Here is a 72,089-nt window from a genome sequence, read left to right as displayed (position 1 = left end):
CTATAACAAATATTTTAGATCACTAGTTATAAAGTCTATGCTTATTTCACCCTAAATATTTAAAATATTTGGCAAACACTTTAAAATGCTTTGGAATGATTCCCTTAAATTGTGTATAATGACATGTAAGATATTTCAGAAAAATGAGCTCTATTGGTAAAACATTACTTTGGAATTCTCAACTAGAAATTGCTAATTAAGATTGGATTGTATGTTTCCTGGCTAAGCTTATCCTTCCTAGGATTAAAGTGAGATTTAGGGCTAAGCAATTGATTGCTTCAAGTGATTTATTAATTTTGGTGAAGCAATTAGCTTGTTGATTGTTTTCACTAAATCAATTAAATGTTGGAAAAATTAACCAAATTCATTGTTTGCTGACATTGCCTTACTCATTTCCACTTTCTTCCTTATTTTTTTCCAGGTGGAAATTGGATCTTAAACACAGAAATCATGTGAGGATATGTAAAGTGGGAAAGAAAAGGCTCTTTTAGTTCAGGTGCTATTTTTTGTTACATACATTCAGACCATGAGATGTAATGGATTGATGATGAGTAATAATAATAATAATAATAATAATAATAATAATAATAAATTACAAATACTTAAAAATCTTCATCATAGTTTTTCTATGACAAAAATTTGGTACTTTATACTTAGCTGAAAAAGCAGCATGACTTCAGGGAAAAGAATAACCAATTCTTAGGAGATATTGTAACTGTGACATGACACACCAGAGTCTCTAATTATTCCGTTCACAATATGAAATGCAGTTTTATTCATGATAGCAAATAACAATTTAGCAAAGAATGATCCAATTAGGCAGCCTGGGTGGCTCAGCGGTTTAGCGCCGCCTTCAGCCCAGGGTGTGATCCTGGAGACCTGGGATCGAGTCCCACGTGGGGCTCCCAGCATGGAGCCTGCTTCTCCCTCTGCCTGTGTCTCTGCCTCTTCCTCTCTATATGTCTCTCATGAATAAATAAATAAAATATTCTAGAATGATCCAATTATTGATATCTGAGCATTAGAAATCATCCTATTTTGATGCCATACATTTTATCTAAAAAAAAAAAAAATCCATGTTGAAGTAGAAAATATGTCTAGAACAAAATCTTCTACAAAACTATCCGTGTACTAAACTCTCCTACTATAGTTGTAACATCCTTTTTTGTTCTCAATATTAAAATATATAGGAGAATAGGAATTACCAAAGCAAAGAAAATATCTAACTCCATGTATCTCTGTAAAAATTTTCCCTTTTGAGAGTAGTTAGACTTTTCAAATGGCATTGGTTCTATTAACATTGGATGGATGTTGGTGTAAAAACCCAGGGGCCAGAGCTATAGTGACAAATTTCCTAAGGCTATTTATGATATGATTCCCATCATGTGTCCCCCCAAATTATCAATGATATCTAATAAATTCAAGAATTCCACTGATGACAGGATGCCTTGGTGGCTCAGCGGTTGAGAGTCTGCCTTTGGCTCAGGGTGTGATCCCAGAGGGATCGAGTCCCACATAAGGTTCCCTGCATGGAGCCTGCTTCTCCCTCTGCCTGTGTCTCTGCCTCTCTCTCTCTCTCTTTTTCTCTATGTTTCTCATGAATAAATAAAATCTTAAAGAAAAAAAGAATCCCACCGATTTCAAGGTATGAATTGCGCATTTTCCCCTCTTCAGTTCTTTTTTCAAAATTTATTTATTTGAGAGAGACAGTGAGAGAGCACCAACATGGGGGAGAGGCAGAGGAAGAAGTAGACCTCCGTTGCATGGGGAGCCCCACATTGGCTGGATCCCAGGGCCCTGGGATCATGACCTGAGTTGAAGGCAGATGCTCAACCACTGAGCCACCCAGGTACTCCTGGTAGGGGAAATTTTCAGCAGCTTTTGCACAAACCACTAAACCCTTTCACTTCAGTTGAGAACAATTTTGACAACCCTGATGCTTAAGAGCCTAAACAAAAATAATTCCTACCACATTACCCCAATAATAACTGATATCTTTTGATAGGACAGATTCTCTGTAATTCTCAAGAATTTTATGATTTTTGAGTCAAAATAGGAATCAATAAAGAAGACCTGTGCTATATTGTAACTAGAAGAGAGAATATGAAAATATTCAGTCTTGATCTGTTTGATCAGATCTGTAAGGGAAAAATATAGTGGGGAAAATCACTATGCCCTTTCATATTATTATTGATCTCTGATGTGTTTTGAAAAACAGACTTAGTACCGGTTTCAAAGAATCAACTACTTAGAGCTGGGAGTGGGGAGGGAGGCAGTGGTGATAAAGGAGAATAACACTACATTAGTTCCATTTGAGAATGAAGTAACTGGAATTTCAGGTGTGTCCTCTTTTGTGAGAAGTAGCTTCCAAAAACCTTTAGGTAAAAATTTTGTAGATACCTCTCATGTGATATTTGTATTTTATTGGCTTAAATAGATACATCCCTAATAGCTGCTGATATACTTTTTGATGACATGCATTTCATTAGCACACATTTGCAAAATCATTCCACATGAATGTCATAAATATTTTGTATGCATAGGGAATTCAGAGCACTCTGTAGTGACCCTGGTGTTCACCGATTGGAATTCATTACTCCAGATCTTCAGCAAGGAAAGATTTTGCTAAATAAAACTAATTTGAAGTGCCATTCAAAACAAGTTGAGGAGGCATTAAAAAAAAAAAAATGTTTGGTCAGCCCCGGTGGCACAACGGTTTGGAGCCGCCTGCAGCCTGGGGTGTGATCCTGGTGACCCGGGATCGAGTCCTACATTGGGCTCCCTGCGTGGAGCCTGTTTTGTCTGTGTCTCTGACTCTCTCTCTCTGTTTCTATGAATAAATAAATAAAATCTTTAAAAAAAATGTTTGCTTAGCACAAATGAAATAAACTAGAAGACCTTATTAAACAATGAATAGGGGGTGTTAGGAAAGGGGGAAATAGGGGATGTAAGGAATTAGAAGTCTAGAGAGAGGTGCAGTGCTCTATATCTTGAATGGATGGAAGAGTGAGAGTCTGGGGGATAATTGAGAAGTGGATGCACAAATATAGGAAGGTTAAATACTGTAACACGGGTGCATTCCTTACAAAATCCTTACAAAATTGTAAGGAATGGCTAAGTTAAGATTTTGAACTGAAATAATATAGATAATTTTATAAATTCTCTACTTACATCCTTCTAAAATCTTCATTGTATTGATTATAGATTCTTTGCACAAAGACGATTTTCTAATATAAACATCTTGATTTGGCGAGAGCAAAAATAAGCTTTCTCTGGGCACAGTCTAAAAATGATCTCAGACATGACTGAATAGAGGCATTTCCATATTCTTCCACTCAGTTCTGAGAGTGGAGACAGGCGTTGATATTCATAAATAGCACTGTAACCTGTCACTGATAATTCTCATGGATCTTTTTGCTCTTTTATCAATGGGATGAGTCAAGTGAGAGCAAACATTTCAAAGCCTTAGAAAGTCCAAATGAAAGTAAAGGGCTTCATCTCTTTAAGACCATTGTATGAAAATTCAACACTTTTATGCCAATAAAGGTAAATAAAATAGAATGTAACATAGTCAAATTTATGAGTTTTAATTTAAGGTTAAGCCTCTGTTGCAATATATAATAATGTGTGAATTATATCCGATACAAATAAAAAATACATCTATGTATATGTACATAAATATCTATTATTACCTAAATAAAAGTACATTATTTCACACACACTGCCCTTACTATGGGTAGACATGCATCTTTTTTATTGTAATCTCAAGTTTTTAAGAGAAAAAAAATGCTACTTAAAATGGAGAAAGAGCAATTTTTTTAATACATGAAGTACTGCATTAGACTGTAAGTTATGACATTCATTCAAAGAAACTTTAGTGTGTTTCAAGTGAAGTTAATTAAAAGGATAAACAGAAAGGCTTATATTTACCAGGATGATTTTACCTCACTAGAAATGTGGATAGATTCTAAAGGTAAATAAAAAGAGGATTTTAGACTGAGAACCATTTACAAGTATAGTCTGGAGAATATTAGAAGAATCCTTAAAGTCTTATTTTAATAGTCCTAATGGAAATCATTTGCAAAAGAACAAAATAACTTGCTCTTTTCATGGTGTACTATTGTCACTTGGTCAATGGTTCTCCAGGGAATGTACATGGGAAGAGGACAGCTTTCAACCATAGTTGCTCAACTCACACCTTAGAAACACTGATTCAAAGGGCTTGGAATAAGAAAGGAAGTGACTGGGAGATGCATAAGGAAACACTAGTTTAGGCTTGTAAGGTGTTTTCAAATGTTACTTCTCCTCCAAATTGAGGGTCTTTGATTTGACAAGGTCTCAAGCAATAGTCCTCAAGAGAATGAGCTAAATCTTTAATCAGAATTAAAAGTCAGTGACCGTTAAAAAATAAATGTTAAAGTTTTGTTCTGTTTTGGTTCTAAAACACCTAACAACATAGAATGCTGAACTTAAAAGAGAAAGACCTTTTTTTTTCTCCAAATTATTAATTAGTATAACATAATATGATAGAGTATTGTGTCAGTAAATAAGATTTACACAGTGATTTTCAGTTGTCAAAACAAAAGCTTTTACATGCTTATTAGTTTGTAGTCACCATCATACAAAGTGTGTTCAAACTGTAAGACCAAATCATTTAGAGAGACTCTCATATACTCTAAATTTATAAGTATTATATACAAAGATTTGTCTTTTGAAATATCAGATTTTCACTTAAAAACTTCAGTACTTCTAGAAAATATCAATAGCCTTTTAAACTTATCATTAAAAAAAATTTCCTTATAATAAAGCTAATTTGGCCCAACAAAGAGTGCCCAACTGCCATGAGAAGTTTGGTATCACTCTATTGATCACTCACACATTTATATATAATTTTTCAAGTACCTGTTATGAGCCTATTTAGCCTACAAGGCTAAATATCTAAGATAAAATAATTACAAAGGCACAGTTTATACTCCAAAGAACTCACATAATAGAAGAAAATATAGAGAAGCAAATAGATAACCTTATATACGGCAAATGAATAAGTGCTGTCACATAGATAAGTAAAGGGTACTTATGGGGGAACACAGAAAAAGCACTGTGAAGACAAGCTTACATGGGGACGGAAGTCTTCTCCAAAGGAAAATACATTTGAACTGAGATCTGAAGAATGAATAGGATAAAGCAGAAGAGAGAAAAACAGGAGGAGTAAAAATATGAGGAAAGAAGGAAAATATAAATTGTTTTTGAAAGAATTCAAGTTGTTTATGAGACCAGAAGACTAATAAGTTAAGAATGCTAGAAAGTCAACTGCAGAGGTGGGATGAGGCCCTGCTGTAAGATTACTGGTAGGCAAAATGAAGAGTTTGCACTTAACTAAAAAAAAAAAAAAAAAAAAGTATCACTGAAGGTTGCTGTGATAGACTGGATTCCCAGTATGATTGATAATATTTCAATCTACAAATCTGGGGTGAGGGGCACAATCAACCCACAATAGACGAACATGTTAATATTTCAATCTATAAATCTGGGGTGAGGGGCACAATCAACCCACAATAGAGGAACATGATCATCCACAATCTTCTTTACTCAAGTGTTCTTTTCACTGAGTGTCCTAGGTTGACAACTTGAAAGCCTCTTGTGTACCTTTGTGATCTGCAAAATTCATAGTACCACATTATAAACTTCTCTTTTACTAGAGGTTATGTGCTTTTACTCTATACTAAAATAGTCTATATCGCTTTCCGTGCTTATTCTTTCTGCAAAACTCTGTAGCATTATGTAACTTACTAAATATATTATGCACTTTCATTAAAGAACTTGAATACACGTAGTGGTAAATGTGTGATACAGGCAAAAATTTCCCTGAATGCTCACTCAGTGTTTATAATGACCCTTTATTCATCATATGAACAGTCCTTTTTATAATCAGTGAAGAATATGTATATATTTCATCAGCAGCAGGGTTTGACAAAGAACCAAGAAATCAGGGTGAGAGTCTTTCAGTATGAGCTCTATTTCCTCATTTTTCCTGTGCATAATCAATTTTTAAAACTTTTAGTAACTGTACTTTTCTAACTATAAATTTATTAATACTGATTGTATTTCATAGGAAAATGTAAAATATACAAAGAAAACAATCCAGTGCCTCTAGTCAAGAAAACACTAAAGAAGAACACATTTGTTTATTTCCAGTCTTCTAGTCTTCCTGCTTCTCTTTCTCCTCACCCTCTTTCTTATTACCACACCCTTCCCACACAATTGCATATTATTTATATCCATTGTTTCCTCCATATACTATTCATCACGAGCATTTCCTAGATGGAAAGTGAATTATTGGAATTAGGGTTTGGCTGAGAGTAACAACAGCAACAGCAACAAAAAAGTCTATCCCATTAAATTCAAAATGTTTTCCTAAGTGGAAGAAGTTAGTTTACAAGCTGTATATGATTTTTCCTAGTGTCAGAGACTAGGATCCTTCTACTTGTTCTCCATAGAAAGCTTCCATTGCCAAGGTTATCACATAGTCCTAGATGGCTCTATATCTCTAACTAGTAATGTTTGTTAATATGAGAGTTGTTGGGGCAGCCTAGATGGCTCAGCGGTTTAGCGCCCCCTTCAGCCCAGGGCGTGATCCTGGAAACATGGGATCGAATCCCACGTCCGGCTCCCTGCATGGAGCCTGCTTCTCCCTCTGCTTGTGTCTCTGCCTCTCTCTCTCTCTCTTTGTGTTTCTCATGAACAAATAAAATGTTAAAAAAAAAAAAATATGAGAGTTGTCTTCCTTAACAACGTATAAAATTTCACTCACTCTTTTCCATCTAAAAGTCAACACTCGTGGTCACTTAAAAATCTTGCCTACAGGGACGCCTGAGTGGCTCAGCGGTTGAGCTCCTGCCTTCGGCCCAGGGGGTGATCCTGGCGTCCTGGAATCGAGTCCCGCATCAGGCTCCCTGCATGGAGCCTGCTTTTCTCTCTCTGCCTATGTCTCTCTCTCTCTCTCTCTCTCTCTGTCTCTCATGAATAAATAAATAAAATCTTAAAAAAAAAAAAAATTTGCCTAGATGCTAGCACTTTGTGACTTACTTTATAAACAACCATTTATACACAGCACGATACCATCCTATATTGGGTATCAATAACTTCAACTGTAGGAATATTCTTCCATTAGTAAATTTATGCTAATTACTGTGAAAGAAATATTCAAAAATTTTCCATATTTAGAACATATACTCTTTAATTAGAGTTTAGACACCAGAACCTGTATCCATCTAAAATGTATTTTCACTGAAATACAATAAACAACTTTACAAGGCACAATATTTGAAGGACAATGGCAAAATAGAGAACTTTATTAAGGCAATGGGCCTTTTAGTTAGTCTGATACAAACGCTGTCAAACTTTCACTTTCTCAGTGTTGAAGAACATGATATTACAAACACTGATTTTGGAAATGGCTAAAATCTTTAGTTGTATTATTTCTCAGGGGAAAACAGTAGCTCAAACTAACCATATCATTTGCTATAAACAATGTCTATATCCATGGCTAGTCACATAACTAGTGTCCATAGAGCAATATGGGGATAAGAATGATGAATTGGCGTTCAACAAAATTGCTTTAAAAGTGGATACTACACATTCAAATATTTTTCTTTCAAGTTTCTTCATAGCACTAATTTATGTGCTAAAAAATAAAACACTGTAATAGCATATCACTACTATTTTCTGCCTTATTAGACAAGATGAATTGTGTAATCTTCTTTCATAGCACACAGTGAGGTAGAGCGTCATTTAATTACCTGTGAATCAAAGCAATTTAGGTAACTCTTTCTGATCATTATTACAAAGACTCAAGGAACCAAAATGCTCAATAATCAATAACAACATCAACCTCAAAACAAATTTAAGCCCTTGCAATTTTCCTAGAATTGGAAGGTTCACTGTTAGACCAAGTAGGATTCCACTGACTCCAGAATTCCTCAATGTCCTCTCCTCTGACATGGTTCATCACTGCTTTAGGTGGTGCTTTGTGCCTGTTTCTATTCTTAACACTTATCACACTTACTATTTCTTTTTTTCCTTATGTAGTATATTCTAGTAAGCAACCTTTAAAGGCACCAGAGTGTATGTGTATACTCAATACCTAGAACTATATCTGCTAATTTGGGGCACCAAATATATAATTTATTGAAAAAAAAGTTAAAAAATATTTACAACACTTTTTACAGACCTCCCTTTAGAGCATACTTAAGCTACAGGTGTTTCTTAATGACACAGTGACAAAGGATAACTCTATTTCTTTAGATAGTGTGCAAATTTCATTCCATGGGTTCTAGCTGTGAGAAATAATAATAGGTTCTTCCTCCAAACAGGAAACACAAAACCCACTATGTTAACAATAAAAAGTCCTATAAAAAATAAAAACATTGAGTAAAGGCTATTCTGTTGATAGTCACATAACTAACATACTGAAGTGTTCAGTGGTGCTACACTTAAGACATAGTTTTATCTTATTTAACTAATTTTCTTGTTTATTCGTTTATTTAAATAAAAATTCTTGGGCACCTGGGTGGCTCAGTGGTTGAGCATGTCCCATTAGCTCAGGTCAAGATCTAGGGGTACTGGGATTGAGTCCACATCAGGTTCCCCACAGGGAGCCTGTTTCTCTCTCTGCCTATGTCTCTGCCTCTCTGTGTCTCTCATGAATAAATAAAATAATAAATAAATAAAATCGTAAATCAATCAATCAAACTGCTTTCACACAGAGTCACCTTTTTGTTTTGGAAGACATCATTTTGGGAAATTATAAGTAACAAGTATTACTAGGGAGCCTTGTGCTTTTTACTAGCTGTGCCATTGTGTTTGTGAGGCATTTGCAAAGTGCATGACAGTGATGCTGAGTTTTTATAATTTTAAATTTCATTTTCAGCAAGTTTTTTGTACATTTCTTTTCAATAACTGCCAAATTTGTCAGCATTGCATGTAAGTAATTGTGTTAATTATTTAATACTTGTGTTAATTATACATCATAATGTGTGTAACAATTTGCTTTTTTTTTTTTAAAGATTTTATTTATTCATGAGTCACAGAGAGAGAGGCAGAGACATAGGCAGAGGGAGAAGCAGGGTGCCCATGGGGAACTTGATGTGGGACTCAATCCCAGGACCCCAGGATCATAACCTGAGCCAAAGGCAGACACTCAACCATTGAGCCACCCAGATGCCCTTTCCTGTTTATTCTGATAAGCATTTATCAACAACTACTCTATGCCAGGCTATACAGATAAATCACCTTACCCTCAGTAACACAATACAAAAGTTACACAAACAGAAACAAACTGAGGTAGAGAAATGCATGGCTTCAGCACGACTAATTATTTGAACATGCACAATATTTGAAAGGCAAAGCTTATTTTTTTTTTTTTGGCAATAGCTTATTCTTATGCCCTGAGTTCAAATTCACATTTAAGAATCAATTGTTCACTGAACTATAGTCTAGTCCTTTAGAATCAATTTCTTGTAGTTATCTTGAAACAGTCTAATTTGATAAATTTTAAGCTACTGGGAGGTGTCCTGATAACTTTAAGTTAAGTCAGTTGTGTAAAATTTTAAGAAATACACAATCTCTAAAAATATACCCATATGTACAAATCCTATTGGGTTGCAAACCTCAAAAAGCTTTACTTAAGGGATGTTTTATCATTTTTATTTTCAGAGGGAAATAAAGTTCTAAAAGGCCAAATAATTTATCTGTGAATATCAGCTGATAAATGAAGAAGTGAGAATTGAAACTCAAGACCTTGAAGCCTTTGTCTAATTATTCTTTTCCCCAGACCACAGCTGCCTTTTCCCTTGCATGCCTGACATTAAACTTTTATGGGTTTTTTTTGTTAGAAGAATTTTTTTTTTGCAGTGCTTTCTCAAGTTAATTAAATAAACAACAATTTAGATTAACTTTATTATTAAAACTAGATATATCAAGTGCCCCCCTCAGTGCCCGTCACCAAAAAAAAAAAAAAAAAAAAAAAAAAAACTAGATATAAAAATTATTTGGTAGAGAAAATGCTTAAGGAATTAAATGCCTTTAGAATTCATTAATTTCAACTATACAGTTCCCACAGCATTTTATTTGTGAGGGCATCATTTTGTTTGTTATTTCTGGAGTATTTATAGAATAATACTTCAGCCAACACTTGCTCCTAGGATGCTTAGGTAATGGTTCTAGATGAATAGACGGCACAGATTATTATCAATCTGTTAGCATTGGCTAGTAAGGTTTAGCACTTTTGCCACTGAATCAGGCAATATCTGAAGACTTTCTTGGATTTTCTCCAAGTACCCTTAACTAAGACCTCCAAAGACAAAGATGACCATATCAATTTTAGATCATCTATTGGCCTTATATGACTTTTCACCTTTCACTATCTTTCTGATATGATAGAACTAAAATAAGGTTGACTTTTGTTATGAGATCTATGTTATACAGAGTCTTCAAGAAAGTTTATAGATTAATGTTCTTTTCATATTGCTATATGTTAAAGGCCATAAGATACAGAGTGAAATCATGGTTCTACCACCATAAGATACATGAAGTTGTGAATATTCTTTAGCTTCAATTAATTTTTTTTAAAAATCTGTATAAAGATAAAATCTTTCTAATCTGTATAATAAAGATTCAATGCTTATTTAAATGGGTTGCAGTGAGGAAAGAAACAAGTGCAATCGTAGTTTTAGTCTTTATATGCAGGTATTGTCGTGGCTGGCATTTAATAAATAATAAATAAAATTCAGTTTCCATGAGTATTTTTAAAGCAATCCTCTCTCCAAGTTCTTTGATTATAGGCTATTATAGCAGAAAGTCTTCACCACAATTTTCTGTATAGATTTATTGGCTAAATCTAGAACACACAGTACCATGAAAGTGAGCATATGTCCACTGCATCTGCTAAAAGGAAGTCAGTTACAGAACAGGTTCAAAAAGGGTAGTACCTATTTTGGATTAAAATATACACACAAACTTCACAAGGAGGGTAGAATCTATTTTATGTTGGATTACACTGGGTACACTGGGTTTTTATTTGTTCATAGTACCTCCCAATTTGTGTCTGTTTTAAGATTAGAGTTAGTCCACATTGCTGATGATATAGTAATTTGATTTTTAAAAATTGAGAAATATACTTAAATATGTCTCTGGTTTTTTAATTAACTTTCAAAATATTTAGACTTTTTTTTTTAAAGAAAAGTTTTAGGTTCACAGCAAAAGTGAGAGGAAGGTACAGAGATTACTCATATGTCCCCTGCCCCAAAACATGTATAGTCTTCCCAATTATCTACATTCTCCACCAGAGTGGTACATTTGTTAGAACTGATGAACTACATGGACACATAGTAATTATATTACCATTCACTCTTGGCATTGTAGATTTTATGAGTTTGGGCAAATGCATAATGACATATCATTATGGCATCATAGAGAGTATATTCATTGCCCTAAAAGTACTCTGTGTTCTACCTATTTATCTCTCTCCCCCAGGCCCTAGAAACTGCTGCTTTTTTTTCCTGTCTCCTAATTCCGTCTTTTTCAACATGTCATAAAGTTTGAACCTTACAGTATGCAGCCTTCTCAAATTGGCTTTTTTCACTAAGTAATATGCATTTAAGGTTCTTTCATGACATCCATTTGCTATGAAATGAGATTAAAAAATATTTTATTTATTTATTCATGAGAGACAGACACAGGCGGGGGGTGGGGGAAGAGAAAGACAGACAGAGACATAGGTAGAGGGAGAAGCTGGCTCCCTACAGGGAGCCCAATATGGGACTCAATCCTGGGATTCCAGGATCACGCCCTGGGCTGAAGGCAGGCGCTAAACCACTGAGCCGCCCAGGCATCCCATGAGATGTGTTTTTATATTTATGGTGGGTTTCTTACAGATAACATGTAATTCTCTTAGCTTTTCAGTTTTTTTGAGGTTTCTATTTATATAACCACTAGCTCAGAGGTTCTTTCCTCAGCCATGCAGTCTTCTAATAAACCCATCAAAAATATTTTTCTCTTCTGTTAGTGTTTTTGATCGCTAGAATCTTTTCCTTTTATTCTTTCTTAGGATTTCCACCACTCTGTTTCCTTGACTATCTGTTCTTCTATGCTGTCTACTATATCTATTGGATCCATTAAAATATTATTCATGGTTGTTTTCAATTCCTGGTCTGAGAACTCTAACATCCCTGTCATATCTGATCCTGATGCTTGCTCTCTTCAGATTGTGATATTTTGACTTTTGATATGCCTTGTAATTTATTCTTGATAGCTAGACATTATGTAAATGCTGTAAAGAAATGTTATAACTAGACCTTTAGTTGGATGGTAAGGTGTGGGGTGAGGGAGAGTTTTCTACAGTACTATGATTAGATCACCAGTATTTTAGTGAGCCTGTGGCTGTGGACTGTGAGCTCGTGTCTTTCTTTACCTTAGTGTTTTGTTTTGGTTTTCCTCCCCTTCGTTTGGATAGGGTGGCTAGAATGGGATGACGTTGGTATTTTCCTTCATCTCATAATTCCCCAGCAAATTAGGTTCCGATTTAACTAGTTTCCCTTGAGGGCAGGGCTTGTTAAGAAAAACAAAGCATTATTGGATATATCAAAATAGTTCTTTTACCCATTCCCCTGCGAAGCCAGAGAGAATTTTTCCCAATTTATAATGTGGGAAACCAGTAGAGATTCTGGAGGTAAATCTCACAAAATTGTGAGTATATGTGGGGGAGGGGTTGACTGGATGCCCCCAAAGTTCTTAACTCTCAGAATTATCCACACCAAGCCTCCTGTTATTCATCAGTCACAGCTCACATATTCCTACCACAGTACTTATTGGCTATTTCTGCTCAAGAGTTTTTGCTTTGGTAAGTTGTGACTCCTTGTATTCACTTGTCTGACTCCCCAGTATTGGGGACATTGGTTTTCCCTGTCTCCTCTCTTCTCATGTGAATCTCAGATTTGTTGATTTATGTGTCCAGCTTCTTACTGTTGGGTTTGGGGGCTGACTTCCAAGGGTAGAATCAGAAACCAAAAGCAAGTCTTTTAATAAACTTTTTATTCTAAAATAGTTACTGATCATGTCCAGATTTATAAATTGTTTATAAATTTTCATTTTAAGGAATCTATCCTAGAGGCTTGATATAAAATAAAATAAAAAAACATAAAAGAGCTACTCATTTACTATTTGATCCTTTTATCTAGGTTTTAAGTGCCAGCTACAACCCAGACACAGGTCTAAGTTCTCAGATACAAAGATAATTGAAGTGAAACCTCTATAACCTCTATTCATCATGAACTCATCAAGTCAGGAACATGGCATGTGTTCTACTCCATGTTACTTTAAGGAAAACAGCCTTTCACAAAAATCTGCCTACAGTGGCTCACTTCAGTCATTAGGAACCCTCCCTCACATTTTCTAGACTCATCACTCTGGCTCCTCCAAAAAGCAATTGGTGGGATGGCTGGGTGGCTCAGGGGTTGGGCATCTGCCTTCAGCTCAGGGCGTGATCCTGGTCCAGGGATCCAGTCTCACATCGGGTTCCTAATGCAGGGAACCCTGCTTCTCCCTCTATCTCTCTGCCCCTCTCTCTGTATCTCTCATGAATAAATAACTGAATAAAAACTTAAAAAAAAAAAGCCATTGGTATGGGTGTATGGTCGCAGGTGCACACGTGCTGGCAATGGGAAAATGACTGCCTAACATCTATTTTCTTCTCATTTGGCAATAAAGGCCAGTTTCCTCTTGGGGAATTACCACATATTCATAGCCCACAATCAGACTAAGGGTTGAAATATTAACCTAGGTGCTATGCTTGATCATGATGTTGAAAATGACCCAGTCTGCATAGATAAATTGTTTTTTACCCTGGAATCCGTTCTTGAACAGAGAAAGCTAAACCAGCATTTGTGCTGGGATTAAACTGGAAATTAGTTGTTGCTGTGTTTTTAAATCTAGATCTTGGTGGCCATGACTACTGATCTTTACTCAGCTGGGTTTTCAAGACTTTGTGTTATTTCTGTGAGTCTTGCTAAATGCTTACCATTGATTCCCTTCTGGTTTGAATTGGAGTGGATTTCTATTACTTATAAAGAACTTTAATCAATATGTCCAAATTTACTATTTCCTGTGCCTTTTTGTTCATTCTTGAGAGTTCTATTTTTTATTTATTTTCTTGATGTATTCCAAGATGTATTCCGTCACTGCTACCCCAAAGAGATTTAACTTGTTTTTCTCTGATTCTTTAGCCCAGAGCTCCTCATTGGTCAGTTCCACAGCTCTTGGTATAAAATACCTAGGCTGTGCTCTGGTCACGGCAATCAGTGCCTTGTTGGAGATTGGTATTAAATCTATACTAAAACTTAATAAAAATAATAATATAATAAAGCTATTCATGAAAGAAAGACATGCATCCTCTATAAAAGCTTAAATGAATTTGAGTATCCTCTCCAACCTCTTCCCATGACCTTCCCATAACCTTCCCATAACCTCACACTTAGCATTCTGGCCATACCAACCATTATCCCCAAGCAAATTGCTTTATTCAGGACTCCATGCATTAGCAACACTATTCCCTCACCCAGAATATCTTTTTCATCTCTTCTCCCAATCTCTGCTTATGAACTCCATACCATATGCCTATCACAAGTGATCAGTTTGTAAGTATTTATGGGATTCTTTAGTTAATTTCAAGGCACTGTGCTAGCTTTACATGGATTATCACATTAAAGCCTCTTAAAAACATAAAGTAGGTACTATATAGCCTACTTTATAGATTGAGGAAACTGGCTTTGTAATATCATGCAGTAGGAAAGTAGCAAAAGTTGGATTTTGAGTCAAAGCAGATGTAGCCTGTGATTGAGCTCCTAATGACTATAGTAAACAGACTTTCTATGGAGTCTGTGGTTATTTATGTGTCTACACTTAAAACATAACTGTGTGTATACTATATTTAATTGCATGTCTCCTGGTTTTTGTTAAAGAACTTTGATTAAACAAGAACCTTTTCCTTTAGCAAACCTTATCTGACTTCATTAATATTTTTATTTTCTCACCAGTATAGCAAGAGACTCACATCTGTTTTAGTTCTTGTTTCATCCTAACTTTATTATACTTACCTCATTATATCTCTGCCTTTTATTTATCTTTAAGCTTCTTAAAAGTAAGAAACAGTTACAGCAGGGAAAGTGTGGGATATATAGTAAAGGGCATGAGCCCCGAAGAGAAGTATGTCTGGACAAAAATCCCAGATTTTGACATACTAGGCTTTAAAACAAAGGCTCCTAAGACTCAGTTTTCTTATATGTAAAGTGAAAATTACAATACCTCTATTGCAGGGTGTTAAGGAGTGTCTTATTCATAGTAGGTATGGAGTAATTATTGAATCAATGTTATTTAAGGATTCAATATAAGCTATCATTTAACTTCCACTTATCTCTTTAAGATCTCGGAGAATGTTTCCCCTTATCTCTTTAAGATCTTTCATAATATAACATGTATTTTTTTCATTGTTCAAAGTTATAATAATGTAAAAAAAATAAACTTTTAGTACATCTCATTACATGATTACAACAAAATATATAAGATATTTTAATGACTACATGTGAATGAATAAAAATGAATGAATTTAACCTTCAGTGTAAATGTAAATATATACAGGATTCCAAAAATCAGTCTCATTATCTTTCAAAATATTTTGGCCTGTGGACCACAGCTTTATATTTTTTTTCTGGATAGTTGTAAATAAAATTTTAATTATTTTGAACTACATCTCTGCACCTTTCCACCTACCTGCCCTTCTTCCACATATAACACTGCTGCATCATCCTGTGTGGTTAAAGTGTGACCAAATGTAATTTAGTAAGGAGAGAGGTGAAGTGACACGAAGCATGAAATTTAAAAATGAATGTCACACTGCTTTTCATATTGAATACTTAGCATTAATTCACACTGCAAGCAACTCAATGCAAATATTTTGTTGCAAAATAGAGAAAAGTAAAGGACTTCCTTATATTCACTGTAGTTGTGGAGAAGTTTGAAGAATTTCTATTCAAAGTATCAGACACAGGCACTTAACTATGTACTGAGATTCAACTTCTGGCAATTTGAATATATATCCCTCACCCAATTATACTCACACTATTAACTTAGGGCACTGACATATCTGGTACCACATGGATGCACCTATGTGATTCAGGCTGATTTCTGATGGCATCTTATAAAGCTACAGTATGGCTCCTTAGTTCTGACTCTATCTTGTATACTTCTTCCCCCAGGACAATATCTTTGCTTTTTGCCAGCTCTATTCCTACTATTTTTTTTTTTTTAACTTTGGAGAGAAGAAATCAATTTAAACTGACTAAAGACAGAAAAAAAAAAGGATAAAAAATAGAAAAGAAGTGTCAATGGATATTAGAGAATGTTTCTAATACCTTGGTCAGACTGACAAGGCATTACTAAGAGATCCTTCCAAGAGATATTTCCAAAACCATTTTCAACAATTAACATATGTTGCCAGGTGAGTTTAATAAGTCAAAATATAGGCTCACTGTCCCAGGCTCAACTGTGAAATTATTTCTGAGCTGCCTGGATTATACAATGAATCCTGTCTTCCATCTCACATTTTTAAAATAATTTGGCCTATTTTTAAAAATATTTTATTTATTTATTTGAGAGAAAGAGAGAGAGCACAAGCAGGGGGAGGGGTAGAGATAGAGGGAGAAGCAGGACTGGGGCTGGATCCCAGGACCCCAGGGATTTCAACCTGAGCCAAGGCAGACTCTTAACTGACTGAGCCACTCAGGCACCCTAATTTGGCCTCTTATAAGATAGACTTGGTACATCTATTTATCCATTATCTTGATCTCAAGTATGGGCATTTTAAATGTTTTATTGCAATTTTGGTGTTATATGAATTATAACTTCAATTCCCACTTTAGATAATAAAAAAGTTTGTGGGATACATGAATGATAATTGTAAAGAAATTTTGCTAAATCCACATCAATGAAAAACAGACTGGAAGAAATCTCTCCTTTGGCCATATAATCTAGACATACCAATGAAAGTACATGAGGTACCAATGGTATGCCTTTGAAGGAATATATGCAATTGGATGTTTAAATTCTTTGCTTGTTAACCCCCAGACTCACTTCCTCAAAGCCATAAATCAAGTTCTCAAATGTCCTTCAGAATGCTGGATGAAAGGAATAAAAGCAATACTTTAATTCCCATTGCAATCTACAGACAGTAAAATGTTGGATTTTTGGCTAGGCAATCTTTTGATTTTGTGGGTTTCAGATCAAACTTAGTGCTTTCTACTTTATGTTTGGCACCATTCAAACCAAAGCTTTGAGGCTTTTAGACCCTGTAAAACGCCAGGTAAAGTATCAAACGATAAAAAAATTCAGTGCAAATCACTTTGGTATATTCATTTTAAAGGCATATACACCTATGTCAGAGGGTAATGTGAAGCTGATTTTTCCTGACTACCCATAAAAACAGAATTTTTTCTTTCAAAAATATCATTTATTATTTGTTTGCTACAACCTGTGCTTGCTATAAAGGAATTTACAATTAGTAATTGAAGTTGACAAGATCCTATAAAAAGCAAAGTAACTGTAATTGACTAAAAACAATTTCTCTTCCAAATTCTATGTATCTGGTGATTTTTTTCCCTTAGAGTTAAATTAATTATACAATTGATATTAAAATTATGTTTTAAAATTGTAAAAAAAAAAAAAAAACTACAACTAGGGCTTTCTTTAGTTTTTTTTTTTTTTTTCATTTAACCCAATTTACTCATTATCAGAGCCCATACATTATAGAAATCTAACTTTTTAATAAATTGTATTAAAATACTCTTCATTGGCTTATTTAAGATGTCTTTATCTTATTGTGTTCCAATAGGTAATCAGATTCAACTTATTTTACTTCCAAATAAACTACCTTCTCTAGAAAGTGTGCACATAGAAATATAGCTTTCATTTACTTATCTCTGCTATGACACAGCAAAATATTTTAATCTAACCTGTCTACTTAGAGTATTCATAATCATTTCAATGTAGTTTACTCTATCTTACACTATCTTTAAGACAAACTAAATTTTCAGACAGAAGTAGAAGAAAATATTAACTGTGAAAGATTTGCACCTTACAAAGCAATTCTATAGTTTTGGAAAGATAATTGATAATAAATGGAGACAGAATGATTTTGAATAAAATAATTAAATTATATTTAATTACATAACCTTGTTATTTACTTGCCTCAAGGCAATATTTATTTCAAACACTTTTGTTTAAGGGGAACATAAAATACATATTTAACATGCACTTTTTTCAAGATTAGTCAAATGTGTATTCCATTTGTTTCAGTGGGTATTGGACATACAAGACAATATAAACAGCTAGCCTATTACCATATTGTAGATATCAGAAGAAGACACTAGATTACTGGGTCAGAGTAAAATGTATTTTTAGGGCAAAGCAGTGACTAGAACATAGGCAGCATGTTGTTCACACTGCTTCTCCATGTCCTTTAAGTTCCAGGATGGTGGCTCAGTGCCTATGGTGGATGCCTGTATACATAGTGGGTTGTGTTAATGGGGAGATTACTATATTCACCACTTTCATAGTATCTAAAAGGATGTCTGATTTTTGTCCAGAGAGAGATATTCCTTCATCCCTCATGGTTATTCACTGTTAATACAAAAAAATGATTCAAGCCCAAGAAATGGCTCAAATAAAGAGCACTGAGAGACCTCATTTTCTGGAATGCTTAGCAAGAATTTTAAGAACCTGTGATAGATCACCTTTCCAACAGACTATTTAAGAAAGGTTACACATGTTATAGATCTTCAAACAAACAACAAAAAACTATAAAAAAATTATATAGAAGATTTTCAAAACAATGAGATACAATTCATAGAAATGAACAATACTATAAAGATGAATTCAATGAATAGATTAAACAGAATAGCTACATAAAGAAGTAGTAAACTGGAAGATCAAAAGAATCCTTTAGAATAAAACACAGAGATACAATTTTGGAAAAGAAGGTAGGATAAAATAATACAACAGGAAGATTAAACATCTAATAAAGTCCTACAATTAGAAAATTTAGGTAGAGAAAGTATTTAATACATAATGGCTGAAGATTTTCAAAAAATGAACAAAAGACATCATACCCATATTGAAAAAATCCAAAAGAATCCTTAGGTTAAATTAACTGCAGTCTATACCTAGGTTCAACATATTACAATTATTGAAAGACATAGCTAAAGTGAAAAAATTAAAATAAACCAAAAAGATGGCAAAGAGAAAGAACTCTCACAAAGAACCTATAGGCAAACATCTGAATTCCCAGAGTTAATTTTGCCTTTTTTCCTTTTCTCTTCATCTTGCTTTTCCCATCCTCTTATTTCTCATAAGAGAGAAACTCTAGACTTTGAGTGAGAGTCACTGCTAGAGTCTCTCCCCCAACCCCTCCAAGTTTTAGCTCTCATTCTAATCTGGATAATTAGAGAATGTCTTCCCATCAAATAAGATGATATTCCTGAAATAAAATTTTGCTGAAATAAATCTGGTTATTATATGTATTTTTCAACTCACAATACACATATAAACTTATGCCTTAATCAGCCAATGAAAAGTTATTCCAAAGTTGCATCATTAAGAAAATATGGATTCTATAACCATATGTACATGTGTACATATTTTGTACATGTATGTGTGTATAGTACATATTCAATAACCATATGTACGTGTGTATGTGTATTTTCAAATTTCTCCTATTTTCTAAATAGTAAGAACAAAACTAACCCAAATAAATAGTTTTACTCTTTTCATTTGCACCTTCAAAAAATATTCTATTTCTAGTTTCTCTACAGCTATATTCATGGAATTTTCTCCTTTTTCTGGCTTGTCTGATATTACTCTTTCTCTCCTGCTTTTTGGGTTGTGAAATGAGGTACTGAAACATGAAGGCTTATGTTTTACTTCAGTCCTGCTATACAGGAGCTCTGTGATTTTGAAAATATTGTGCAAGCAAAGCCTCAGCCTTCTCATTATTGAAATAGTAACCAACATATTGCAGGCTCTCTTGAGAATTAAATTTTAATTTATTTTTTATATTTATATTTTAACATATAAATGGCTCAGGTTATATTGTATGTTTATTAAATGTTAGGTACCTCAATGTGCTGCTTCTTTCCTTTACCTTAACACATCTCAAGTGTACCTAACAGCTTTACTGATTGATTCATCTCTCCAATACTCCCAGTCCAAGGCTTTTAATCTTAGGCTTGACCAAAGCATTCTTTTCTAAATAAATAATCCCATCCATGCATATGACTTCTAGCCACTTTACAATGAAGATATTTTTATCTTCATATCCAGCTTTGCTATCTCTTTCTCTCATGAATTATAGGTCATTTGGAAAGTTTTGCCCACATAAAACACAGGCAGACTCACAGCCTCACCATTTCATCAAGCCTGGTCTTCCTTTACTGTAGTAAATGACTCACTACATAGCCACTTTTTTAAAAGTAAAGAACTGCAAGAAGTTTATACAATTCCTTCCTCATTTTCCATAAGAATAAGCAACTAAATCTAGCTGATTTCATCTTCTAAATGTTTCTCAAATATGTCTTCTCTCTTATACTCTTCATACATGATTTCTCAGGTGCAGTACATCAATAGTCTACCTTTATAACACCTGTCTTCAGGTTAAGTTCAAGCCATCTTACATATCATTGGCAAAGTAATCATTCTAAAATCTAAATGCATTCCTCTACCTGGAATATTCACTTCTCATATTATGTTTCTCCTAAGTCACTGTCATATAAATGAAAAAAAAAAAAAACTGTATATAGCAACTCAAGCATTAACTTCTCAGGGAACAGTTGCCTTATCTCCAAACCATAGATTTCGTTCTGCATCTTGGTAGTACCATCAGAACAGGGACATACTTTTCAGGGACATAGGAAAGTGCTTATCTTTCTCAGAACATATTTTATCAGACTGTAAGTAGGGGTATCATTTTCTGTATCTCTCACTAGAAAGGAGTTTTCTAATGTCATGTGTAACAAACATTTATTCAGTGATTAATAATTGCCAGGGAGTATGCTAAGCCTATACATAGATTATATAATTTAATCCTCATAAATCCCCATGAGGTAGATAGTATTATTATGCACAGTTAATAGATGAGGAAACTAAAGTCACAGAAGTTAAGTAACTTGCTGAATGTCTCTTAGCTAGATGGTAATGAAGACAAAATTCAAACTTAGACAAGGTGGCTCCAGAGCTGATTTTCTCTATATTACAACTATACTATACTCTCTCCATTAGAGATTAAGAGCCATTTCTCTGTTTATATATCTTCAATGTATAGGACAATACTAAAACAGTATTAGACACTTTGTAAATATTTATTGGATGATTATTACATAAATGACAAATGATAAATTAATATTTTAATAAAGTGCTTTTCACTTTAGTGTACTAGATTTGCATTAAAAATAAGACTTGGCCAGAGGACAAGAAACTGAACTTAAATTCCAATAAAAATTATGCTTGAGGCAAAACATAATAAAACGTAAAAAGTAATAGTATTTTTGAAATTTGGGAATATTCTTATAGATTAGAAGAATTAAATGATTACTGTGTTTTGAATAAATGTATACGCTTCTGTTTTATGCTTAGATTTAAAAATATAGCCATGTATGTAGAAAAGTGAATCTGCAAAATTGTCTTTGCTTTCCCCCTCCCACTGACAAATTTAGCAATTTTGGAGATGGTGACCATGAGCAGTCTAACAAAATACAGTATCATCAAATTTCTCATTTGTAAAATGAGGACAATGGACTATGGCATCTCAAAGGTCCCTTCTAGTTCCATCATTCATAATCTTCTGACTTAATTTATATCATATGTTTTACTAGTGCACAACATGTTTTCTTTTAGTTCCAGACTAATTTCTTTCTTTTTCTAAGTCTATAGACTAGTGCTAATTGTCATGCCTAATCTACAGGCCAATTTGTAAGGGAAAAAAATCCATTGGGGACATTGCAAAGAATCCACAATTTGCAGAGGGTAGAGTGGGAAACCTGCTGTGCCTGGATTGAAACAGCTGTTTCAAGAACCTTAAGCATCTGGGGAAGTCATCCAGAGAAAGGCCATCCACTGTGCTTTGATCTCTCCACTGAAGCACTGCCTGCCCATATGCTTGGTGAGAGTCCAGCCTGTTAGACCCATGCCTAGGGCTAGCTTTTCCCCTTGTTTCTGCCCAGGAAATGGCACCAGAGTGTTTCTAAAGTGTAAGTGAAATAAAATTTCATTATGGCAGAGCTTTGTATGAAACTGAGGTTACATGATATTACATTAATTAAGCTGAGTAAGTCAACATTGTGCTTTACGACTGAGTAAAGGAGAAAATAAAAAGGGATAAAAGGGTAATGGTCAAAAACATGTGTGCAGAACTGGACATTTTTTATAATGCTTCTCAAATATTTTCTCCTTTAATCCCCATAAGAGTCCTCTAAGTATACTCCAGTTATTTCCATTTTATAGATGGAGAAATTTTCATATAGTTGCTTAAGAGCCCCTAATTAGTAAACATGGGTCTGGGCCCAAACTGAAACCTCTTGTTACAACCTCCTTATCCTTCCCATCACCATGCATCAACCTAAGAGAAAGAAGGATAGATAGGATAGGTATACTTAAAGCATGTTTAACTTCCTAAAATAAATTGCATTCATATATAGAAAGCAAACATTTTTATGGAATAAAAAATAATTTGCATTGGTTGTCATTTAAGAGACAATTTTATGTAACTTATTTCTCTCAGAACACAAATTATTTTCACAGAATATTCAATTGTATTATCTTATTCTCTCTCTATCAGTGAAACCAATTAAGAATATAATGGGGCATTGATGATGTATACTAATCAAGCATTATTTGATTCATACAAAAAAGATATTTAAAGTCTTAAATGTCAACCTTTCTCCCTAAACCATGGGAAAAGTCAAGGACATTACTCTATCAGGACTAACTCGTTTTTTATACCTACCTTTGTCAGAAGTCATTAATTGCCTACCTACCTAGTCTTTTCCTCTTGACTACTAATAATACTCCAAATAACTAAAAACAGCATTTTACACACTTCCTAAACATATAACCTATAAGTTGCACATAGTAGCTGTTGGGTGGCTCTTAAGATTCTTTAAGTGAAAAAAAAAATCACTAGAATTAATATTTTGCCTTTTTTTCTTTTCCTTTCTTCCTGTGGAATGTGGGTATTGTGTGAGTTGTGTAGCTGCCATTTTGGGACTATGAAGAGAGAAGTATGAAACATACTGTCTGCCAATGATGGCTGAAAAGAGAAAGAACATAGTTAATATTGTGATGGATAATGCAGCCACTGACCCTGTCCCAGCCTGCCTGGCTCGAGGCTTTTTCCACAATACAAATAAACTGATATTTAGTTAAATTGCTATTATTTGGGTTCTCAGTTATATACAGCTGAATACAATACTTAGCATATTTACCCTGAAACGATCACTATATTCAGAGAGAATGATGGGAACTGACTGGCTTATGTCTGTCTACTGCCTCTCATCTCATTAATGTCTGTCTATATATCCAGTCAATCAGGGCCACACCACAAAAAAGCATATAGATACTATAAAATGGGAGAAAATCCAGGTCCTGTGAGAAAGGGAAAAAGAAGTAATGAATGATGTGTAGTCCCTCACAAATGTCCATTATAATATCCATGTACCATATTTTATTTAACGAGTCCTCCATTCGTGGATACTTAAGACTATTCCTATTTTATTATTTTCATAAGCAAGGTCTTGTTAAACTCTTGTAGATAAGTTATTGTAAGAGTTTTTCTGTGTGTATATGTGTTTTGTTTTCTTTTTAACGGATTACTAGGAAGAGAATTACTGGTACAAGTCTTATTAAAATTTTTTATACTCCTTGACATATTTTGTTAAATTGATTTTAATGTTTGTTTCAATTTAAACTTCTGTCCAAAGTATATACAAATGTTCATTCAAAGTAGAGTTACCATCATCATCACCATTTATTTCTAACGTCATATATATTTTGCTTAGTTGCATATGCAAAAATTATTTCATATATTAAATTTATTCGATTTAAACAAATATTTTGGGACACCTGGGTAGCTCAGCAGTTGAGTATCATCTGCCTTCAGCTCAGGGTGTGATCCCAGAGTCCCAGGATCGAGTCTTACATAAGGATCCCTGCATGGAGCCTGCTTCTTCCTCTGCCTGTGTCTCTGCCTCTCTCTCTCTCTCTCTCTCTCTCTGTCATGAATAAAGAAATAAAATCTTAAAAAAATAAATATTTTTTGTTTTAGCTTTTGAATAGTATTTTTATTTGTAAATCATGAAGTAGTTAATAAAATTTTCAAAGTATGTGAAGTACAATTTTAAATAAATGTCTAAAATCTCCAAGGCAGTGGTTCTCAAGTTTGAGAGTACACATCAGAATCACCTGAAGGGCTTTGTCCCCTTAGCTTTACTGAAATATAATTGGCAAATAAACTTGTATAAATTTAAGTTGTACAACACTGTAATTTTATACATACACATTATGGAATGATTACTACAATCAAGTTAATTAACACATCATATTGCAGTTACCATTGTTATAAATGTGTGATGAGAACACTTTAGATTTACTTTAAGCAAATTATAAGTATACAATAGAGTATTATTAACTTTAGTCATCATTCTGTACCTTAGATCCCCAAAACTTATTCATCATAAAGTTTTTTCCCTTTAACCAACATCTCCCCATTTTGGACACTTCCTACTCCCCGACAAACACAATAGGTACCACATATAAGTGAGAACATACAGTATTTATCTTTCTCTGACTGGTTTATTTTAGTTAGCATTATGCCCTCCAGGCTCATCAATATCATCACAAATATATACATATATATATATATATCTCCATATCATCACATATATATACATATGTGTGTATATATCCATATCACAATATATATCAAATATATAGAACATATAATTCATATATAAAATTATATATAATTCTAAATATATAAATGTATTGTAATACATATTTATATAATATATAATTAAACTATATATTATATATAAAATATATAAGTCATCCATCACAAATATATATGTACATGTACACATATCCATATCACCACAAATATATATATATGTATATGTGTGTGTGTATATCACATTATCTTTATCCATTTATTCCTTAATAGATACTCACCTGGTTTCTGTATGTTGGCTATTGTGAATAATGCTGGCAATGAACATGGGAGTGCAGATATCTCTTTGGAATACAGATTTCATATCCTTCAGATACATAGAAGGGACTGCTACATCATATGGCAATTCTATTTTTAATTTTAACTGTTTTTCTTTTTTGTAAACAGTTTATGCCCTTAATTAATCTTTCTAAGGATTGTGTTGTCTTTGTCTAAGGATAGTCTTTGTCTGTATCAGATGTGCTAAATATTTTTCTAGTTCCTTAACTATATTTAAAACTTTTTAAAATATTTCGAACTTCAAGATTTCAAGTTTTAGAATAGTCCAAGTTTATGAAGTATCTTTTGTGTTCCTACATTGCTTTTATATTATAAATCAGTTAAGTACTCATTTGTATTTTCTTATTCCAAGGTATTTTATTAGTCTTTAAAAATAGCTTCTTGTTTTATTGATTAGTGTATGGATAGTTGATTAATCTGATTTCTTTTTAAAATGTTATTATTTTTATTTTTACCACTTTCTTTTATACAGTTCCTTTCGGTTGATGATTTTTTTTTAAATTTTTATTTATTTATGATAGTCACAGAGAGAGAGAGAGAGAGAGAGAGGCAGAGACATAGGCAGAGGGAGAAGCAGGCTCCATGCACCAGGAGCCCGATGTGGGATTCGATCCAGGTCCCCAGGATCGCGCCCTGGGCCAAAGGCAGGCACTAAACCGCTGCGCCACCCAGGGTTCCCTCGGTTGATGATTATGTGTGCATCATGTTCAGGAGATGCTCAATAATATTTAATATTTTCTTTTTTTTTAATTTTTACCTATTTATTTATTTGAGAGAGTACCTGGTGCACTGGAGGAGCATGAGCAGAGGGAGGAGAGAAGGGGAGGGAATCTCAAGAAGACTCCTCCAGGAAAGGAGGCCCATCCCCAGCTGGATCTCAGGACTCTGACATCATGACCTCAGCTGAAATCAAGATTCTGACACTTAACCAACTGAGCCACCCAGCTGCCCTTAATATTTCCTATTTTCTAAAACAAATTTAAGAATATAAATTTCCCTCCAAGTTCTTATTTAGCTTCATTAAACTTCACACATCATGTTGCTGTTCAATAATAATTAGCTTATAGCAGTTAATAAAGTACTTATTCGCTCTTCATAAACCCATTTTTATATTCCAGATCTGTAAGTCTGAGGACATGTTAGCAAATTACTAATCTTATGTTGTAATCAGGAATGTTCATCTATGCAGAGTTGATATTTTATAATTTAATGGCACTTACTTTACAACCTGGAAACTTTTTTTTTTTTTTTTAAATGCTGCATGTACCTGAAAAGAAGAGAGGGAGTAACATTAACAAAACATTACAAAATGTGGTGAAACAGAACATTCCTGATTCTTCCTCCTTCCCAAAAGGGCTGCAAGTAATAAGCAGCTACAGGTGTAGGATGGCTCTCTGAAAAAGCCCAGAAACTGGTTGAGAATCTCCTATAGACCCATTGGTTGAGAAAATACACACGTGGAACAGGTAGGAAAAGATGAAACACACTCTCATCTTAAACCCCATCCCTGGCACAGCACCATACAATCCAGAAGGAATCTTCCCCAAATCCCACCTTTTTCCTGAGGATGAAGAAAAATTTAGACCACACATCCAATGCACCAACCTTTAACTATCGCCTCCCTAACACCTGTATTTCTGGGAGCTGACACTCATTAGTCCCCCTGGGACCACAGAGAATGAAGAACCTGCTTTATTTATTTGAGATTTTATTTATTCATTATTCAGAGAGAGAGAGAGAGAATGAGGAGGGGAGAAGAGGTAGACGGAGAGGGAGCCCTGGATTCCCCGCTGCTCCACAGCTGGAAGTAGAGCTGGATCCCAGGATCTGGAGATCATGACCTGAGCCAGACAGGCACACCCGAAGAGTCTTTTATCTTTTTTTTTTTTTTTTTTTTTTCTTCTCTTTTTTTTCTTTTCTTTTCTTTCTTTCTTTTTTCTTTTCCTTTTCTTTTCTTTCTTTTCCTTCATTTCCTTTCTTTTTTCTTTCTTTCCTATTTATTTTTAAAATATTTTATTTATTCATGAAAGACACAGAGAAAGGCAGAGACACGGGCAGAGGGAGCAGCAGGCTCCATGCAGGGAGCCCGACGTGGGACTCGATCCTGCGACGGCGGATCACGCCCTGAGCCAGGGGCAGGTGCTCCCCGGCGGAGCCACTCCCAGCCGCCGCCCCCGGGACTCGGCCCGGGTGAGCCCCTGCCCTCAGGCCCAGCTTCCGGCTTCCGGCTTCCGGCTTCCCCCTGGCAGGAGCCAGTCTGCGCAGCCACAGTCCGGGCTCTTGAGCCGCAGGGGAGCGTCAGGTTTGTGACCGCCCGCGCCTGTGGCCCCTGGCTGCCGCGGGGCTCTCTGGGAGCCGGGCCGCCCTCAGCGGGGGACACCTCGGGGACCCGGGCGACGCCGCCCCTGCAGCGCCTCGCGTCAGGCCTGGGAGCGGGGCCGCACGTGAGGAGGAAGACGCTTGCGGGCACTTCCGGCCTCGCTCCGCCTCCTTTTGGGGAAAGGAAACGCCAAACCCGTGCTTCTGCCCGGAAGGAGCGGGCCGCCCCTCGCGCGGCCTCCTGCGCGTCTGGGAACCCCCGGGCCCGCGTCTCCCGGCCCCTCCGGCCGCGGTGAACCGAGTGAACCAAGCCGCGGCGGCGACGGACTCTGCAGGCTCCCCTGCAATTACGCCACCTCCCACCGGCTCCCACCGGCTCCCTGAAAGGGGCTGGAGGCCACGGCTTCTGCCTCAGTTTTCCCAGCTGCTTCCTCCGAGGTGTGAGGTCTGGCTCCTAACTTGCGGGTCTCTGGCAGGTAATCCGAAATGGGCCGTGGGCCCCTCCTACAGCAGCCCCCGAGGCGCCGCCAGGCCGTCAGCTACCGCACTCCGCACCCCGTCAGAGGTCAGAGCGGAGGCCTGCCCTCTGCTTGTGTCCCCCCCCCTCCCCCCCACCCGTGTGTGGCGGCACAAGGGTAGGAAAGGGCACGCACGTCTGAACAGGAGTGCAGGCATTTACCACAGCTCCTTTCCCCAGTCAGTGCGGAGGGGGTGCGCACGGCAGCTCCCAGGTTCTCCTTGAGGAGAGAAGGAATTGGGCTGCACGCCTCGCCCCCCAACTTTTCCAGCTGCCACTGGAGGGCTGGCTTCTAGCTTGCCTGTCTCAAGGCCGAAAGGATCCGGCACACCCTCGATTCCTGGGGAGGAAGATGAGAAGTCCGTGAGGAGATGGATGCGTTATAATTAGCTGGACTGTAGTAATCATTTCACTGTGTGTATGTGTATCAAAACATCATGCTCTATGCATTATATATAGTTCTTACTTTAAAAAAAATTAAAAGGGGGTCGCCTGGGTGGCTCCGTGGTTGAGCGTCTGCCTTCAGCTCAGGGCCTGATGGAGTCCCACGTCGGGCTCCCTGCATGGAGCCTGCTGCTCCCTCTGCCTGTGTCTCTGCCTCTCTCTCTCTCTCTCTCATTAATAAATAAATAAAATCTTTTAAAAAATTAAACAAAAATTAAAAGGAAAACAAACATGTATACTCAGCCTTTTGGGACAACAGTGTTACCCATTATCTATTATGAATTGAACAATTTATAAATTATGTTGTTCAAACCTCCCCAAATTTCAGTTGTTTTACCTACATATCTATCAGTTTTCAGGATTTAGAATGTCCCTTATGATTTTAGATGTCTTTTAACTAAAAACCTTTTTCTATCATGAATCACACTGCGCTTGTCGATAAATGTCTTTTTACAGGAGAGTGGGGAAGACAGCATAGGTATATTTTTAAAATTTCTAATCCCACTCCGTTTTCAAAACTCTGCTGCTCACATATCTTAGGTAACACCTTTTATGCTATCCATAACTCACAAATCCTCACCAGTATTATTATTTTTTAAACTTTTTCCTTTCTTTTTTTAATTTATGATAGAGAGAGAGAGAGAGGCAGAGACACAGGCAGAGGGAGAAGCAGGCTCCATGCACCGGGAGCCCGATGTGGGATTCGATCCCGGGTCTCCAGGATCGCACCCTGGGCCAAAGGCAGGCGCCAAACCGCTGCGCCACCCAGGGATCCCCTCATCAGTATTATTAAAGTCCTCAATTCCAAAATTGACTTCTAGGACTTATAAGAGGATGCTCCCTTATTGGCAGATTTTGCTTATTGATATTGAGAAGAGCAAGACACATTTCACTGTAGTGTATGACTTATGTGTATGGCTGATTTTTAAAGCATATCCTCATAAAATATACATAAAATTTAATGTTGATTTAATATTTTATAAGCCCAACAATTTATTTTAGGTTAATCTTAAGTATCTATCATGAGATTGCACTTGATTCTTCTAATTTTCAAATCAATTATATATTTTAATCAGTCAATTTTACGGACTCATTCTTAATGATAAACACATGGAAGACTTAAAGTGCCTGTTGACAAAAAAAAAAAAAAGTGCCTGTTGACTTAAATCTAATACTTTCACTATGAGGATTATGCCATTGCTTTTTGAGGGACCGGAACCCTGAGGTTCATCATTCTTGGCATCCCAGCCTGGTATAAATGTGCATTGGACTAAATTCTAATCAGAAGGTTTCCTGAGGGATAACATATAGTGATTAAGTTATAACTTTTTCTAAGTTTGATGATTGCTTCTTTTCCCTGTAAGTGTACTCTAGTCATCTTGATTGGATTTGAGGATATTCCACATATTTACAAATTGTCCCTAAGGATGAGCTACTTCTAGGATGGCGCCTCTCAAATATTACCTCTTGATTTTTCTATCTTTTCTCCTCAGTGTGTAATTTTTTATTGAAATTAAAAGGACACATCTTTCAATCTCTTTCTCAAAATTCTCACTTGATTAATTTTAAGTCTTCTTCCTATCCTTAAGCCGCTGGAAGTAAATCATAACCATTCGAAATGTTTCTTGACCTATAACTAGACCTGACCTATTTTGATAACAGAAGTTCCACTAAACTAAATGCTTTTAATATGTATATTAATTTGGCTTATAATACTTTAAAATATATTGAATAAGAGTAAAAAACATTTTATAGATACATTTTCAGTTTTAAATGATAAAAATGATTTTCTTGTATCATATAATTTTCTCTTTTTTATCACATAATTTTCTATCCAAAATTCTATAATTCTGTGTTTGTGATTATATAATCATAGAGTCCTAAAATATGGCCATGTAAATCTTCAAGATCTCTTAATGTTTTATGCACACTAACTCATCTTATTCTCATACTGTTTTACAGATGAGGAAATGAGTCACAGTGAAACCAGATGACTTTCCTAGATCACAAAGCTAGTAAGAAGTGAACCAAAGACTTCAATCTGAGTAGCTTTGTTTGGAGTCCTGTGGACATTATTGGAACTTCTGGCGACATGTGATAAACAACAATAAATAAAACTACATATTACATACAAGAGAGTATGGGAAACTTGTCAAAGTGATATAAGAATCCAAAGAGAAAAAATATAACACTGGCTTGGAAATGGAATGACAACATATTAGTCTGGGGCAGTATTTTTAACAAGGTAAGTGTAAAGTAGAAATTTAATAGTTCCATTCTTTCTACTACTTATTAGCTTATTTTCTCTTTTTTTAACCCCAAACGTTTTCGGAGCTGTTTGTAAAAATGTCACAATCACTCTTATCATTACATTTTTTTTTTCTTGGAAGTTTTAGGTAATAATCAGGAAAACTAAAGAAACAGATATTTGAAAGAAAGGAAAATTATCATTAGTATTTGCAGGAGTAAGTATATTCTTTTTAAAAATTTTCAGTATAGTTAACATATAGTATTATATTAGTTCCAGGCATGCAATGCAATGATTCCACAAGTCTGTACATTACTCAGTGTTCATCATGCTAAGTGTACTCTTAATCCCCTTCACCTATTTCACATATCCCCTTTCCCCACCCTCTCTTCTGATAACCATCAATTAGTTCTTTATAGTTAGGAGTCTGTTGTTTTGTTTTTTTTTTGTTTTTTTTTTTTATTTTTGAATTGTCTCCTTTTTCTTTGCTCATTTGTTTCTTAAATTACACATATAAGTGAAATCATATGGCATTTGTCTTTGTCTTATTTTGCTTAGCATTATACACTTTCTATTCATCGATGTTGCACATTATAAGATTTCATTCTTTTTTATGGGTAGGTAACATTCAATTGTATGTGTATATGCCACATCATCTTTACCCATTCATCTGTTGATGGACACTTGGGTTGCTTTCATATTTGGCTATTGTAAATAATGCAATAAACATTGAGGTGCATATATCTTTTCAGATTAGTGTTTTCATATTCTTTGGGTAAATACCTAGTAGTGGAGTTACTGGATCATGTGTTAATACTAGTTTTTAATTTTTTGAGGAACCTCCATGCTGTTTTCCACAGTGGCTGCGCCACTTTGCATTCCTCCAGCAGTGCATGAGGGTTCCATTTTCTCCACATCCTTGCCAACACTTATTGTTTCTTGAGTTTTTGATTTTGGCCATTCTGACAAGTCTGAGGTTTTGATTTGCATTTCCCTGATGATGAGTGATGTTGAGCATCTTTTCATGTGTCTGTTCATCATCTGTATGTTTTCTTTGAAGAAGTATCTGTTCATGTCTTCTCATTTTTTAATTGGATGTGTGTGTGTATGTGTGTGTTGAAATGCATAAGTTCTTAGTATATTTTAGATTTAATCCTTCATTAGATATGTCATTTTCAAATATCTTCTCCCATTAAGTAAGTTGTTTTATAATTTTTTGGTTGTTGTTGTTTTTCTGTGCATAAGCTTTTTACTTTATGTAGTTGCAATAGTTTGATTTTTCTTTTGTTTCCCTGGCCTCAGACATATCTAGAAAAATGTCAGAGAAGTAACTGCCAGTGCTCTCTTTTAGGATTTTTATGGTTTCAGGTCCCACATTTGGGTCTTTAATCCATTTTGAGTTTATCTTTGTATATGGTTTGAGAAGGTGGTCCATTTTATTCTTTTGCATATAGCTGTCCAGTTTTCCCAATACTATTTGTTAAAGGACTGTCTCTTTCCATTGCATATTCTTGTCTTTTTTGTCAAAGATTAATTGATCACATAATTTGGGTTTAATATCTCCCAAGAAGTTCAAAGAAAACATTGTTGGAATTCAAAAATTCATCTCATTTGAAAATATAATATGAATAGTTTCATATGGCAATGTAAAATATAAAATGCCTGATAATGTATGAAATATACAGAACTTAAAAATGTGCATTATAAGTGTCACAAATAAGTGACAAATAAGTGGATTATATACCTAATAATAGGTGGTATTATTTCTATTAATTTATTGAGCACATATTTATTTATTTAACTTTAAAGATTTTATTTATTCATGAGAGACACAGAGAGAGACAGAGACATAGGTAGAGGGAGCAGCAGACTCCCTGTGGGGAACGTGATGTAGGATTTGATCCCAGCACCCTGGGATCACGACCTGAGCCAAAGGCAGGTGTTCAACCACTGAGCCACCCAGGCATCCCATTGAGCACATATTTATTGAGTAATCAGTATATGGCAAGTACTCCCTGGATAAAATGTGGGAGCCAAACATTGCCTTTATAGAACTTACTATTGAGTGGCAGAAGGATTAGTCACATGGCCTATAAAGTTATTATATAATAGAAGACTGTAGCCTAGAAATGAATTCATGGAAATTACCCTAAGAAAGAGACAATATACATAAAATCTAAAATAAATTGAAGAGGATCCTAGCTGCAGAGAGTGGGAGTGCATAGCCCCTTCGAGGCAGAAGGAATCTTTGTTTAAGACCCTGGTGGGAACAGAAAGAGCAGTATTAGGGAAAAAAAAAAACCTGTGGAGTTAAAGTACAGTGAGTGAAAAGAAGTACACTGAAAAGTCAAACTCTGTTAGTGGGTACATATCAGATATTAGTCCTGCTCATATATGTTAAAGATGTGTTCTTAAGAGTAAAAGGAGACCATGGTCACATTTCAAGTGAGAAGAAAGAGTGATCCTATTTGTGTTTTATAAATATCCCCCTGGCTTCAGTGAGAGAACAAATTAAAAAGGGGATAAGAATTCCCAGAAAGACAGGGAAGCACAGAGGATGAAGACAAGGAAGACACCAAGGTTTCTGATGGGAGTAGTGTCAGTTAGTGACATAGAAATATTGAAAGAACTGGGGTGGCTGGGTGACTCAATCAGTTGAGTGTCTGACTCTTGGTTTCAAGTCAGGTGGTGATCTCAGGGTTGTGAGATTCAGCTCTTCATTGAGCTTTTGTCTCAATGGGGAGTCTGCTTGAGATTCTCTCTCTTTTGCCCTCTGCCCCTCCCCCAGTGCGCGCACGCTCTCTCTCTCTCTCTCTCTCTCTCTCTCTCATATAAATAAATAGTACTTTTCTTTTTTAATATTGAAAGAACAAAAGGTTTGGGGAAATCAGAAAATAGAAAAAGGAATTAAAAAAACAACACAGAACAACCAAACATCTGTGTATCTCTGTCCCATTTCTCTCCCTTCATCAGAATTTACTGTGTAAAAAAGAATTTCATATAATGAGAGAGAATTATTCAATGAATAGGGATGGGACAAAAACTATGGGAAACAATTCAATTATAACAATTTCAAAACATTTAACAAAATTCAAATACATATTTTTTTTTCTTAAGATTTTATTTATTTATTCATGAGAGACGCAGAGAGAGAGAGTGAGAGGCAGAAACATAGGCAGAGGGAGAAGCAGGCTCCATTCCATGCAGTGAGCCTGATGTGGGACTCAATCCTGGGTCTCCAGGACCACACCCTGGGCTGAAGGCAGCACTAAACCACTGAGCCACCTGGGGTGCCCATCAAATATATTGTTTTAAAATCATGTTTAAAAAATTTAAATTTGGGGTACTTGAGTGGCTCAGTAGTTAAGCGTCTGCTTTTGGTTCAGGTCATGATCCCAGGTTCTTGGGATGGAGCCTGCTTCTCCCTCTGCCTATGTCTCTGCCTCTCTCTTTGTGTCTCTCATGAATAAATAAAATCTTAAAGCTTTTAAAAATATTTAATTAGAAAATTATCCAAGTAAAATATAAACTAAATATTCTTATATTAGGGAATATTCTGGTTATTAAACTAATGATCTTGACTTCAAACTGACCCTTTTGTACCCCTTTGAAGTGAGGCTAGAGTTTTGCAAAAACACTTTTCTCCTTTGATTGATGGTTTCTATTAGATTCTATCAGTAGAAGTAAATAGAGGAAGGCTGTAGGAAGAAGGACCTGGTATTTCTGTTTGCTTCCTGCTTCTGTTGATTCACCACAGCACTTCTTCATCCTTAGAGCAATAGAGAACTGATTTCCTATGTTGGCAGCTAATTCTACTATTTAGTCCTTTAATGCTGTGGGAAAGTACAATATTTTTCTGAGGCATCTCCTAGGTAGCCCAATTTAGCATCACTCCTTCCTCAGAGATCTGAGTTCCAGATTACAGGACTCTTCCTCCATGTTTCCAAATGCTAACTATTCCAACCTTACCTCTTTGTTCCCCAGCCATGAAAGTGGTAATTGCTTCCTTCTGTGATACTTTAGTGTCTCCTCATTGTGTTTCTAGTTCTCTGAGACATGGTTTATAATTCTTTATACCAAAAACTCCGTGAAACTGTCTGATGAAATTTTTTTTTTTTAATTTTTATTTATTTATGATAGTCACAGAGAGAGAGAGACACAGGCAGAGGGAGAAGCGGGCTCCATGCATCGGGAGCCCGACATGGGATTCGATCCCGGGTCTCCAGGATCGCGCCCTGGGCCAAAGGCAGGCGCCAAACCACTGCGCCACCCAGGAAATTTTTGTATCTGGACTAGACTGGCTGATACAGAACTGCTATTTAACTATGACATCCATTAAAGAAACCTTAAAAGAAAAGATTTACAGATTTGTTAATATTAGAAAACCTACCAATATTCTATGGGAACCTACTACTTTTTAAGTACTTCCTTAAGTGCTAGAAACACAGGAGTAAAGACAAACTAACTTCTTGACCTTAAGGAGCTTACTTGATAGTGAGGGTTAGATGTGAGATAAGAGTTAAACATGTAAGCAAGATAAGTTCAAGTGTTGCTAAGTGCTTTGTTAAAGATAAAATATGAATGCTTTGCTAGAATTATAATATCTAGGGAAGGGAGTGGAACAGATATTTGATGAGATATATACCAAGAAAGCCATAAAGAGATTCATGAAGGAAGAGCTTCCTAAACATGTAGTTCTGAGAGGAACATGAGCTGGCATTGTTTTTATTTTTGAAAGAAAGGGAAAAATGTGTTTGTTCCTGCAAGAAAATAAATGAATAAATAAAAGGAGGAGAGTAGAAAGAAATGAAATTATATAATAAAATTGATTAAATAATTAATTAATTTGATAAAATTAGCAACATTTCTCTATCATATGAAGACAAAATGGGTAAACATACACTCAACATTCAAAAACAAGTTTATATTTTCAAAGCTATTCTTTATGTAATTGAAAGACTTGATATAAGTTCAACTTAACTCAATTGATATTGTCTCATATTAAGAATTTTGAAAATTTTCTTCTTCTTTATAGCATTTTTCTATGAATGATTGTTTAATGGATATTAATACATCAAATTGCAGAAACATAATGATTATGAAGCTTTAAGACCAAAAAAGCTGGGGCTCCCTGGGTGGCTCAGCAGTTTAGCACCTGCCTTCAGCCCAGGGTGTGATCCTGGAGTCCTGGATCAAGTCCCGCGGTGGACTCCCTGCTTGGAGCCTGCTTCTCCCTCTGCCTGTGTCTCTGCCTTTCTCTCTCTCTCTGTGTCTCATGAATAAATAAAAAAAGTCTTTAAAAAAAAAAAAAAGACCTAGAAAGCTTTCAAATATACTACCTCATCCATTTATGTATGACATAAAGAATAACTGAATGAAGAAGCATTTTCCTAATGGTTTTCTCATTATTTCTTAAAATTATATGACTTCCTTTAACCACTCTTTCTCATGAAGCAAATTCATATTGAATTCCTACTGTATGCCTTATACTCTTACATGTGCTGATGATTTTCTTGCCTCCATAAGGCATAAATACCATCAATATGTGAAAAAAAATAGTTAACTGACACTTTAATGTTTAAAGTCTTGCAAGGTTTTTTTTTTTGTTTTTTTTTTTTTTTTTAATCAATACTTATCCAAGGATTTGAAATCCCCTAGACAAGGTAATACAGAGTATTTCTCCTCTAATCCATCTGCACCTCCCTTTTTGAATTGATGTAATTTAATAGAAGAAGCACCTTGATTGAAGAAATCACTGTATTAACATACCTTTTGAGCAACATACTGTCATGCTCATACTGCAACTCTGAATTACATACCACGTGTGTCAATTTCAAACATCTCAGATGACAAGTGTTCTGATTTCTGGCCATTCTCTTCTACTTTCTTAATCTATGTCCTATTTTCTATTCTCATATACTAATTTAAAAATGTTTCAACCTAATAGTACCTCTAGTTTCTTAACCCTATGTTATTTGCAGGATGAGAGGTGTATCATTTTTCCTTTTTCAGTTTATAACCTGATCTAGCACTATAATCAATATGAATACAACCTCTAATATTTCTTTTTTTTCCCCTCCACCTTTCGTACTTATCTGACAAAATCTAAATTTCTGCAGTATATCCAGACTGCTGAATGTAAGGGCTAGAGAAGAAAATGAAATCTCACTCACTGGTCTGTCTTTGAATTGATGGCTACAAACCTCAAGTGAGCCTTCAGACCATCCATAAATCCTGTTGCATTTCTATCAGACATTTTCTCGTCGTCTCTCTAGATCCATTCTTTATACTTCTCAAAACTGTTCTTTTTCTTGGGAGATTGATCTATATGGGACCTCTAGGTTTGCAAAATTTCAGTCTTTACTGGGAGCAGGAGTGAGGGAGAATCATTTGCCTTATCTGTATTTGGATCACTTGAAATTATTGGAGTTTCTACTATCCCCTCCCCCCACTAACAAAAACTTAGACATAGGAGTACCCATGCTTCTCAGGGCCTTACACTAGTACCTTGATTCTTTTTACTTTCTAATTTCCTCCCTTTTTGGGCAAGGTTATCCGGTTTCCAGGGACTAGAAGTATTACACTTCTCAATTGCACGTCTAACACTATCCCTATAGCATACGATCTTTACATCTCACTCCTAAAAGCTAAGCTTGTAACTTCCTATCAAGATTTTTCTGATATTTTGCATTGTACCGTATCTCCATACAACATGTTGAGCTATATGAATGGGTGGAAACATTGGGAGAGCATGAAATATTAAAGAATATTGAGGAATAGGGTAACATTTCACTCAAAAATATATGAAACTAAAGTTTTCTAAATTAGCCCTGAAAACACATTAACACTAAATTGAAGAGGCTTTTTCAGCTAGTAATAAGTTCCATTTATGGAGGTATTAAGGTGAATTAGAACAATAATCTCTCTAGTATATTGTCCAGTAAATTAGTACATTATAAAGAGATTGAAGAAGGTAGCTTTCTAAAAAGGATGAATTTTATGGTTCACTCAAACTGTAGTTTTACACTTCTAGCTCTTCAAAGTCCTTTTCCTAAGATAATCTTTTTCCTTGATGCACTGCCATGTGACTATGACAAATTCAAGCATGCTCTGGATTGTTTTAGGTATCTAGTGTGTAAAAGAAGTGTAAAAGAATGATGATATTCTGGTAAACATTTTCCCAACCTCGGCAACCTCTTCTATTGTTTTTAGACCCCATATGACCTTGAAATTTTGGAAGATAATTGGTTAGGAGAAGAGTGTTAGGTGTCCTGTGGGTCTCAAGAAAGAGTTATTTCTTTTGTGGACAGATCTTAACCAATTATTTTACTTATATGCATTTGTGAAACTATTTTAGAAGGTACAGTAGATTACATGATGGAAATATAGAAGATATCACCTCAAGCTCCAATTATATGTATTTAAGGTATTAAAGATATATGTAATCATAAGATTAAGGCAGAAAAATACATACTTTAATTGAAGTCGACATGTCTGCCATGTGTCTACTTCACTAGGAACGCTCCTAGTGAAAAGTGATGTGATGAATAAAATTTTGAAAAATAGATGACATTAGAATTGAAAAGATTTGGGTAAAAATGGAAGTGAGGAAGGAGTGAAGAGTACTTACTGATTTTAAGAGGCTCTTTGTGATCATAGCATGGGATGAAATTAAGTTTTCAAAATCACTAGAGTCAGTTGTGTTAGGTGAAATTATGGTGATCCTAGCAGTACTCTAACAAGCAAATGAAGGTTTTCTTCTGGTTCCTTCCAATTCTTAGGAGCCTACAAGGCCAGTTTGTTCTATTTGTTTGAAAAACAGTGTTATCTTAAAACTACTGGTTGCCATTTGAATTTTGTTTTATTTTAAACCTTTAATTACATCAAAACCATGGAGTCCCACAAAGCAATTCCATATCTAGTTCTTCATGGAGAATATATTTTGTTTGCCATAGGTAACTATATATGTCTGCCTCTTTCCACAGTGAGTTCCTTGATAACCTAGGGTGACCATTTTTCTTGTTTAACCTCAAAAGTTCCCAGTATAAACCTGTTGTCCAGATTTAATTGTTATTAGTTATCCCTTTCACTCTCAGAATAAAAATGAATGATAAATCACATGGCCACTCAAAATATAGCACAACAGTATTGAAAATGTTTTGTTATATATGTCATGTTTATCTTTTTTTTTTTTTTTATTTATTTATGATAGTCACAGAGAGAGAGAAAGAGAGAGAGAGGCAGAGACATAGGCAGTGGGAGAAGCAGGCTCCATGCACCGGGAGCCCGATGTGAGATTCGATCCCGGGTCTCCAGGATCGCACCCTGGGCCAAAGGCAGGCGCCAAACCGCTGCGCCACCCAGGGATCCCCATGTTTATCTTTTTAAATTTACTTTAAAAGTATAATTATTAGGGCACCTGGGTGGGCCAGTTAAATGTCTGATTCTTGATTTCAGGTCATGATCTCAGGATCCTGGGATGGAGCCCTGCATTGGGATCCCCACTCAGTGGGGAATTTGCTTGCTTCCCATGCCCTCTATCTCTCTCCCTGCATCCTCTCTCTCTCCCTGTCAAATAAATAAATATATCTTTTAACAATGTAATTATTATACTATAATTAAGTAGTATTCACCCATAAAAGAGAATTAAATTTTTCTGTATGCTACAACATGATGGACCTTTAAAATATTATACTTAGTATAATAAGCCAGACAGAGGGCAATATTATATGACTGCATTTATATGAGGTACCTAGAAGAAGCACATTTATAGAAACAAAAAGTAGAATGGGAGGTTACTAAGGATGGGGGAAGAAAAAATAGAGTTATTGTTTAGTGAGTACAGAATTTTTGTTGAGGATGTTGAAAATTTTGGGTTACAGATTGTGGTGATAGTTATACAATATTGTGAATGTATTTAATGTCACTGGATTTTATAATTACAAATAGTTAAAATGATAAATATTATGCTATGTATGATTATGACAATAAAATAGACATGCACTAGCCTAAAACAATATTATATCAAGAACTGTTTGATAAGCTGAATTAGGTGAGCTGGCATGTTTTACTGTCCCAAATTTGGCTGGTTTGTAGATACTCTGGGGAACAAGATGAATGCACTGCAATAACTTTGATTCTGACTCTTTATTTATCCTTTTATTGTGTGTTTTTTTTTTTTTTTCCTCCTTCCCTAGTGCTTTTTCCCAGGAGTTACCCTGAGCTCATGAGGGAATATCTCGATTGTGGAATTTCAAACTGAATAGATATTACACTTATGGATGCTATACAATATCAACTATTCACCAGAGAGACTGATGATTAAAAAATCTTCCAAGGATATCTATGTAAATATTTATCTTGTATAACATATTTTATATATTTTATTTTAGATTTGGCATGTTGAGAGATAATTTTGTTCTTTGACATTAATTTTAATCCTATGGGGGTAGGGTGGTGGTGGAAATAGTTCACAAAGATTTCTTGGGCAGACAAAAATGTTGATAGTCAGACATAATAGGATTTGCAGCTATTTTAAGTCAAAATGAGTTCTTTAATTCTCATGTAGTGAAGGTAGAATTAATTCATTACTAACCTCACAACAAATTTCAAGGAAACTAGGTCTGCTGTAACTGTTAAATTGTGATAGAAATTAGGAAATGTTGAAATGGTCTCATCAAGAAACTGCATAATGTCATTTAGTGCATTAGCAGAGGCCCCCAAATCTTGTTCAAAAGTGTCTTTTTCTATCTTTATTTCACCATTGCGTGGCTCATTTGAAACAGCCAGCATGTCTGAAGCAGTTTATAACTGTGGCTAAAGAAACTATTCAGCACAGCTCGTTAACTAGCAATTTTACCTCAAGACCATCCTAAGTATTTGATTCCTCGTGGTTTATTCTTCTGAACAGAAAATAAATAAATAAATAGTGCATGCTATAAATATACTTCTTGAGTGTGGGTTGTTTCTTGATGAGTCAACTGATAATATTAATTCAGTTTGTTGGCTAACAACGATTGTGTTGTGCGTGTCTGTGCATGGATTGCTAGGGTAGCGACAAAATTCTTTAAACAACAGCAGTTTGAATGCTTAATGTTCTATCTTTGTTGTTAATTCCTTCCTCTTCCCCTGAAGTTTCATAAAGTGAAGACGGTCAAGTAATCTGGGTTCTAGTCCCTGTTGTATAGTTGGCTCGATATACCTGAGTAAACACCAAAACAATGCTGATTCTTAACAGAAGTGTTCATTCCAATTGGTTGCAATAAGGACTGCCTCATTCTCTCTCTCTCTCTCTCTCTCACACACACACACATACATTCCCCCTTCTCCCTTTATTCCCCATTTCCCTTCGCTCCACAAGCAATCAGATTAAATTTTATTTTTTGATGTTTATCGTAGTTGTCTTTATAGTTCTTTTTTTTTTTTTAAAGATTTTATTTATTTATTCATGAGAAACAGAGAGAGAAGCAGAGACATAGACAGTGGGAGAAGCAGGCTCTCTGCAGGGAGCCAGATGTGAGACTCAATCCTGGGACTCCGGGATCATGCCCTGAGACAAAGGCAGACACTCAACCACTGAGCCACCCAGGAGTCCCTGTCTTTATAGTTCTAAATAATATGTTTATATGACCATGGTTTGATTAATCTATTTTGACATGTCTGATGACCTTCTACAAAGAATAAGAGATTAATTTATCCTTACCCTCTAATCCTTCAATTTTTAACTTACTTTTTTATTATTAAATCATCCATTGGTTGATTTAATAGTATTTCTTGATACACCAAAATTCAATATTTATATTATTAGCCTTGTGTAAAAAGAAACTTCTGTCATTAGTTGTTTCTCTAATTTTCCTGTCTTTTAACCCGCCCAATTTGTTCTTCTATACCAGTCTTATATTTTCGTGTTAATAAAGCTGTATTTATTCATGAAGATATATATTTTCTATTCAATGTCTAAGAAATGAAAACTAATAATATTCAATATATTATTATTTTTTATTATTTTCTACCTTAAACTTTTGACTATGGGGAAACTTCCCATTCTTTGCTGTGTTGCTGTGGAGACTGGGGAAAGCCTGGTCTATAAGCTTTTGGGTTGAAGTGGAAATCTCAAAACCTAGTACTTCAGCTAGACACAACTCAAACTCTATAGCACAAGGTGAATCTTACTATACTTAGTAAGCTTCTTAGAAGCTTCTTTCTCTTTGATAGTTTTGTTAGCAGATAGAGTGAAGCCAGAGCCTACTATAACCAGGAAAGAAGCTCATTCTTCTATTTATATCCTCCTTTTACCAGTGATATGTTCAGTGGACACATTTTACCAGTGAGAAACTGAGAAGTTACCTAGACTTAGTGTTTTTAGCACTTATCTTGACATAAATTCTTCATTTAACCTATAGTTCCTAATAAGTCAAGCACACTAATTTGCCTATTTCCATCTACTCACATATTCACCACATTATAGAAAGATTACACATCATATCTGCTTTATTGTGCAATTAAATGTTATGAGTTTTTAACCGTACTTCCAGTTTTGGTACCTTCTTTTATCTATTCCCTTTAACATGATCCTTGAGCAACATGGGTTTGAACTATGCGGGTCCACTTATATGCAGATCTTTTCCAGTAAATAAAATATAGTACTGTAAATTTATTTTCTTTTCCTAGTGATTTTCTTAATAAAGTCTTTCCTATAGTTTAATTTACTGTAAGTATATAGTGTATAATACATAGAACATATAAAATTTGTGTTAATTGGCTATTTATGTTACCGGTAAGGCTTCCAGTGAAGAGTAAGCTATTAGTAGTGAAGTTTTTGGGGAATCGAAAGTTATATGTGGATTTTGCCCTTAACCCTCACAATGTTTAAGGATCAACTATATATTTCTTCATACACTTAAAAACATTCTATCTGTATTTCCTTGCATTTTTGATGGCCAGTATACAACCTGATATGTGCTCACATTGGTACTGAGATAATCACACTTAAGTATTTCACATGTATTGACTCATTTAATTATCACAACAACTCTATGAGGTTGGTCCAGTTATTGTTAATTTTACAAATGAAGAAACTGACACAGAGGTAAATGACTTGGCAAAGATCAGGAACTAATAATTGGTGCAGTAGACAGTGGGACACTAAAGTCAAGGCTGTCAATCAGTCCAGTATTCTGTCTCTCATATTCTTATAGTTGTCATGTTTGTTATGGAGAATTGGCTTCATTATTTAAGATGGTCTTCTCCCACTTTTCTGCTTTCTTATTCCACCTTAGAAAAATAAATGGAATTTAATTCTTGAACTTTTGAACAATTGAAAATGCTTTTACTTTATATTTGATAGCTTTCTAGTTTGGATTTTGTAGGTAGAATCAGTTTTCCTATAAAGAGTTAAATCATTGTTCCATCTTTCTCTAGCATCCAATATGATGATAAGGAATTTGAGGATCATTTTATTTTCATATATTTATAGGTTAAGCTGATTTTCTTCCCCCTCAAAGATTTTGTAGTTTCTATTTCTCTCTGATATTCTAAAATTTACAAGCCACATGTCCGAACAGAAGTGTTTTCATTTGTCTTGTTGAGCCCTAACCCTGAAAACATGCTTAATATTATTTTGTATATTTCATTACTTTTTCCTTCGTTGTTTCTGCTTAATTTTTACCATTTAAACTTTTATTCGATTTTTTGAGAACCATATTTTATTTTTCTAGAGTCATTTCTTGTTCTTGAATCTTTCATTATGACTCACTCTAGATTTATTCATTATAATTAATATCTTAAAGGTTTTGTTCCTTTTGGCTTAAGTTCTCTTTCTTCAACTGGATTCTTTGTATTATTAATTTTCCTCAGATGCCCAGTAGTTCTTATGAAAATGGTGAATTTATGACTAGAATTATGAAGGGAAGCTAGTATATATGACTTTGTGTTTTCACAGCAGGCCTTTTCTCAGTTCAGAGATTTACCTGGGTGAACTGAGTATGTGGGAAGGTCTTCTTGACTAGCAATACTCATTTTCAGGCTTAATGAGAAATAGATGAACATTTTGGGGTCCATACTAGTACAGAAATAAAAAAAAAATAGAATCACTTTTGGAATCTAATAGCATACTAGGTGCCCTACTCCTTCTCAGACTTACTGCTTTTTTAGACTAGAGAGTAGAAATATCCCTGTACACAGGGAAGGATATAGAGCAACATGACAGCTTGCCATGTTGTAATACGGGAGGGGCAAATATGTAGGATATCCTCAGTTTTGTGAATGCATCTTTTAATTAACCTGATTATTTCTCACAGCCTCTTCTTACTCTTCTCAGTATTCACTAAGCTGGGAGACTTTCTGCCATTCTGCATGCTAATGAGTATGTTCTGGTCTGTGTCTTCCTCCACTCTTGCTCATTCCTTAAAAGAATTGATGATATGATAATGAAAGATAAAATATTGTCCTGCCATTATCAGAGCTACAATAGATTTTCATTTAAATGAGATTTGGGGAGGTTCTATACCAAAACATATGTGTTGTAAGTTTTCAGTATTGAATTGGAAGCTCTAAATAAGTTCTAATTGCCGATGTCTATTGGCTGGGGCAGTTTGAATTTCGTGTGAATATTACATTTTTAATGGTATTAGGCATTGAATTTACTTAAAAGCACAAGTGTCTCTTGGCTTTACCTAATTCCTACTTCTTTTTCCAACTCTACTTTTTACATTTTTCTCCTTCTTCATGGTAAAATTTCAATAAAAGGGTCTAATTTCACAGCCTCCAATATCTCCTCATTCTTACTTGAGAGGTTTTTTTTGTTTTGTTTTTGTTTTTGTTTTGTTTTGTTTTGTTTTTAGATTTTATTTATTTATTCATGAAAGAGACAGCCATAGGCAGAGGGAGAGGCAGGCTGCCTGTGAGGATCCTGATGCGCAGGACTCAATCCCAGGACCGCGGGATCACAACCTGAGCCAAAGGTAGACACTCAACCACTGAGCTACCCAGGTACCCCTATGTGAGAGGTCTTTAAGACTTTCTCCCCACACTCGGATCCCTGGGTGGCTCAGCAGTTTAGCGCCCACCTTAGGCCCAGGGCGTGGTCCTGGAGTCCCAGGATCGAGTCCCACATCGGGCTCCCTGCATGGAGCCTGCCTCTCCCTCTGCCGGTGTCTCTGCCTCTCTCATGAATAAATAAATGAAATCTTAAAAGACTTTCTCCTCACACTCTAGTGAGACTATTCCTTCTAAGGATGTAAAGACCTCCGTAATACTAAATCCAGTATTCATGGCACTTGTATTACTTGACTTACCATCAATATTTGGCCCCACAGATAATTGAGTTCTGTTCAGAACATATCTTTTCTACTTTTCTTGAGGTAACCTCCTAACTCAAAGGTAATTTCTTCTAGTTATCTAGAATAAGGAGGCTGAGTCCCTTTTTTTGTTTTTTTAAATTTCACTGCAGACATTTTTTTCAGCCTTACTTACTCTTTCCTCTTCTCCTTTAGCCCCGCATCTAAGCTAATTTTTAAGAAAACCTGGGTGCTCCCTCCTTTGGGAGCAGCAGATGGCAGATTTAAACCACACAAGTTCCTGGTTGTGCACAGGAATCCTCAATCTGACTCTACCCTGAAACATAATAAAAACTCCAAGCCACCCTCTCTTCTGTGCTCTCTCAAGCCATTTTGGATCAGTTTGGGAGGACTTCCCTGCTATCTCCATAAAGACTCTTGGGAGTAATAAACATTTTTGTATCTTCCTGGTACATGTGTGTTACCAGTTTCCACATTTGAGCAAAATTTCTCAACACTTTAACCTCTTAATAAGCATCAATGAAAGGACCTCTTTATTTTAATCCCAACTATATTATCTACATCAATTTCCAAATTTATTATGTACATCAGTCCCTCCGTTCAATTCCTAACATGTATATCAATTACATGATGGCTCTCCTTAGATGACTTATACACATCTCAAACCCAGTATTCAATACTGAGCTCCTAATCTCCCCCAACCTTTTCCTCCCACATTTTGTTTATTTAGTTTCTTGGCCCAAAATCTTGGAAAAATTCTTGACTTCTTTCCTTCATAAATATATATGCAAACCTTTTGTGCTATGCAGTCTAAATGTTCACAAAACCTTACCACCTTACACTGCTGATACTGCGGAGACTGTTATGCAAGGCAATACCATTTTCAAACTGTGATTAATGAAACAACCTGTGAACTGACATTTCTTCTTTAACCCTTACCCTACACTTTTCAGATTCTTCTAAACAGTAGAGGCCAAAGTGGTCTTATTAAAATTAGACCATGTCACTTCTCTGATCAGTCCCACTCAGTGGCTTCCTAGTTTACTAAGAGTGAAAAATAAATTCCTTTAAATTGGATACAGAAACCAATGTATAAAGTTGAGGGTCCACTTCTGGATTCTCTATTCTGGTCAACTAATAGTCGATAAAGGAGGAAAGACTATCCACTGGAAGAAAGACAGTCTCTTCAATAAATGGTGCTGGGAAAATTGGACAGCCACATGCAGAAGAATAAAACTAGACCACTCTCTTTCACCATACACAAAGATAAACTCAAAATGGATGAAAGTTCTAAATGTGAGACAAGATTCCATCAAAATCCTAGAGGAGAACACAGGCAACACCCTTTTTGAACTCGGCCACAGTAACTTCTTGCAAGATACATCCACGAAGGCAAAAGAGACAAAAGCAAAAATGAACTATTGGGACTTCATCAAGATAAGAAGCTTTTGCACAGCAAAGGATACAGTCAACAAAACTAAAAGACAACCTACAGAATGGGAGAAGATATTTGCAAATGACGTATTAGATAAAGGACTAGTTTCCAAGATCTATAGAGAACTTATTAAACTCAACAGCAAAGAAACAAACAATCCAATCATGAAATGGGCAAAAGACATGAAAGAGAAATCTCACAGAGGACATAGACATGGCCAACATGCACATGAGAAAATGCTCTGCATCACTTGCCATCAGGGAAATACAAATCAAAACCACAATGAGATACCACCTCACACCAGTGAGAATGGGGAAAATTAACAAGGCAGGAAACCACAAATGTTGGAGAGGATGCAGAGAAAAGGGAACCCTCTTACACTGTTGGTGGGAATGTGAACTGGTGCAGCCACTCTGGAAAACTGTGTGGAGGTTCCTCAAAGAGTTAAAAATAGACCTGCCCTATGACCCAGCAATTGCACTGCTGGTGATTTACCCCAAAGATGCAGATGCAATGAAACGCCGGGACACCTGCACCCCGATGTTTCTAGCAGCAATGTCCACAATAGCCAAACTGTGGAAGGAGCCTTGGTATTCATCGAAAGATGAATGGAAAAAGAAGATGTGGTTTATGTATACAATGGAATATTACTCAGCCATTAGAAATGACAAATACCCACCATTTGCTTCAACATGTATGGAACTGGAGGGTATTACGCTGAGTGAAATAAGTCAATCAGAGAAGGACAAACATTATATGGTCTCATTCATTTGGGGAATATAAATAATAGTGAAAGGGAATAGAAGGGAAGGGAGAAGAAATGTGTGGGAAATATCAGAAAGGGAGACAGAACATGAAGACTCCTAACTCTAGGAAATGAACTAGGGGTGGTGGAAGGGGAGGGAGGGTGGGGGTGAATGGGTGATGGGCACTGAGGGGGGCACTTGACGGGATGAGCACTGGGTGTTATTCTGTATGTTGGCAAATTGAACAATAAAAAATAAATTTATTTAAAAAATGTAATTTGATATCCATGATTCTCTGACTTTATCTCCTATTACGTCCTCCTTAATTTGTTCTACAGTAGCCACAGTGGCTACCTCTCCTCTCCTTAAATACAACAGATGTATTTCTCTCATACACTTTTGCATTTACTGTTTCCTGTGTCTGAAATGAAATTATTCTATGTAATTCATTGCCCGTCTCTCATGTGCTTTAAGTCATTACTGAGCTCTCACCTCTGGGAAGTCTCTTACCTCAATAGCATTCTCTGTCCTCTACATTTCTATACTGCCCTTATGAAATTAACAGCTAATATATTGTTTTATATTTTGTTGAAGTTAACTTATTTTCCACCACTAAAATATAAGCTTCATGACAACATGGATTTTTTTCTGTTTTGTTCGTTGCTAGAACAGTATTTAACACATAAATGGTGCTGATAATTATTTGTTGAAAAACTAATTAAACATAATTAGCTTGATGATAATTAAATAATTTTGTTAAAATTAATATTAAATAAATGATTAGTTTTATCTAAGATAGCATTGGTAAAGTATTTCTAGTTGAGTTTCTTTTTTTTTTAAGATTTCATTTATTTATTCATGAAGGACACAGAGAAAGAGGCAGAGACACAGATAGAGGGAGAAGCAGGCCACCTGCAGGGAGCCCAATGTGGAACTCCATCCAGAACTCCAGGATCACACTCTGAGCCAAAGACAGAGGCTCAACCACTGAGCCACAAAGGCGCCCCTCTAGCTGAATTTATTAATGTTCATTTTATAATTCAATCAGTATAATTATATCCTTTAACTTGCTTTCTCCATTTCTATAATGGATACCATAATAATGTGTTAACAGGCTTGATAATAAGAAGTAATCTGTATGATCTAACCCATGGTGAGGTATATAGGTTATTATGTTTTAGTCAAGTTCTGAAATAGCTGAATATATTAAATATTGGGCGTGTATATGTTTTATTTTTTTATTTTTTCCACCCTTTAAATATATTTCCTTAAGAGCAAAGATTAATAAGTGAACTAATAATTATTAGTTATCACCCACTGTAAATAACTCAATCTGATTCCCTGTCTCCTGGGTGCTGAGTAACGGACTAATTTGGGATAGATGATGATCAGGTTCTGAGACTGAGAAAGAAAACTTCACCATATAGATTGTAGAAGATATATAGAAGGTGGGATGAGTTAGTAGAACCAAGACCTAAGTGTGCAATTAAAGTCCAATAAACAAAATAGAGATGGCATAAAAAAGTGGCCAAAAGTAGACATTAAAGTGACTATATAGAGCAAGGATCATTAGAACCAGGTAAACAAAACACAGCAACCTGAGTTGGGGAGAGTTGATGAACCAGTATAATTGCCTGGGATAAACCTCATTACTTGTGGTTGAACTTTATATGTGGTATGGGATAGGACAAATAGATATTCTGACCTCAAAGAGATTGCAATATAATGAAAAAAGAGATCAAACTACGTAAAATATCAATGTGTAACAACAAGCATTTTTTTAAATTGAATTACACAAAATTTTAAGTCTTAATAGTTGCAATTAAAAGTGAAAGCACATAATGGATAAAACTTTCAAATTTAAGTGAATATAAGAAACAACTAGCTTCCCTTAAAACATTTTTAAGCATAGTACATATGAGTGTTTTAGACCATCTTTGTTCAATAATATGTCTGTTTTTAAATGGAACGAAAAGTCATAAAAAGAGTTACCTTTAACTATCTTCTTATATTATTAAGCTGTCTGTAGAAATAATTAATCCTTAGTAAGGGTTCTTCCTAGCAGGGAAAATTGTTACAAGGAGATTACTTAAATCTGACGATCTATCCAGATTTTGTTATTAATATTTTTATATTTAACTTGTACCATATAAAAAATAAATGATTTGTTCTACTTTTTAAAAAATTAAGTTTGATATTAATGGATTATGGAGTTAAAAAAATAAACTCTTGGAAAGAGACAATTAATTTACATTTTAATATGTCAGGCTGCTTCTATCCAAGGTGGCCAAACCTCTTTTGAAACAAACAAACAAAAAAAAAACAGGTTAAGTATATTAATGGTTGGACTGTTAAGCACATCACTTAATATTGTTCACTAACATTTATTGATTCTTGGAAGAGACTTGCTGGTAAAGCCTCATTCCTGTACTGCTAAGATTAGGTTTATCCTACATTAATGCTTTAGTTTGATCATTTAAATGTCTCTCAAGTTCAAGTTTTTACATTTTAATTTATTCTTGGCCTATGACAATGCAACTAGAACTTTAAGACTCTGCTCACTGGAATGATTTAGCCTTGATTTTAATAAGCCTAAGCAAATTGGCAGCTTTAAATAACACACAAAAAGCAGTATTTTTGAGGCTTTTTGTACATAACTACACATGATTATCAATGTTATGAACAATGGGATGTGATTGTTCATGGAAGAAGAAAATTTGCTTTTTTAAATTACAATGCATCTTTCTCTCCAAGTAAGAAACTTCACAATAGTTTTGAATTTTTTTTTTAATAGCCAGTGGGATGGGGAGTAGAGTATAGAATGAGTCAAATTAAAAGATGGCTAAATTTTTCTTATTTTAATGTCTCTGGGTTTGCTCATGAAAAGGAAAATTACCCAAATTTGCAAACCAGAGTATCAGAGGTTAAAGATGTATATAATTATTAAAAACTGTCTTCTTGGGGATCCCTAGGGTGGCTCAGCGGTGTAGTGCCTGCCTTCAGCCCAGGGTATGATGATCCGGGAGTCCCGGGATTGAGTCCCACACTGTGCTCCCTGCATGGAGCCTGCTTCTCCCTCTGCCTGTGTCTCTGCCACTTTCTCTCTCTCTGTGTCTCATGAATAAATAAATAAAAACTTAAAGAAAAATAAAATAAAAACTCTTCTTCATAGACTTTCTTTGTATTTCTGTAGTTTATTTTTATAAGCATGATGGTCTCATTTGATGTCAAGTGGCCACTTCAAGTGATCGTAAAATATATTTTTTGCAGGGTATGGAATATGAGTCATAACAATCAATAAAACTCACTTTTTTAAGTAGTCGTTGAGGTGTTTGGCCATAGATATATCACCTTTTTGTTATATTGACATCCTTCAAATATTTTCTATCTCCCATTCTATGTTTTTTTTTTAATTGATATAGTCTTAGGAACCTATTGAATTTCTTAGAAAACATTTCACTTAATTTTAATAGGATATATATAAATATACATATATACATATGCCCCATAAACAAGCCATTTCTACCTACTCGTGCAAAACAAAACAAAACAAACATAAAAACAAGGTGAAATACATCTGAATGCTCAGACAGCCAGGGTAGCTGCCATGAGGAAGGCAGAATTCCTGTAATAACTATGTATTAGGGATGTGAATGAGCTCCTATGTTAAATTTTTAATAATTTTAAAAAGTCACATTAATACATGGATTGGCCAAAAGATGACAGATTAAATCTGAAGCAATACTTCAATCAAGCAGTTACTGATTTCAAAGAAGAAAAGAAAAAGTTTGCTTAAGGATCACACATTCTAGAGGAAATATAAGATATTTGGGTAATAATAAATATAGCCAGTGTATTTAACACATTTATTATATCCCTTAACTGCAGATTTGCTTTCTATTGATATAAGAATCACAAAGTGAATAATAATTGACCTTAATTTAAGAGTTAGGAAGAGAGGGTAGCCAGGGTGGCTCAGCGGTGTTAGCGCCGCCTTCCGCCCAGGGCCTGGTCCTGGAGACCCAGGCTCGAGTCCCACGTTGGGCAACCTGCATGGAGCCTGCTTCTCCCTCTGCCTGTGTCTGTGCCTCTTTCTCTCTCTCTTTCTCATGAATAAATAAATAAAATATTTAAAGAAAAAAAAAGATACATGACCATCTCAGCATATGCCACAAAGTCATAGGACAAAATTTAAAAATATTTCTGATTTTTAAACCTTAGCAAAATAGTAGTAATTGACTTTTTAAAATATACTTGAAAAATGAACCTTTTTAGTTCATAACTTTCTAATATTTCATTGGAAACATTACTGAAACGGATATTAGAATCGTTTCTGTTGAAGGCTATTAGGATTAAAACAAGCCCAATATCTTTTTTAAAAATACTGATTTAGGACAGCCTGGGTGGCTCAGCGGTTTAGCGCCACCTTCAGCCCAGGGTGTGATCCTGGAGTCCCAGAATTGAGTCCCATTGTCCCACTCCCTGCATGGAGCCTGCTCCTCCCTCTGCCTCTGTCTCTGCCTCTCTCTCTCAATAATAAATAAATAAAATCTTTAAACAAAGATAATGATTTAGAAGTGCTGGCCATTGCAAGAAGAAAACAGATGTTTAAAAAAAAAAGAACTTTTATTGAATTAAGCAAAATTGCATTGGGGAAAGTGTGGGTTGATGAAGGAGGTTGATGTGAGGTTGATGGAGGCAGATGTCATATGTAGAAAGGCATTGGCCACTACTAGTGATGGTCAATTATTGGAAAGTCCATGGAGAACCATTTGGAGTCTCAGAGGACATCTCATGAATGATTCTGATGGTTAGTTATAAAAAAGTTTTTCCTAATAGTTTTTTCTCTTCTAATTTTCACACAAGAAATTGCTAAACATTATTTCCATATCCCATGTTGCCACTTTCATTCATGGAAATGTTCTGTGAATAGCTTCCATCTCTCCTTTTTTGTACTTGTTGCAGCAGACTTCTGCCTGTGGTCCCAAAGGTGTCCTAGCTGCCTCAAAACCAATGATAGAATTAGCAAAAGTGTAATCTTTCTTTTCAATTCCATTGTGTATTTTTGTCCTCTAGCTCTACAGGTAGTAACTCTTTATGTTGAATCTAACAATCTTCAAAATAAAACATAGGATCCTACCCATATCCCTTTCTCCCATGAACCAGAATGGTATCTTTCATTCTCCATTTCCATGTCTTTGGACATTTTTATTTGCCTCTTGTGCTTAGTTTCCTGTTTTGTAAACTAAACAAAGCAAACAAACACAATTGAAACCTTCAAACATATTCACTAATACAAATGCATATTAGTGTCTCGTACCACGCTCCACCAGGCCAACTACTCGGGCCCAAATGAGACAATCTCTTACAGGGCCATTTATTTAAAAAAAAATAAATAAAAGTATCCATTAGACTAAGTAATAATCGAATTTCTACCCATTAAAGAGACTGAAAAAAATTCATCATATGTGTAAGTTTGATTTTATCTGTGTTACTACAAGAACATTTTTCTTAAATTAAAACTCTCCAGATTATAAAAGGACTATGTATTTATTTTGGAAATTGTGCAAAAGTACAAAAAAGAGAATGTTAAAGACTCATAATCTACCAAAGTGAATGGCTGCTAACATTTTGTAAGTATTGGTGTGTGTATGCATTTGGTAATTATGTGTTTGCACCATTTGAGAAGTTGATTTTGCCCCTTTGTTTTGAGCATTTTTCCACATCTTAAATATCTTATGATAATTTGATTTTATAGTCAGTATCTTGGTTTAATGTCATATTTTAGGTCTATTTATATTCTGTTTTCTATAGGTACAAGAGTTTGGTGCGCTTTATTCTCTATTGAGGTTTTGCTTAAACATAATTAAAACTTGATATCATCAATGTTAATATTTCAGATGAAATTCCTATAATCATTATTTTTTATATTTAGATGAAGTTTTATTATCTTATTAAAGTAATTACATCTATGTTTTACTGGATACATTGAATATTACTGGTTCTTTATTATAAAAGGTCCCATTCTAGGATTTTAGGATTTGAATGATCTCTGTTATTTGGAGTGTGCCACTGAGTACTTGTTTTTCCTAAATAAAATGTAGATGGCATATTTTATGAGACATTTCTCTAAGAACAACTTTTAAAATTTATTTTTAATTGTTTTTACATTTCTGCATAAAAATCAGATTGGCTCCATCTAGAAATCTTGTTTTACAATTTTCATTATCTTTTGGCAATCTTACTTTCAGAGAGTTTGAAGTCAGCCAGTTATTTTCCCTTCTCATAGGTACTCATCGGTTTTTTTCTTTTTCTTTTTTTCCCTGGAAGCTCATGGAAAGTACATGAAACCCTTTCACAAAGGCATATCTGAGTTCTGGTATCTTTTAAGTAATGTTGAGTTCAGTCTTCTATGAACTTTTCCTATACATAAATTCAATTATTTAGTACAGAAGTATTTTTAATTATTAATTTAAATTATTAATCTACCATTTTACACCTGTCATCTTTGTTCCTTCCTTCTGGGTTGGATCATCTTAATCAGTATTCTATCTTTTTCCTCATTTGCTTCTGAGATAATTACTTAAGACTGTTATTTATTTTATTAATGTTATTTTCCTAAATGCCCAATCTGATGATCTCATCTCCTTTGTGGTTTTTATTTAAGCAGTCATACAGTCATGCTCTGTCTTTTCTATTTCCTAATCAGAAAGTAATTAGTCTTGCATAAATTTTATTGAATTGTTTCGAGAACTTGAATAAGACATTTTCTAAAAGTTCTTTCTTATTGTAGCATCGTTTATAATTGTCTTTCAGAGTGATTTCCTTTCTATTAAGACACAGAGTTTTCATATAGCTCATGAGTTCTTTTTTCTTGTTACTTACTTTATTTTGATACCCTGGTATTCATATTTGAAATGCATTCTGTTGATATATTGAGATCCAGACAAATGAAGAGGAAAAATATTCAATTTCCTATAATTGACTGATCTACTTCATATAGTCTGTTTGAAGATAAAGGTAAGGTGGCTAAAACTCAATATAATTTGACTAGAAAGTGTCTTCTCTCCTAGGTGTTCGTCATGGCTTTCTTAATTTGGTAGGTAACTGTTTCCACTGTATATTAGCATGGTAATCATTCTTAAAAAACAAATTTAGCAATGTGTTTACTTTTTGCCTGTTACGGATATAAGACACAAACAGCAGCTACAGCTACCTAAGGCAGAAAATCTAAAATGTCCAAGTAATAAAGACAGAACAAGTACCAATGGTGCTTGAAGGAGAGATGTGTTGGACTAGCTTATTCAGAGAATGCACTGGAATTTTAACTGGGACTTGAAAGAGGGATTTGGTTTCAGTAAGTGTGAGGAGCAGTTATCCTAGTAAAGGGAAAGGAATGGAATTCTGAACCTGAGAAGCATGCTAGAGAGATTTAATGCATTGCTTATTAGGATTGTTCATCATGATGTCTACTCGAACTTCAGCATGTTTGCAGCTAAAATTTGGTTAGTTATTATTTTTAAGGCAATTAGTATTTTTGGATAACTGTATCTTGAATCATTCTTCTATAGTGAGTTTACAATGAAATCATGCAATTTGAGCAGCTTAAATTGAAGGTTTTGAGAATATCAGCTTACATCGTTTCTATTAAAAATATTTCTTTTCTCCAACTGTTTTAGGAGTTTGATCAAACAGGAAAAAGTAACTTGATCTCAATGAACTTTTGTTACCAAAGTTTCACCTAAATTTTTGCTCTATACAAAATTGGATGTCAACATAATCTAAGAATCTGAATAACTTTAATTTAACAAAAGTATTTTTCTTGTTTGTACTGATAGTTTTCCGCAGCATTAAACTACTGTATTGAAAAAGAAAACATCCATTTACATGAAAATCCAATGATGTGTAAATACATTGGGCATTATCAACTACTGACCCTAATTTCTTAATATTTAATATTTTCCACTACCAACAATGTTGATTTTTCCAGTTTAAAATAAAATCAAAGAAAAACATTTTATTCAAAGGGATTATATTAGGCACTTTGTTTTTATCTGTTTTTGGATAATCAAGATATTGTGACATCTTGTAAAGATCCAGGGAAAAAATTAGAATCACTGAGTTTTGTTGGATAGCAGCATATTTTTAGTAGTGGATTGAATGATATGTAGCCTTATTTTTTTTTTTAATTTTTATTTATTTATGATAGTCACAGAGAGAGAAAGAGAGAGAGGCAGAGACATAGGCAGAGGGAGAAGCAGGCTCCATGCACCGGAAGCCCGATGTGGGATTCGATCCCGGGTCTCCAGGATCGCGCCCTGGGCCAAAGGCAGGCGCCAAACCACTGCGCCACCCAGGGATCCGATATGTAGCCTTATTATGCAAATTCAAGAATACTGTGTCATCATAACACAATATTTACACTAGATAGAGTAATTCTGACAAAACTTATTTTCTCTCCCCCACAGATTAGGGTTTTTTTTTTTTTTTAAGATTTTATTTATTTATTCATGAGAGACACAGAGAGAGGCAGAGACACAGACAGAGGGAGAAGCAGGCTCCATGCAGGGAGCCTGACGTGGGACTTGATCCTGGGTCTCCAGGATCACACCCTGGGCTGAAGTCAGGCGCTAAACCGCTGAGCCACCTGGGCTGCCCCCAGATTAGGGTTTTATATGTTTCTGATCATTTTTAGTCTGAAACAAAATAATTTGCTCAGAAAGGTCTGTGATTTCTCTTACATGTTTAAATGTTATTAAATCCTAAGAAAGTGTAACATTAAAAGTATTGAATTTAAAGTCAAATAAATGCATGTGCAAATATGGGCTTAAATAGTGATAAATTGTATAATCCTGGGTAAATGATTTTGTATCAATTGTTTGAGTAAATCTTTCTGATAGAAAGTTTGAGTAAATCTTTATGATAGAGAGTTTGAGTAAATCTTTATGATAGGAACAAATACATTTAGATGGACATAATATACAAATCAAGGAAAATTTTATAAAACTGCTTAGAAGTTGATGTTTATTGAGAATTCATGTTAGATGGTGTACAAATATATTATGTTAAATTTATTTCAACCCTCTAAAGTGGATTCTATATGTATTTTCACTTTACAGTGAAGACAATGAAGGTTATATATTTTCTTAATTTGCTCTAAGGTCACATAACTAAGAACACAGAATTTAGCTTAAAATCAAGGATATTATATATATGCACACATATAATATTATATATATAATTTGCATATAGATTCTACATTGGTGTATATATACACACTAGAGTATATGGTGTGTGTGTGCATATGTATGATTCATTAATATAATATATTCACATGACTTTCTTCTTTTTTTTAATTTTTTTTAAATTTTTTTTTTTGTTTATTTATGATAGTCACACAGAGAGAAAGAGAGAGAGGCAGAGACACAGGCAGAGGGAGAAGCAGGCTCCATGCACCAGGAGCCCGATGTGGGATTCGATCCCGGGTCTCCAGGATCGCGCCCTGGGCCAAAGGCAGGCGCCAAACCGCTGCGCCACCCAGGGATCCCTCACATGACTTTCTATTATAATAGTGAATTTTATTGTACTTATCCAAATTTTCATTTCCTCTTCCTCTCTCTTCTTTATAAAGTTTTATCACTATTTTTAATTAGTAATGGGTATTTACGTCCTTTCAATTTCATTTACTTCACTGCAAAGTGAGTATATTATGACCACATTTTTATTACTTGAATATTGTATTATTTTCTTCATTTTGTTTTTTTTTTTTTTTTTTTTTTTTTTTTTAAATTTTTTACTTATTTATGATAGGCACACAGTGAGAGAGAGAGAGAGGCAGAGACACAGGCAGAGGGAGAAGCAGGCTCCATGCACCGGAAGCCCGACGTGGGATTCGATCCCGGGTCTCCAGGATCGCGCCCTGGGCCAAAGGCAGGCGCCAAACCGCTGCGCCACCCAGGGATCCCTATTTTCTTCATTTTGTATTGCGTATTTTGAAGTTCACATATCCTTAATGCCTATACAGGATTTTTCTTTAATGCCTATACATGGTATTTTATTGGCATCCTCTTTTTCCCCCAGAGACCTCAGTTCTAAGATCCACAGTCCTCCTGATCCTATCTGACTTGTCCTCCAAGTCGGCTATAGAGCTGCCATATTTCTATTACTGTGTTGAATCCACTGTTTGATTGTTATTAGACTTTCTTCTTTCTTGTCATATGCTCATGTCATTTAGAGCATGTTAAGAACTCCCATAATGGAGCACGTGGGAATAGTTTTTATGACTCCCTGTAGGTCTTATGTATTTCTACACAATACATAAGACCCTATAGGTCTTATGTATTTCTACACCTTTGTACTTAATTGATTAGTTGGCTTACCTAGAATTATAGGTTATATTTTTCCTTAAAATATTGAATATTATTTTTCCTTAAAATATTGAAGTTTTTTCCTTCCTTATTCTAGCCTCCTGGGTTGCTGTTAAGAAGTCTAGTGCCATTCTGATTGTTAAACCTTTACATATTAACTGTTTCTTCCTGAAAACTTTTACCCTTGGTGTTAAAAATTTCATGACGATGTGCCTTGGTGGGAGTCTTTTTTTTTTTTTTTTTTTTTTTTTATTAAATGTACTACTTTCTTAGGGCCTGTGGATTTTACTTTTGTGAAATGTTCCTGTATTAATTCCTTGATAATTTTCTTCTCTCCTTTTTTTTTAATATTTTAAACCCCTACTAATAGGAAATTGAACTTCCTGAATTGAGACTAATATTTTAATTTTTCTTTTTATTTCTTTATCTATATCCATTTTCTTTTGGTTCTACCCTTAGGAAAATACTTTAAGGTTATCTTTAAAACTTTATAAGTGTAAGAGTTATACTGTATTTGAGTATTTTCTTCTCTTATTGCTCATTTCCCCCCCAAATACATTGTTATTTAATTTGTAGAATATCTTCTCTGTAAGGTTTTTAATGAGTTTTTTTCTTAATTTAGTTATTCTGTTGATACATTTTTCCTTTTTCCTATGTGTTTCTGGTGGTTTGTGGGGATCAGGGCTGTTGACTCTTCAGTAAACAGACATTCATTTCATGCACTTGCTTTCATAACTGTCCAGGATCTGTACCTACCTCTCATTGTACCAAACTCCTCTGACTTCTGAGTCTAAACCGGATTCTGTAAATCAAATTGTATTTTTTTTTTCCCTAACTAGTAGTTCATTCTACATCCAAAGTAGTCTGCATCTTTCTAAACCAGGAAAGGGGAGGAACATCTGGGTGGCTCAGTGTTGAGCATCTGCCTTCGGCTCGGGGCATGGTCCAGGACTCCTGGGATGGAGTCCCACATCAGGCTCTTTGTAGGGAGCCTGCTTCTCCCTCTGCTTATGTCTCTGCCTCTCTCTGTGTCTCTCATGAATAAATGAATAAAATCTTAAAAAGAAATAAAAGCAAACTAGCAAAGGGCGAAAAAAGAATTTATGTATCTGTTTACTCCAGAGCTAAGTGTTTTTTTTCCACAGAGCCCTGGACAATTCTAAATTTAAGGCAAATAAATAAATAAATAGGAGTGGACATTGAGTTAGTAATCACAGTAAGTAATTATATGACTATCTAAAAAAAAAGAGAACAGAAAAACTGGGCTGACCTGACATGAACCTCTGTTACTGAAGCACTTACAGTAATAGTGTTTATTCATTGGGTATTTCCAGAAACCTGTACTCTAAAAACTGAGTATTCTGCTTGAATGACAGTATCCATGCTGACCTTAGAAGGAAAGAACCAGGGCAGAGACTGAGGCAAAGCCAGACTTAAAATAGAAAAGAGACTGCCAAGAGAAAAGGTATAACCATAACAGAGTTACAATTAAGTGCCAAACAGCCCCCACAGTAAACAGTACAAAATTGAGACTTGAAAGAACCTATCCTTTCTGCTTTTTCACAATTTGTGAACCTCAAACTGAAGCCTGCTAGTTAAAAGTGCCACATTATTCTAACAGGCTGCAGTCAACCATACTATAGCCAGAAATTTTGAAGAGAAACCCATACTACACACCATGATGTTACATTAATTGTGACAGATATCCATTTATAATATAGGATGAGGGATCCCTGGGTGGCGCAGCGGTTTGGCGCCTGCCTTTGGCCCAGGGCGCGATCCTGGAGACCCGGGATTGAGTCCCACGTCGGGCTCCCGGTGCATGGAGCCTGCTTCTCCCTCTGCCTATGTCTCTGCCTCCCTCTCTCTCTCTCTCTGTGACTATCATAAATAAATAAAAATTTAAAACAATATAATATAGGATGAGACTAACTAGAGATTTGCAGATATTTGAAGAAAATTGAGAACATGAAAGGAGCAAGGTGAAAAAATAACAATAGCCATAGATATAACAATTAATTTAGAAAATAGAAGCAAGGGGAATCTCTGGGTGGCTCAGCGGTTTGCGCCTGCCTTGGGCCTAAGGCATGATCCTGGAGTCCCAGTATCGAGTCCCGCATCAGGCTCCTTGCATGGAGCCTGCTTCTTCCTCTGCCTGTGTCTCTGTGTCTCTCTCTGTCTCTCATGAATGAATAAATAAAATCTTAAAAAAAAAATGTGCCTTTAAAAAAAAAAGAAAATAGAAGACAAAATAATACTTACTAGTATTTTTAAAGATTTGTTTATAACATTTATTTTTTAAATTATTTTTTTAATTGGAGTTCAATTTGCCAACATACAGCATAACACCCAGTGCTCATCCCGCCAAGTGCCCCCCTCAGTGCCCAAAGGAGCATCGGTCTATATATATTTTTGGTAAGTAAATAAAACATCTAAGAAATAATAAAAAAAGATAGTTCTGGAATTTTGAAACTTATTTTCTAAAAACAAACATAAAAATGCAGAAATTAAAAACACAAAGAATAGGGATACAACCCAAAATATTATTATAATAAATAGGTTTAATTAAAAAGAGCAAAATTGTAGTTCTACATGGTAAGGGGCTTAGAAGTCTTCACTCCATCCTAACACAAGTAAAAAACTATAAAGACTGAAAAATCAACAACTCTTCTGGAATCCATAAGAGAGGTGACACGGGGACAATGCTGTCCCCCAAAATGGAGATACAGCCCATAAAATGCAGGGAGTCACAGCTCATAGGAGCAGAGATTTGCCGGCAGGAACCACAGCAGGAACCAGGGATGATATAGGAAAAACTGGACTGTAATTGGTGAATTGAGGGACGTTGTGTGTTAAGTTCCACATGTAGTCAGTAATAGGAAAGAGTCCACAGTTTTGTGAGTTTTACTTTGGGAACTCAACCAGCTTCTCACAGTAAATATCAGTAAAACTCTTTCATGTTTCTGGTGGGAGAGGGGAAAAGGAACCATTTTTGGAATATTCCAGAGTACTCTGTTCTTAACCAAAGTTACCTCAGGTGAAACTGCTTAACCATTAAGAGCCTGACTGACCAGAGGGAAAGATATAGCCAATTCCAGACCACTCTAGCCATGCAAAAACTTGCATGTGGAGTGGGGTAGGGCAGGGCAAGGTGAGGCAACTGAAGAATACATGAATACATATAAAGTACGCAGTCCAGAGGTATAGACTCACTGTAGAAAATTTCCCTCCCCCAACACCTCACCAGCACAGCACTAAAGGCCTATTTAACATGGTTCCTTTCACCTAGTACATTATATGCGGCTATCAAGAAAAATAATTACAATCATTACAAGCAAAAGGCAAAAACACAATTTGAAGAGACAGAGCAAAGCATACAGGGAGAAATGGTGAATTATCAGACCACCATGTTATGCTAATATGCTAAGGGATCTAATGGATAAAGTAGACAGCATCCAAGAAGAGATGGACAATGTAAACAAAGAGATGAAAATCTTAAGAAAGAAGCAAACATACAATTCTATGTTTTAAATATTGGTTGATATATGCAATTGGTTATATAAAATATATTGGTTAAATATTGGTAAATGTATCAAGTATAGCCTAATACTGGATGTAAGATATGACATGTTTAATGAAAGGTATTAATTAAAGGATTAATGAAAGGTATAGCATATGTGTAATGGGAGTATCAGAAGGAGAAGAAAGAAAGAAAGAAACAGAAGAAATATTTGAAACAATAATGACTTAGAATTTCCTCAGATGTCAGTCACCAAACGTAAGATCCAGGTAGCTCATGGAACACCAAGCTAGATAAATGTAGGAGGGAAAATTAAGCAAATAAAACTCCCCCAAACTACACTTAGGCATATCCTTTCCAAATTACAGAAAATTAAAGATAAAGAAAAAATCCTGAAAAGGAGAAGGAAAAATATATCTTATCTATAATAAAGCAAAGATAAGAATTACATTTGAGTTCTCAGTAACCAAGCAATAGGAGAGTGAAATATTTGAAGTATTGGGAAGGAAAAAGTAAAACAAAACTAGATTTCTGTATTTTGTGAAATTATTGTTCAAAATGAAAAATATTTCTCAAACAAAAACTTGCATGTATATCTGCCTAACAAGAAATGTTAAAAGATGCTCTGTAGAGAGAAAGAAGTAATATGTTAGGAACTTGGATTTTAAAGAAAGATCATTGAAGGAGTTAAGTCAAAATTTAAAAAAAATAATTATTTTTTATCCTCATTTGCTCTAACAGCTAAGCTATTTGAAATATCAACTCTGTATTAGATTATGTATAATGTGTGTATATATATGTATACATATGTAGCTTACATATAATGTGTGTATATATACACACATATACACATACACATATATATATACACACACACACACACACAGAGCTTACATAAAAGTGGGATATATGACAGCAATGAAGGAGGGAGGCATTAGGATTATTTTGTTATTACAAAGTACTTACACTACCTGTGAAGCATTATGTTATTAGAAATTGGACTTGGATTTGTTGTGAATGTATTTTTGCAAACTTCAAGGCAACCACTAAAAAAAAAGTTAAAAAAGGGGTGTATATCTGATGTACTATTAAAAGAGAAACAGTGGAATAATATAATATGTTCAATTAAAATCAGAAAAAAACAGCAAAAAAAGTAGAAAACAAAAATAAGAATGAAGAACAAGGGCAACAAATAGAAAATAATAACAAATGTGATAAATATTAATCCAAGTATATAAAAAAGCATTTTAAATGTCAGTTAACTAAATTAAAAACAAATAGTGATTGTCAGAGTGGATTTAAAAAACAGACCCAACTATATGCTATCCACTAAAGATATATATAGATTAAAAATAAATGAATGGAAATACTGAAGAAAGAAAGAGTAGCTATATTGATTTCATGCAGAGAAGACTTCAAGGTAAATTATAGGGATAAAGAAGGACATTCTGAGGAGATTAAGAATTACAGACTTCCCTTTACAAATAAGTAAGCCACAGATGAAAAGTACAGCATGAGGTTTGTAGTCAATAAGATTGGTAATAACATTAGTGGCAGATGGTAACTGCACTTACTGTGGTGAGCACTGAGTAATGTAAAGAATTATTAGGAACAAAAGAATTATTAAATCATTATGTTGTACATGGCACTAATTTAACACTATGCTAATTAAAATACAATAAAATTTAAAAAAAATAATTGTAAAGAGGTCAACATTTCAAGAAAACATAACTCCTAATGTGTATGTACTTAATAACAGTGGCAAACTGCATGAGGTAAAAACTGATAGAACTGTCAGGGGAAATAGATAAATCGACTATCATAGTCAGAGACTTCAGCACTTCTCTATCAGATATGGACAGATCCAGCAGGCAGAAAATCAGTAAGGACATGGTTGAACTAAAAAACACCATCAGTCAACTGGATATAATTGACATATACAGACTACTTCATCCAACAAAAGGGGAACACATTTTCAAGTTCAAGGTAACATTTACAAAGCTAGACTACAATCTGGTCCATAAACCATACCTTAACAAGCTTACAAGAATAGATCATACAAGGTCTACTTTCAGATCACAATAAAATGAACCTAGAAATTAAGAACAGAAAGATAACTGGAAGATCCCCAAATATATGAAAATTAAGCAACATACTGCCAAATGGCATGTGGCTCAAAGAAAAAATTAGGAGAAATTAATACATAGTTTGAACTAAATAAAATGAAAATACAATTTATCAAGTAATATGGAATGCAGCAAAAGCAGTGCTTATAGGGAAATTTGTAGCATTGAGTGTATGTATTAGAAGAGAAAATGATAATAAATAATTTAAATTTCCACCTTAGGAAATTAGAGAAATAGAGCAAATTAAATCCAAAGTAAACAAGAAAGCAAGCAAGCAGAAATCAATAAAATTGAAAACAGGATATCAATACAGAAAATCAATTAAACCAAAATTTGTTTCTTTGAAAGAACTAATAAAATTGGTGATACTATAGTCAAGTAAACTAAGGGAAAAAGATAGAGGACACAAGTTACTAATATCAGAAATGAAAGAGTGGATATCACTACAGATCCCTTGGGCATAAAAATGATAAAAAAATACTGTGAACAACAGAGGGTACAGAGGTATACTACAGAAATACTCTGTATGATACCATAATGATATAAGTCATAAATTTGTCCAAACCCATAGAATGTACAACACCAAAGTGAACCCTAACTAAGGTAAACTATGGATTTTGGATCATTATGATGTTTCAAATGTAGATTCATCAATTGAACAAATGTATCACACTAGTGGGGGTTGTTAATAATGCGAGAGGCTATGCATGTGTGGGGAAGGGAGTATATGACAATTCTCTCTACTTTGCTCGTAATTTTGACATGCATCTAAATCTGCTCTAAAGAATAAAGTCTTAAAAACATTACCCACAAAGTGGAAGTATAAGGAGATTGAAGAAATGAGAGGAATTCAGGAAAATTCCAGGATGCCCAACTTCTACCAAATAGTATATCTAGAAGTAGAAAACAGATCATTGGGAGAAAGAATAAATAACAAATAGAAGATAATTAATATGATTGAAAATCCAATGAAAATCATGATATTTTAAAGGCCCACGGTGTGTTGAGCATGGTAAAAGAAGTATTAGATAAAAAGTTTTACAATTCCAAGTTTAAAGAAAAAATTCTAAAAGTTTGATTTAAAAAATGAGAAAGGAAGTTGTCTCACTTTATTATAATTAATTCCTCTGTCTACCGAACATTAAGCCATTTCCTGCTCTTGATACCTTCCAGTTCTAATCAAAACTTCTATATTTACTTCAGATTTCTGCTATACATGGTCTCTTCTGGAACATCTATTCTTGTTTATCTTTCAATATACCCCATGTTATTTCCCTATTTGAAGAATTAATATCTCTGGTTACTGATTTCATTTACTTATGTAACCAGTATTGCTATTGATATACTCACTTCTTTTTTCATATGTTCATCTCATTTTATTGTACCGTCTACCATCTTGAATTAGAAATCTGTTCTGCTATTACTAGTTGTGAAAATGTGATAAGTTAATTAGTTATTTTCTCCATATCTTAATTTTCTCATAGAAAAAGTCCTGGTGAGGCTCAGAAATCAGAGGAGTTTGGTAAAATCAGAGTTAGGTACAGTTAGACAGTTATGCCAACAGGTACGTGAAAATTGTTCTGGGATGCCTTGGTGGCTAAGTGGTTGAGTGCCTGCTTTTGGCTCAGGTCATAATCCTGGAGTCCTAGGATCGAGTCCCACATCAGGCTCAAAGGAGCCTGCTTCTCCCTCTGCCTAAGTCTCTGCCCCCCTCTCTCTGTCTCTCATTAATCTCATTAATTAAATAAAATCTTTAAAAATAAAATTTGTTCCAAGAAAATAAATAAAAGGAAAGAAAAAACATTAATAACATGAGAAAGAAGACGTTTTGGGGTGTCTATGTGGCTCATTTGATTGTCTGCCTTGTGCTCGGGTCATGATCCCAGGGTCGTGGGATCCAGCCCTGAGTTCAGCTCCTCTCTGAACAGGGAGCTTGCTTCTCCCTCTCTACCCCACTCATGCCCTCTTATTATCTCTGTTGCTATCTCAGCCTCTCTTTCTCTCTCTCTCTCTCTCAAATAATTGAAATCTTAAAAACAAAGGAAAGAAAACATTTCACTCATGAAATAACAAGGTATTTTAGAAAAAATGAACATTTAAGATATCTAGAAAATTATCTTAATAACTGCTACATTTAAAAGGTTTTAAAAATTAATTCAAGGAGTAAGATTGCTGGCACATGATATGAACTTAAAAATTACTAAGGTACTTTCTTTACCCCTGGTAGTCAGGAGTCTCCAGAGAAACAGAATCAATAGGATATCTGTATCTATACTTTTATCTATATTTCTATATAAATCTTTAGACTACCTATTATCTCTCCCTCTTTTTCTCTCCCACTCTTCCCCCTCTCTCAAACCATTTGTCTATTTTATCTACTATCAAGACAAATTTATTTTAAGGAGATGTCTCATAATTACAGGGTTGGGAATTTTATAATTTGTAGGGAAGATGGGCAAACGGAAAACCTATTTAGGAGCCAGTGCTGTGGTCTTGAGACAGGGTTTCTGCCCTGAAAACCTCCGTTTTATCTTAAGACCTTCAATTGATTGGATGAGACTCACCCATATCATTGAAGGTGATCTCTTATATTTAAGAGATGTAAATGTGAATCACATCTAAAATAAAATACCTTTACAGAAACACATAGATTAGTGCTTGATTCATTAACTATTACAGCCTATCCAAGCTGACATATAAAACTCACCATTACACTTGCTCTGAAATTATTTTCTTTTGTTTTCTAATGATGTCAAAGACTAAAGGTCATGCTTCCCAATTTAAGAAGCATGAGCTGGTTTTAAGGAGAATAAATTTGGTTATCTAGTACTTACTCTATGAAATCTTAGCCTGAGTAATGATGATTACTAAAAATGGGATTTAGGATTGCAGAAGGTCATAGAAAATTGAACATTTGTTTGCTTTCCATCAGTGATTATTCTGATCAAGAACATTCAGAGTGATGAAGTGAGAGCTAAGGCACTGGAGCATTTTCAAGTCATTCCTGGAGTTTCTAGCACTTTGTATCCTCTCTCACTCTGTTAGACTGATCTTTAAAAAAGTAATAGTCAATTTTTAAAAAATTGAAACCAAGTTTTCAGGAAGCTTTAAGGTGACCCTTTCTAAGCTGAAAGTGCCCTGAACTTTTCCACACAATATTGTACAGTTTCTAGAGAAATCACATGGGGATGCTCCTTGCTTATTCCATTATCAGTTTATCCACGTGTAAATATTTGGAGGCAAAGCTACTGAACCTTATCAACCCAAAGAATTGTTGTATATAAATAAAACTGGAAGAGGGCACAGGTTGCAGCTTTAGCATTTTATTTTGTTTTCACATTGGTAAAAGGTCTTCAATGTAAATAGATATTCTATTAACACAGAAATTAAGCCACAGCATTTTTATAATATTTTAAACACTATATCAACTTATTTTAATTATATATTGTTTAGAGGTATTTATCATCGTATTTTAGGAATAAGCCTTTTGATTTAAAACCTTTCAGGATATAATATTGTAACTAAACATTCTCATTTTAGCTACAAAATTAGACTTTGTCTATTCTTATATGAATATCCAAAAATGCATATTTAATAAAAATGGAAAACCAATTAAATTAATTCAGTAATTAATTTTTATTCATGATAAATTTGTAACATGAGAATTGATTTTCAAATAAAATCATGAGTGACACCAAGATTATTGATGTCTTAAAGCTTATTTCCACCAGTTCTTGACATTTTATAAATACTACAAAAGATATATTCAATCTAAGAATGCATTTTTCTATTTCTTTGCTGAAGTGAATGATGTCATTGTTGAACGTAAATGATTATGTCCCAAGATTAGCTAATTTTCTTAATGTCCAGTTAATACATAATCAACAGATTTGATACTCTGCTTCAACTTGAGGGGTAACTTTTTTTTCCAGGTAGGAAAAAAAAAATAAATTGCCCTTTCCAACTTCAGTTTTCCGCTTGAGCTCTGCACAGGCAATTTCATCATTTAGGATCCTATCATGTGTTTGCCCCACCCCCACCCCTGCCAAAAATAGTATTTTTCCACTCAGTCACACTTGTGTCCTTGTAGGAACTGAGGGGAAAATATCTGGGGAGGGTTTTATTAATGGAGTGCACACCCAATGTGTACTCTTACACAATTTAACCTTTGATTTTTATTGTTTTAATGCCTACTATATAGAAAACTATTTTAATGCCTTCTTTACACAAGCACTGACCTAGGAAACTTACAGCCATTATCTCTTAAAATTTCAACAACAAACTTACTTGATAGCTATAATTTATCTTCATTTTAAAGGGATGTTTAATGAAAGTCAGTGTGTTTAAGCAGTACACTTATGTGTACATGTCTATTTGGGTGACTTAAGATGTATGCCCAGCTATGTCATTATACTGAATCCTTCCCAACTCCACTGTTTATCTACAGTACTGTATAGTAAGAATCAATACTCCTAATAATGTTCCAGAGATGGCTTCTCAATCATCTGGGACCTGGTGCACTAGTTTATTGGTTGAGATAGACCTACAAAGAGAGAAACCATTTATTTTCTCATAATTATTTTTACTGCTTATGAAAAAAGAATTACTTATAAGAGAGTAGTGGGGCCTTGATTATGGTAGCAAGTATGCTATCTTGCTTTGCAACTTTTGTTATGTCATAGATTGCTTAGTTTCAGCTCCTCACATTTCTCTATCAGTAATAGTTCCTAAATTAAAGGACAATTCTACATTGGTAATTCAGTTCCTGACTCAATGATGATTTTAATCATTGCTTAAGTAAGCTAAAGTCTGGTCATGCTCTAATATTTTTACTTCCTCCAGCATCTGTTCTATTGTCTGACTGTTTTTTCTTTTCTCTAGCCCTCTTGAATTTTCTTTATCATAATTTTGCCAAAGTATGGTTGACACATATATTAGAACATTACCCTTTATTAACTTTCATTTTTAAAATATATAAGCAAGTAGCTTCATTATGTTACTGTCTTTAAAATTAAATATGTTCTTTTTTATCTTACTCTTAGTTCTAACATATTAGACTCATTTCTTTTAATATTATTTTGTAGCAGAGAAAATGAATTATTGGGATCCTTGGGTGGCGCAGCGGTTTAGCGCCTGCCTTTGGCCCAGGGCGAGATCCTGGAGACCCGGGATCGACTCCCACGTCTGACTCCCGGTGCATGGAGCCTGCTTCTCCCTTTGCCTGTGTCTCTGCCTCTCTCTCTCTCTCTCTCTCTCTCTCTGTGACTATCATAAATAAATAAAAATTAAAAAAAAAGAAAATGAATTATTTAATATTTCAAATGTCTCCATGTGCTCATGTGCTCCCCTATATTTCTCATAATCCCTTGGAATTAAGTTCATATCTTATAACTAGTTCTAGCCAATGAACTTAGAATATAAACAATGTGTTTATATTTCCAAACTGAGAATGTTAAGAGACATTGTGCTTCCTCTACCACTCTATTCTCAGTTACAGCAATGTCAGAGGCAGATGGTCCAGATAGTATAGTTAGAGAAAGACAGAAGTCTAACCATTCGATTTTATGAAAATAATCAACAAATGTTTAGAGGATTAAACTAATGATGTTTTGGGGCAAGTTTGTTAGAATTGCATGGTCTAGCCTATCCTGCATAATACACCAGTATACTCTCCAAATATGTGGCAGTGCCTTCCTCCTTCCAGTAAGACCTTGACTATAAACCCTTTTGTTCATAGATAATTTTAATTATAATGATTTTCTTTGCTAGCTAAATTTTTCTCAAGATGTCTAAATAAACTTGACTCAGAACATACGTTCAAAATACCACTTTAAAAATAGAAAGTAATTGAGTGTATATCTATAGTACTTTCATGACATTATGAAAGACTGAACTACAAAAAATAAAGGCATAGCAAAGCAATGAGAGCAGTAAGAAGCCTTTTTCCTCCCCCCACAGATATATTTCATTCAGTTGTCCTATCCATACATCTTCATATACCTTTCTAAACATACATCCATGACAGAAGGAATATGGTAGAGTTTATAAGTGAGTGCAGTAAAATGAAACAGTGCAATTTAACAACAACAACAAAAAAGATACTGTTTCTAGACTTCATGAAAACTTAGGGACTGTTGCAGACCTTTATGTTCAATTAAGAACTATTATCTATTAATCACATAACTGATCTTTTATTACTATATCTGGAATGTGCTTTGCAAACATACAATAGATTTAATTCCTTACAACAGTAAATACATGGAATTCTGATCTAAAGTTAAAGGCAGTTGCGCATATTCTAAATTCTAGACCTGACCCACTATTACTCAGCTAAGCATTCCAAGAATATACAGCATTCCAGGAATATCGAGGCCATCTCATAATTGTATATGCAAGTGCACTTTTGCCAGAAGCCATCAGAAGTGACTTACTAGGTACACAGAATCAGATTACTTGGGTTTTATCCCTGCTTCATTGCTTTTTAGTGAGGGCCTGCGCTTTGGGCTCTTCATCTGGAAATGAGGATGTTAATAACATCAACCTTATATCATTGTTACAAGATTTAAATATGTTAAAATTTTTGTAAAGTTCTTAGAATATAACAAGCACTATATCATTTTTGTACCAATAAAAATATGAATGCTTACATTATTTATATGACAATCATAGGTATATTTTGCTTCTATCATTAAGTTAATGTATAAAGGAGCCTCTGACAATCTAAGATATTTATTTAACAAAAATATGCTTTTAGCCAGAAGCCAAAGGATTTAATTTTCTCAAAATTTCTTTCCCAATGTAAAATCAGAACGCATACTGTTCCCAAATGTCTTAACATGGAAGCCAGAGGTCCTTATGATGGTAGAGTTGATCTCATGCTGCACCCAGTCACAGTCTAACTTTTTGGCATTATTCACCGAAGATGGAATCTTAATGTGACCTGTTGTTACTTGTCTTTCATCCATCACTGGTTTCTTGTCCCCACCACCAATTCTAGCCTGATGCTAAGTACCATAATTCTTGCATGAATTTTTGTTTGGATTTGGTTGTTTGATTCTCATTGATTCTGCCAGAACTTATAATGAAAAACCAGCTTTTTAATTTTGTTTTGTTCTTTTTACCACGATATCCATCTCTTCTTCTGAGTTTCCTATTGTAGCTCTTTGTCACTATTCTAGGCTTCTGGTGATAGACATTGACCTCAGAATTTCTACTTCCTTTTATATCTTTTTGAGAAAAAGGAAAAAAAAAAGAAACAAGGTACTCTAAGTGTGTGTTTTTTATTTTATCCATCTGTTCATATCTCAATATGGTATTGCTCTATAAGAATCTTCCATTGCTTTAAATTTCTTCTCTGAAAGGGAGTGACCCAGAGAAGCCATTAATTTTCCTGCAGAAGCCCTAGATACTAGTGACATTCTTGCTTCCTGATTCACATTCTGTGTTTGAAAGAAAGCAGAGATGACCTGGGACTTTCTTTCAAAGCTATAGTATGTACAGACTTTGAAGATCTTTGAACATTGCGATAGCTGAATAAAATGAATGACAAAAAGAAAGAATAAGTGAATGTTTAAATGAACATTATTAATTTAAATTTCTCTATAGAGTGATTTGATGTATTTACAAAGATAACTGTATTATAGCATAATTTTAAAAGTAGGTGAGAATAGATCACATGAAACCAAAGTATGAATACAAATGGAAGCCAATAAAATCTCCAATGCATTGAATATATATAAAGGTGAAGGTGAGCATGGGTGCAATTTTATTTTTTACCTGTCAATAATAAGACGAAAATGCCATTGTCTGCATGGGCCATGACATCCATAAAAACAAAACCAGTGAATAAGGGAAGCCAAACAGAGATAAGAAATACATTTTCTTGAGGGAACACACAAACATATTCAGAAATACATGCTTTCACACACATGCCAGCGCTCACACTTACATAACTATACCGTTGTATATCAATAGATATTAGTTATAAATATCTATTAAAATGTGTATAATTTTGAGTTCCTTATAACTACTTTATAACCACAGGAGATTTCAAAGCAGGGAGAAACATGAAATCTGGCAAGGCCATGAAGTTCAAAAGATTAGAATGTCAAGTTGTATTGCTGAGGACTGTGGATGCACAGCAATTGATGGCTTTGAAATTGTAGCTTCTCCAAACCATTTAAGGATTTTGAGCCACAGTTGAAACCCACTGAGCCCAAAGTCTCTGCTCCCATGTCCTTATCATCAACCAGAACCTTAGGTTTTCTTCCATACCTCTTGGCTACACTTTGTAGCCACAGGATTCACTTTAGGAGGCATTTTCTGAACCAGAAAGAATCGTTGCCACTCTGAGAAACAAATTGAGAATATAGCAGGAAATTTACTTTATTTGGTCTATCACAATTTAATCTTCAGCTCTAATAGTTTATTTGCTAATCCTACTTGACTAAATTCTTGCAGAGCTCTTTAATCTGTAATGATATTTATATCAATGCCCGCAAGCAGTGCTATAGTTAATGGTCTGTTGTCATTTCCATTATAAACTCCCTATTGCACGAGTAACAGGAGAACCAAGAACCTGTGACTTTCCTAGCTGAGGGCACATTTCAATGCTCTTCTAAATTACAGTATTAGCCAGAGCACTTTTGTCAGGCAGTATTTTCAGGCAATTTAAGAAATTGCATTTAAAGGG

General features: G+C 34.8%; 1 long non-coding RNA gene across 2 annotated transcripts; it reads left to right on the top strand.

The window, feature by feature from the left end:
- The first annotated feature begins 27,609 nt into the window (after positions 1-27,609).
- On the top strand, positions 27,610-68,698 carry LOC140636631 (uncharacterized). Of its 2 annotated transcripts, XR_012033857.1 has the most exons (5): positions 27,610-28,173; positions 30,621-30,903; positions 40,104-40,253; positions 60,093-60,166; positions 68,482-68,698. It is a non-coding gene; the product is annotated as an uncharacterized lncRNA (long non-coding RNA). The 2 variants fall into 2 exon arrangements; XR_012033856.1 differs by lacking the exons at positions 60,093-60,166; positions 68,482-68,698 and having other exon boundaries at positions 40,104-40,852.
- The last annotated feature ends 3,391 nt before the right edge of the window (positions 68,699-72,089 follow it).

This window comes from Canis lupus, chromosome 7 (genome assembly GCF_048164855.1).
Source record: "Canis lupus baileyi chromosome 7, mCanLup2.hap1, whole genome shotgun sequence".
NCBI lineage: Eukaryota > Metazoa > Chordata > Mammalia > Carnivora > Canidae > Canis > Canis lupus.
This window is presented reverse-complemented; position numbering and strand designations above follow the sequence as displayed.